We start from the raw sequence: 72,089 nt of genomic DNA on the forward strand, positions 1-72,089 counted from the left end.
GAAACTATATCACATTTTTGGACTTGATTTAATTAAATTATATCGTTATTTGATTCAATTTATTTTATATTATTCGATATTACTCGGTATTTTCTTTTTATTTATTTCAGGTATCATTATTTAAAACACGTGCGAAAAAGAAAGAAGAGGGGTGCAAAAAGAGGATTTTCTAGGAAAAGCATCTCACCAAAGCCCAGCCCACGCTTGGAACAAGGAAAATGGCTGTGACGACCGTCACAAGTACGTGCCGAGCGTCATGCCCCTAAACCTAGTGTTACGACCGTAACACATAGTGTGACGGACGTCACACATCCCACTCCTATTTTTTGGCCTTTATGTGCGTAACGGAAGGAACGTTTTCCCTAAATTTTCTCATGCACGCTTTGAACCAGACGGAATACCAATTCAAGGAAACGGTTATTTGGAGGGGTGAGTATAAATAGACCAAAAGAAAGCCAATTGAAGTCTCTCTTCTCCGTGCAATATTTTTCCTGCTTTCTAATTTTCCAGCATTCTAATTTCCAAGCATTTTATTTTCTTTTCTTTTCTAGTTGAATTTCCGAAGCATTCAATTTATTTTCTCACGATAGTTTCTACACCGGAAACTATTGTGTAATTTTTACTGGATCTAACCTTACGTTAGATCATAGTATTTTATTTCTTTGTTTTTACTTGCCTATCTGATCACGAATTATGAAGAACAAATCCAACCGACTTGTGGTGGAGTGTTCGAGCATCGAAGTTAGGAGTTGAAATCCAGAATTCTAGTATTTTTACAGGTTCATTAATTAATTGATTTATAGTTTTAATTTACATATGCTTTGTTCCGCTGTTTATATATATCGTTTGTTTGATATGACCGTATTTATGCATGATTATTGTTTATGCGTGTTTAGCATGTCCGACTAAGTAATTTAGATATCAGTATGTAAAGTAAGCGGAATAAAGGAATCAAAACTGAGTTGGTTTAAATTTATTTCAAAATATAGTCACTCTTTTTCTGGTCTCAATTTACAAAGGTAATACCAAGGTTTTTGTACGAGAGTAAAAGACATAAAGAAGTTAAAATCAATAGAACGACAGTTTGAGCTTTTAACTGGACAGTGTAAATTGAACATTAACTTTAAATCAGGGCGAAAGCAATTTTTAAGGTTAATTGAATTCTAATCATTTTCAAAAATTATTTTTAAAAGTTAAATGTGAGGACGAGAGTTAAGCATTTAAGTTTAATTATATAGTCTAAGTCAACAGAGCGAGAGTTTGAGACGAGGGCGTTTAAACGGTTAGTATTTTCTCAAAAAGAGCTTCTATAGATTCTAATATTTTCAAAAAGTGATTTTAGATTTGACGAAATAGTGAGAGCGTACGTTAAAATATAAAGTCATAGTCTAATTCAACAGAGCGAGAGTTTGAGGAAAAGACTTTTAATTAATAGTGTCTACTGAAAAGACTTATTTTAAAACTAAGAAAAAGACCAACGAAGATTTGATTCCCTAATTACGACGAACTACATACCGATATCCGTGTTATTTGATATTTAATCTAGATCCAAATTTAGTTTTACTTTTCCCCCTAATCATCAAAGTATCATCCGCCTTAGCTTTACGCAGTAACCCTAGAAAAACGGTAGATCGATTCATTAAGTCCCTGTGGGATCGATATCTTTTAAAACTACGCGATTAGACTGTGCACTTGCAGTTAGTACCCCGATAGACTCTTTTCGAAGCGATCAAGTTTTTGGTGCCGTTGCCGGGGACTTCTATTTAGTCGATATCGTAACTCTTCTGTTACGCTGTAGAGACTAAGGCAATTTTTATTTTTCCCTTCTTTTTCATTGATTTGTATGCCACACACTCGCTCACAAGGCAAACCGTACTACTTACGAATCAACGACGTTGAACGATATCTCCGATTATTACGACGAATTCGGGAGTATCGTGCTAGAAACAATCTTCCTCCAATCGAAATTCCTGATCTCAAAAATCTTCTTCCTTCGACGATACCAACGATGGCCGAACCAGCTCGTGCTCTTCGAGATTACGCTGCTCCATCGCAAGATGAGCCGCATTCGAGTATTGCTCCACCCGCAATCGAAGCGAACAACTTCGAACTTAAACCTTCGCTGTTGCATGCAATGCAACAGAATCAATTTTCTGGAAATCCTACCGAGGATCCAAACCTTCATTTATCCGTATTTTTCCAATACGCTGACACTGTTAAAGCTAATGGTGTCACTTCAGAGGCAATTCGACTTCGTCTCTTTCCTTTCTCGTTAAGAGATAAAGCTAGAAGATGGCTTCATTCTCTTCCTTCCAACTCAGTCACCACATGGAATGAGTTGAAGAAAGTCTTTCTTGCCCGATATTTCCCCCCAAGCAAAACAGCTATGTTGAGAGCCCAGATAAATGGATTTAAGCAAAAAGAGAACGAGTCTCTTTTCGAAGCATGGGAAAGATACAAGGACATGATGAGACTTTGCCCACACCATGGTTTAGAGGACTGGTTAGTAATTCACACCTTCTACAATGGTCTCTTGTACAACACAAGGTTAACAATAGACGCCGCCGCCGGTGGTGCGCTTATGGATAAACCTTACACCAACGCTTATCAACTTATCGAGAGCATGGCCCAAAATCATTATCAGTGGGGAAGCGATCGAACAATGGTAGAAAAACCTCAAACAAAAGGGGGCATGTACGAGATAAGTAGCCTTGGTCATGTTAATGCAAAAGTGGATGCTCTTGCCCAGAAAATTGAAAGTTTAAATGTATCACCTCCAGCCACCGTGGTTGCCATAACTCAAAATTGCGAAGTCTGTGGAATTCAAGGTCACACTCCTACAGATTGTCAACTCCTAACAGGAATTCAAACAGAGCAGGTGAACTATGCTCAAGGAAATCCTTACTCGCATACCTATAACTCAAACTGGAAGAACCATCCTAATTTCTCATATAAAAGTAACAACGCTTTATACGCGCCAGGTCAAGCTCCCAGTCAAGCTCCAGCTATACCTCCTGGATATCAAAAGCCGACCCCATCTACACCTAACAATAACGTTCCTAGGAAATCCAATTTGGAAATCATGATGGAGAACTTCATAGCTTCTCAACAGCAAACCAATAAAGAGTTCTTAAACCAGAATGTACACACTAGCGAACAGATTAAACAACTAGCAAGTAAAGTGGATGCCCTGACTACCCATAACAAAATGCTGGAAACACAAATCTCGCAAGTAGCTCAACAACAAGCGCCTACTGCTGCCCCAACTGGTACATTTCCTGGACAGCCCCAACCTAATCCAAAAGGCCACGCTCATGCAATTATATTACGAAGTGGTACAGAGGTAGAAAGACCATCTGACCCAAGGATTGAGAACCAAAACTCTAAAAAGTCAACTGAGGAAAAAAGTAAACCTAAGGAAAAGGAAGAGTGTAATAAGGAAACCGTAGAAAAAAAAGAACCTTATGTACCTCCACCGCCTTACAAACCACCTATCCTTTATCCTCAAAGGCTAATTAAAACCAAAAATGCGGGCCAATTTAAAAAATTTGTCGACCTACTGAAATAATTAAACGTCACAATTCCTTTTACAGAAGCTATTACACAAATGCCTTCATATGCTAAATTCTTAAAAGAAATTTTATCTAATAAAAGGAAACTTGAAGATAGCAAAACCGTTACACTCACTGCTGAGTGTAGCGCAATAATCTAGAATATGCCTCCTAAACTTAAAGATCCTGGTAGTTTCTCTATACCCTGTCATATAGGAAAATTTGTCATAGATAAAGCTTTATGCGATTTAGGAGCCGGTATCAGTGTTATGCCCTTGTCCATATGCAAGAAACTTGAAATGGGAGAATTAAGACCAACTAAAATGTATGTGCAATTAGCAGATCATTCCGTTAGATATCCCGTAGGAATTCTTGAAAACGTTCCCGTGCGTATAGGTCAATTCTACATCCCCACCGATTTTATAATTATGGACATAAGAGAAGATGAAGTTACCCCCATTATATTGGGAAGACCCTTCTTAGCAACCGCCGGTGCTATCATAGACGTAAAACGAGGACGACTCACTTTCGAAGTAGGAGAAGAGAAAATTGAGTTCATTCTTTCCAAAATTTTGAAAGCACCTGCAATAGAAGACACATGTTACTTCATGGATATCATCGATGAATGCATAAAAGAAACAGAATTAGAAAATGACGATTTGTCCGACTATCGTGTAGAAGACAGACTGAACCAATGTTTAGTAATAACATCGGATCCTACGCAATGCCTTAAGAAACCAACCCTCGACCTGAAGACACTTCCCGAAAATCTGAGATATGAATTCCTAGACTTAGACCTTGAACGACCAGTGATAGTCAATGCAGACCTAGGAAAACTTGAAACCGAAAAAACTCCTACATATCTTAAGAAAATATCCAACCGCACTAGGATACAACATCACCGATCTTAAAGGGATAAGTCCTTCTATTTGTATGCACCGCATCATGCTAGAAGAAGATTGTAAAACTTCTAGGGAACATCAGAGGAGACTAAACCCGATCATGAGTGAGGTAGTGAGGAAGGAAGTAACGAAGTTATTAGAGGCGGGTATCATATATCCTATATCCGATAGCAAATGGGTTAGTCCTGTACACGTAGTACCGAAGAAAGGAGGTATAACAGTGATCGAAAATGAAAAAGGAGAAACTATAACCAAACGAATTGAATCGGGATGGAGAATGTGCATTGACTACAGAAAGTTAAACAAAGCAACCCGAAAAGATCATTTTCCTTTACCATTCATAGACCAGATGTTAGAACGACTAGCCAAGCATTCTCATTTCTGCTATCTAGACGGTTACTCAGGTTTCTTCCAAATACCAATTCATCCTGATGACCAAGAAAAGACAACGTTCACATGTCCTTTTGGTACCTTCGCTTATCGACGAATGCCGTTTGGCTTGTGCAATGCTCCTGCAACCTTCCAAAGGTGCATGATGGCAATATTCGCCGATTTTCTCGAAAACATCATGGAAGTCTTTATGGATGACTTTTCCGTATGCAGGAAAAGTTTCGAAGAATATCTTGAAAACCTAGAAAGAGTTCTAGAACGATGTGTAAAAGTAAACCTAGTACTTAATTGGGAAAAATGTCACTTTATGGTACAAGAAGGAATTGTTTTAGGACACATCATATCAAATAGAGGAATTGAAGTAGACAAAGCCAAAATAGAAGTAATCGAAAACCTTCAACCTCCGCAAACTGTGAGAGAAATACGAAGCTTCTTAGGACATGCCGGTTTTTACCGACGATTCATTAAAGATTTCTCTAAAATAACTAAACCTTTAACCGGATTATTAATGAAAGATGCCGACTTCATCTTCGACAATAAATGTTTAGAAGCATTTCAAACACTTAAACAAGCATTGATCTCCGCGCCCATAATGCAGACCCCGGATTGGAATGAACCCTTCGAAATAATGTGTGACGCAAGTGACTACGCCGTAGGCGCTGTTTTAGGACAACGAAAGGATAAAAAACTTCACGTCATATATTATGCGAGTAGAACTCTAGATGAAGCGCAAATGAATTACGCCATGACCGAGAAAGAACTTTTAGCAGTAGTATTTGCACTAGATAAATTTCGTTCCTACTTGGTCGGAGCTAAAATAATCATTTACACTGATCACGCTGCCATTAAGTACCTCTTAACAAAAAAGGACGCTAAACCTAGACTCCTAAGGTGGATCTTGTTGCTACAAGAATTTGATTTGGAAATCAAAGATAAAAAAGGAACCGAAAACGTAGTAGCAGATCACCTCTCTAGACTTGAAAACCTGGAACCGGAAAGAACATCGATCAACAATGATTTCTCGTACGATAAACTTATAGCTAATTTGGAAGAAAATAGAGCTGATGAACAGGTAGAGACCACCTTGGTTGTATGCGTTACACCATGGTACGCTGATTTTGTCAATTATTTAGCCGCCGGAGTGGTTCCACTTGATTTATCCTACCAACAAAAGAAACGATTCTTCCATGACATAAAACATTATTACTGGGACGACACTTTACTTTTCAAAAGAGGCCCCGATGGTATTTTCCGTCGCTGTATACCTGAACAAGAGGTAGAAAGTATAATCCAACATTTTCATTCCGCTCCTTATGGTGGACATGCAAGTACATCCAAAACCTGCTCTAAAATCCTACAAGCCGGTCTTTATTGGCCAAACATATGGAAGGATGTGCATGCCACTGTCAAGAAATGCGATAGGTGTCAACGCACAGGAAACATATCTAGATGTGACGAAATGCCACAAAAAGGCATTTTTGAAGTAGAAATTTTCGATGTGTGGGGAATAGATTTCATGGGACCTTTTCCACCTTCTTTTGGTAACAAGTACATACTCGTAGCGGTTGACTACGTATCAAAATGGATTGAGGCTATAGCTTCTCCAACAAACGACACACGAGTAGTAATTAAACTCTTTAAGAATATAATCTTTTAGAGATTTGGTGTCCCAAGAATAGTCGTCAGTGACGGTGGATCTCATTTCATATCTAAGATACTCGAAAAATTATTGTTTAAGTATGGTGTAAAACATCGAGTAGCAACACCTTACCATCCTCAAACTAGTGGAAAAGTGGAAGTGTCTAATAGAGAAGTTAAACAGATATTGATAAAAACTGTCGCTACATCGAGGAAAGACTGGTCATCAAAATTACCCGAAGCTTTATGGGCATATCTAACCGCTTACAAAACTCCCATAGGAACAACCCCATTTAAGCTTATTTATGGTAAATCGTGTCACCTCCCAGTGGAGTTAGAACATAAGACCTATTGGGCTATTAAAAATTTAAATTTAAACTATAAGGCCGCCGGTGAAAAGCGAATTCTAGATATAAACGAATTAGAGGAACTTAGACAAGATGCATACAAAAATGCCAGAATCTACAAGGAAAGAACGAAAAAATGGCATGATAAACGTATATCAAGAAAAACTTTCAAACAAGGCGATGTAGTCCTATTGTTTAACTCTAGACTTAAGTTATTCCCAGGAAAACTACGCTCTAGGTGGTCAGGCCCTTTCCAAGTCACTAATGTCTTTCCTAGTGGAGCTTTAGAAATTAAAGGAAAATCTATTGAACCATTTATCGTAAACAGGCAGCGTCTAAAACATTATCATTATGCTGAAAACAATGAAGACTCGCAAGTCCTGCACTTAGACGTACTGTCTCCAAAATTAATAGATTAACATCTAATAGTTTTATGTCGAGCTTGCGACATTAAACAAAGCGCTTCGTGGGAGACAACCCACAAATTTTTATTTTTTCTTCTTTGATTATTCTTTTTGATTTTATTCAGTTTTCATTCTTCATATTCTTTATTTTATTAAATTTTTCTCTTTTCTTCTTTCGGCATCTGGCAAAATCCTGATTAAAATCTTGTTTTTCTTTTCTTTAGTTAACACTAATCTGATGGGACATATTGATCGCATGGGTATCAAATTCCGAGGAAGAGCTCAGAGACAAAAATTTGAAGAACTTGAGAGAGAGATGCACCCAAATTTTTATGCTGATGATTGTGCAATGACCGTTCTTGGGCTAAGAGATAGTGTCCTATATCTGCTGAGTCAAATAGGGTGGGAAACCACTCCTATTCGGAGACAATTTGTTACTTACCGGAGGCTAACTCTGGAATTCCTTAGCTCCCTGATTTATTTACCGAACCATGGAAAAGGAATAAACCGAGGTTTCATTCAATTCAGGATGTTCAATATGGAGTATCAGTATAACATTCAAGAATTTACTAACCTCTTAGGGTTCCCTACTTCTTTTGACACATTCACCATGAGCCAAGAAGACCTCTTTGAATATCGAGAGCTTGAGCATTTTTGGGGAAGTTTGACGGGAAATGACGACCCTGAGGAACATGAGTTTCTTTCTGGAAACATACATAACCCAGCATTCCGTTATTTCCACAAGATCCTAGCACACACTCTTTTTGGGAAAAGATCAAACATCACCACAGTATCACGTGATGAACTTTTCATAATATTTTGTGCTTCCCAGAACCGTCCAGTGAATGGTGCCACTTATATGTTGGCGAGTTTTGACCTCCTTATTCAAGATGACCGTGTACCGATTCAAATAGGAGGATTGATAACTATGATTGCTAATGCCATTGGATTGCGCCAACCCATGCTTGATTTGGACCCTTTTTGTGGTATTCATCCTATGAATATACTTTTCCTTTTCAACACTATGTTTATAGGAAACCTTGGACCTGAAGAGTTTGAACTATTAATTAACAACCAAGCTTTTTACCTATTCACCATGCCTAACCCGATGACTAGTGTCCATAACCGAAATAATTGGCTTTACAACCTGGATGGAATACCTTCTCCTGTTAGATCTGTTGAAACCATCCAAGATTATGAGATTCTTGACAGCCAGATTCCTTATGCTGAGTCTGATCCGCAGACACCAACTGGTTACCATGATGCTGCCTCTCCACCTCATCCTGTCCCGTCCGCAGAATCGGCAATACCTGATCTTAGACATCATATGCCCGGTACTGATTATAATACCGCTATTCAAACCTTGATGTCAAAACAAGATGCCATTAGAGAAGAGTTAACTAAGATAGGACATGAATTTATGGAATACATGAGTAGAATGACAAATCAATTCCACGAGTTGCTACACCGTGTCAATTCCTTTGCCCCTCCGACGAGAGATTCTACAAGTGGCTAGAAGAATTGGAGTTAGTTAGTTTTAGTCTTAGGAAATTTATAGTTTCGTTTGACATTATTTTTATCTTAGTATTTACTTTTCGCATGTTTTATTTTATCTTCAAATATTACATTATGTTTATTTTTATGAAGTTACTGGCATTATTGGTTAAATTAAATTTTATTTTGATTTATGCACTATCTAAAATTAGCAATAATGATATTTACTGTATGCTACTACTTACATGGCTTATTAGAGAAATATATATATATATATATATATATATATATATATATATATATATATATATATATATATATATATATATATATATATATATATATATATATATATATCTATGGTGTAGTAAAGTAGCAACTCAAAATGAAATAACAAAATGAAATAATAAAATGAAATAATAACAAAACAAAACTTGTCACATATTTTAGCCAATGCATACTGCCTCCATGCTGTCACGACCGTTGCAAAACTCAGAAGTGTGACGATCGTCACACATGCTGTCACGGTCGCCACGCAGCCCATGACGCCCGTAACACATTATGTGACGAGCGTGACAACGTGTTTCCTCGTAAATGTTGTTGACCGTTATGGTCATGACCATTACTCCCTTCATCTCCCCATTCAACTCACCTCTTTACTCCATTCCACTCACATTCATCCCCATTAATTTTCTTCTCAACCACTCCTCTTCCCAATTTCAAAACTCTTCCTATAAATACCTACAATACATTTCTTCCTACACCACATCATTCCAACAAACCATTCTATACAAATATATTTCATCCTCTTTTCCTTCTTTCTACCTACCAATCAATATGGCGGAGAACCAACATCAAGAAGTGCAATTCGGAAATATTATTTTCCGATCTGAAGATAGTAACTATCAACGGGAGCAGTTTGTTCGGTTCCAGCAACGCGGTGTCATATCTACCAGGTACCCATATTTCAATTGCTTACAAGAATTAGGATTACTTCAAGGTGTGCACTGGCTGCTTAGGCTATCCGATTTAACTTTTCTTTGCACGCAAAATCACCCAACATACCCATCACTCACCTTGGAGTTTTTAAGCTCTTATTCATACTCCACTCCAACCGGTGAGGACGAGTACTTAACCGGTACCTCAAAATTCCGTATGTTCAACACTGAGTACTCACTATCTCAGGACCAGTTGAGTGCCATGCTACATTTTCCTGTAGGAGACCACGTCCACCCAGGAATCCCTCCAAACTCAGAGTGGAACACGAACGCATTCGACCTTTTTGGAAAAATATCCGGTGTGGAAACCACCAATTGGGATGCCTTACTTGCTTCACACATACACAACCCCACTATCCGGTATTTTATCCGTATTTTGCAAAATACCATCTTTGGAAGAGCCAACAACAGCAAAGTCAACGCGAAAGAATTATTCTTCCTACACTGCATCTTTTCAACCGATACAAAGGTAAACGCCGCCTCTTTCTTACTTCACCATATCCGTACCCTTTGTGCTCGAGGCACTCAACCTTTTGTGATTGGAGGATTAATAACCACCATCGCACTCGGTTTAAATCTAGGGGACCGACTTCAGAATTTGCAATCTTTGACACCCCTGTTTATGGATATCAGCTATTGTCGCTCCAGCCGCTTAATCAAAAATAGGGTAGGAGGGAAGTATTATCTTATGGTGAATAACCACGAAGTCCCAAGCGTCGTTTTGCCCAACATTGCACTCACCGATGTTACTAACCCCAACAGATTCATCTACGATCTGAATGCTCCCAAACCTACCTTGCCTACACAAGCAAACCTGCCCCCAGACGAGTTTGACGAAATGGAGCAAGGTGATCAAGGTCCTGAACAACATTCGGTCCCATATAATCCTTCCGATAATGTGCCTGGTCCATCCTCCCGACGTCGTAGAAGAAGAAGGCCCGCAACAAATGATGACATCATGGATGCTATTGAACATCAAGCCCAACGGCTTGATGCCATGCATGCGCAGAATAACGAAGTAATGCAACTGATGCGCCAGATGCAACAACAACAAGAAGAGAGGAATGCAATAATCGACCAGAGGTTCACTGACTTGCTTAACATGTTTGATGACTTGGAAGTACGTCAACGATCACCGGGTCCGAGAACAAGAAGACGCAGGCAGAATTGAGTTTGGGTTCCTTTTTTTTCCCTTTCTTTCGTTTTCTTAAACATTGGGGACAATGTTTCATTTAAGTGTAGGGGGGAGGGGGAAACTCCCTTTCAGTTATGTTTATTTCCCTTTCAATATTTCCCTTTCAAGTATGTTATTTCCCTTTCATTTACAAAAAAAAAAAATATTTTAAGTCAAGTTCCTAGTGTGAAAATTTTCCCCCCTCAATTTTCTTGAGCCATAACAAAATTTAACACACTCAATAAGTATAAAGGTTGCCTATTTTATAAAACTTGAGTGAAATTAAGACAAAATTATTACCGCCCCAACGCTCTAAAAACCTCAACATGTTAGATCAGGCTAAGTACCTATTATACCAATCCCTTGAACTTTTAGTTCTATAGTAACCCCGAGTAGTTTATACGAGAAGTCGGCACCATCTTAATAGCAAATTACGTGGAGAACCGATGAACACAAGTGAATGATTCTCAAAACAACATATTAAAAATCAGGAAATGCACTAATTAAGTTAGGTGATCCTTACCCGATCATTTAATCTAAAGGTTGCAGAGCCTACAAAAACATGGTATGAATGATCCATTGTGAGTTGGTTCAGCGGTTTCTGGTGCTGAAATCGGTAGGGCGGACTACGGTCCGATCCCCCGCAATTTGCAATAGACTAAATAAAGAAGTTATCCAACTTATGTACCAGAACTTCTAACTAAAAGGGGATCAGAATCGCTAACCGGTTACTCCACTATGTGCGCGAAAAGATAAAGGGCTTAATGTGATTTCGCTAGAATGAAAACGGGTGAAATAAGAGTAAAAGAACTAGGCTGAGCTATAATAGCATGACTCGAACTAGTTTGCATAAGGTGAGGTTATCTAGTGTTGTTACGGTAGTTTTTGATGTTAAGATTAAACTCAGGTTATTTCTAAACGAGATTTACTTGCAACCTATTGCGAATTGATGTGTGTTTGGAAATTTCATCTGGCTAATATTTTAAATCGATTTCTACATTGTATCTTGCTTGAGGACAAGCAAAAGTCTAAGTGTGGGGGAGTTTGATAACATGAAACTATATCACATTTTTGGACTTGATTTAATTAAATTATATCGTTATTTGATTCAATTTATTTTATATTATTCGATATTACTCGGTATTTTCTTTTTATTTATTTCAGGTATCATTATTTAAAGCACGTGCGAAAAAGAAAGAAGAGGGGTGCAAAAAGAGGATTTTCTAGGAAAAGCATCTCACCAAAGCCCAACCCACGCTTGGAACAAGGAAAATGGCTGTGACGACCGTCACAAGTACGTGCCGAGCGTCATGCCCCTAAACCTAGTGTTACGACCGTAACACATAGTGTGACGGACGTCACACATCCCACTCCTATTTTTTGGCCTTTATGTGCGTAACGGAAGGAACGTTTTCCCTAAATTTTCTCATGCACGCTTTGAACCAGACGGAATACCAATTCAAGGAAACGGTTATTTGGAGGGGTGAATATAAATAGACCAAAAGAAAGCCAATTGAAGTCTCTCTTCTCCGTGCAATATTTTTCCTGCTTTCTAATTTTCCAGCATTCTAATTTCCAAGCATTTTATTTTCTTTTCTTTTCTAGTTGAATTTCCGAAGCATTCAATTTATTTTCTCACGATAGTTTCTACACCGGAAACTATTGTGTAATTTTTACTGGATCTAACCTTACGTTAGATCATAGTATTTAATTTCTTTGTTTTTACTTGCCTATCTGATCGCGAATTGTGAAGAACAAATCCAACCGACTTGTGGTGGAGTGTTCGAGCATCGAAGTTAGGAGTTGAAATCCAGAATTCTAGTATTTTTACAAGTTCATTAATTAATTGATTTATAGTTTTAATTTACATATGCTTTGTTCCACTGTTTATATATATATTGTTTGTTTTATATGGCCGTATTTATGCATGATTATTGTTTATGCGTGTTTAGCATGTCCGGCTAAGTAATTTAGATATCGGTATGTAAAGTAAGCGGAATAAAGGAATCAAAACTGAGTTGGTTTAAATTTATTTCAAAATATAGTCACTCTTTTTCTGGTCTCAATTTACAAAGTTAATACCAAGGTTTTTGTACGAGAGTAAAAGACATAAAGAAGTTAAAATCAATAGAACGACGGTTTGAGCTTTTAACTGGACAGTATAAATTGAACATTAACTTTAAATCAGGGCGAAAGCAATTTTTAAGGTTAATTGAATTCTAATCATTTTCAAAAATTATTTTAAAAGTTAAATGTGAGGACGAGAGTTAAGCATTTAAGTTTAATTATATAGTCTAAGTCAACAGAGCGAGAGTTTGAGACGAGGGCATTTAAACGGTTAGTATTTTCTCAAAAAGAGCTTCTATAGATTCTAATATTTTCAAAAAGTGATTTTAGATTTGACGAAATAGTGAGAGCGTATGTTAAAATATAAAGTCATAGTCTAATTCAACAGAGCGAGAGTTTGAGGAAAAGACTTTTAATTAATAGTGTCTACTGAAAAGACTTATTTTAAAACTAAGAAAAAGACCAACGAAGATTTGATTCCCTAATTACGACGAACTACATACCGATATCCGTGTTATTTGATATTTAATTTAGATCCAAATTTAGTTTTACTTTTCCCCCTAATCATCAAAGTATCATCCGCCTTAGCTTTACGCAGTAACCCTAGAAAAATGGTAGATCAATTCATTAAGTCCCTGTGGGATCGCTATCTTTTAAAACTACGCGATTAGACTGTGCACTTGCAGTTAGTACCCCGATAGACTCTTTTCGAAGCGATCACAGGCACCCTTAAGGAGTCATTGACACCGAACTAGTACTAGGTACTAAGTTTATAGAAAAATCCATTTCGCGCTCTGGAGGTAAATCACTAATGTCTTCAGGAAATACTTCGGGAAATTCACACACTCCAAGAAGATCCCTAACTACTCCCTTTCCTCTAGCTTCCAATGAAGCTAACATCATAAACACTTGTGCCATATCCTTCACGGACTACTCACTTGCTTAGTTGATAGAAACGTCAACACTTCACCTCCATCAAATTCAAATTCACGCTCTGGAGGCAAGTCGCAAATATCTTCAGTAAAACATCAAGAATCACACACCACTAGCATAACATTATTCGTCACATCGCTTTCTACTCTCTGAGAAACAATATTAACAATACCAGATCATTTTCCCTAAAGACTTCCCAACTTAATCGACAAACAAGAATCTTGAATCTAAAATATCTTTAATGTTAGGAACAACACAATTTTACCATCGCCTGAGCTCTTGCAATCAGCGACACACTGTACTAACTTATCAAAACAATTGGTAAAAACTTGGTTTAATTCCAACGAATTCATTCCAAGAATAACGTCAACTTATTCTAACAAAATATAAATCGTACACACCCTCAGGGAACACATCACGATACTCAACACACCACTAACTCATCTCTGGCCAAAACACTGCCTTCCCCCCCCACAAGGAAGCAATCAATGAGAACACCTGACCGTATTCCCTCAAGGATCACACCATTTTCCTAACCGACACCATCCTCGAATCCGACCTCTCTTTGGGTTTAGGAAAAGCATAACATTCTCAAAACAAGTTAACTAGCCAACACCGCACTCTTGTATGCAACAACATGACGTCCAAGCTCTATACAGTTGGAACATTCAAGAGAAGTAGACGCTTCTCACCCACTTGTTTCATTCCCAACCTGCAAATTGAAAACAAAACAAGCATCGACAGTGTTCTCACACACATATCGCATACTATGGAACAAATATAATTAAACAACCTGGTCGGATGGACCGACCTGCTCTGATACCACTAATGTAACACCCTAAACCCCATACATAATTTATCGTGTAAATTAAATATAAAATAAAACCACGTAGGGTGTCATACATTCATAACACATATGACCTGCTCCATAACACGGGTTTCAACAGTAAATTTCAATAAAAACATTTGTAATAAGGATGTTTACATGACATCCAACTTATCTGAATCATACCTGGAATGTTTACACGACATCCATCTCATCTGATCAGTATTATATATTCATATAATAAGACATTCATAACTTTTCATTGCATGCTCACTTCCATTTTAAAGTATCATTGCAACGGAATTATCATCACATTTTTGGAATATAAAGCAAGTAATAATATCTAGTCTCAACTTCAATTGTAATAACAAAATAAGAGAGTTGTAATAAATCAACTCAATATCTTAAGAGTTCTCAACAACAAAATTAGTCTTATGACTTCAACATAATCAGACCTAAGGAATAAAATAAGCGTTTAACCCAACCCGATGTTACATGATCAGAGCAAGGTACCACTAGCAAAAGCGATAAAATAAAGAAGTAATCCAAGAGCTACCTTTCACTTACTTCAGCAATACTACTCTTGAGTATCTGCACGATGGCCATGTAAAGGCAACATTCAAACATAAGGGGTGAGAATTCATTTCAATAATAACGATATAGAATGAAGAATAAAGCACAACATCTACACAATCATACACAATAATATATCACATTCTTACATCCAAATCATAATCAACATCATACATGACAACATCTCAAATATCATTAACATCATACAAAACCACATCTCAATTATCATTAACATCATATGCAATAACATCTCATCCAACAACACATCAACAACAACCAATACAAGTATAACAGTTATGCAATATACTCAACACCGACTCGACATGCATGTAGTACCAAATATGAACACTCGGGTTCATCTCACTCCATGATCCCCACCATAGGATCGATTCCCTCTTGGAACCTGAGCACACCAAAGTCTCTACCATCACCATAGGTAACGCTTCACGAATCCCCCATTATAGGAATTAGCTACTCGCACCCGATCCATCACAATGGGATCGAGGCTCACCAAAACTCGTTACCATCAACATAGGTAACACTTCACTAATCCCCCATAATAAGAATTAACTACTCGCACCCGATCCATCATCATAGAATCGAGGCTCACCAAATTAGACCGAAACCCGTACACCAAGAGACATGACTCTCAAATAACATGCATTAACATAACAAAGTTCACCTAAAGGATCCTCACACACATCTCATCATTTATGCATCACATCATTTATCATGCAATAACCAATTCATGTTGCCACATGAATAATATCAACAAACAACATCAACTCGTCAACATCTTAACATTATCGACATAACAACATAATCATCACACCATGATATTACAACAATGCAAAGATTCATCAACCAAACATATAAACCAATATATTTATTAACATACTAGGCATGTGAATAGTATTAAAAAATATCAACAATCACCACCATGTCATAGGTCTGAGCATTAGCTTTCTAACGCTTCAAACGACATCAAAATCAGACTTTCAGAATAAAAAACCCTTACATTTAACCCGGGGCAGGGTAGTATTGAGTTAATCTGACTCCATATTTGAATTGCAAGGGAATACGTCCCATCTAGAGATCAACCGCATGTTATTCTTCGCAATCATCTTGAAGTGGTGAAAGAACCAAGCAAAACTCACAATTGATGTCAGTTGTTCTTCAATGACCAATGACTTGGCAGTCACAGTCTCTAAAAAAATCATCAAAGAAAAAGCCCGCTAAGTCGATACCCCAAAAGGCGACTTAGGAAAAAATTAGGGCAATCCCGGCGGACTAAAAACTTCAAAAAACGGTCTAGGAAAAAGTTAGGGATCAAAACAAAAATCAAAAGAGGCCATGAGAATCCTTAACAAAAGCAAAAACAAGATCCAGTGACCACCATATCAAAATCAAAGGGGCACCGACATCCAAAAAAAAGGTGACCGCCATTTCAAGTGAATATTAAATCCTCATCTTTACACCGTCGAACTCTCTTGGAAGACGAATATGTGCGTTGGATTAATTGAATATAGGATTGGGGAATCATTACGAAGAAGGGGTGGGGTTAAAACAAAATTTGAGCCTTATATCCTTCGTTTCAAATAAACCGTGAACCAGACCATGTTACAATCCTTAAAAGACCTAATTGAAGCATGGTTTATTCTGAAACCATACTACGTCAAGGTTGCGTAAACTGACTCCTAGATATTTGCTAATCACCTGTATTGGTATCATATTCTCGCTGTATCTTTCACACACTAGCTAAATCAGCAATGTGTTTGAACCATTGGTTCATTTGTCACACACTATCGCATCCCCTTAATAAATGATTTTTCAAACCTGCATGAATATCGCATTAAAATTACCATTGATTAAATAAACAATTTTAACAGCAAGTAAGTACTTGACATCAAGGAGCTTCAAAGAAGCAATCATAAAGGAACTTGATCATTCGTCAGCACTGACCCGAAGCAAGAACACCTCTTAACCCTATGGTTCAGGGGCATTGCATCCATTGACTATGTTAACCAAAGAACTAGTTATACTAAAATACAAATCTCCAAGCATCAATTGATCAAGGAGGCAAATCATTTGAAAGTATCTAGTCCATCTGAGGCAAGCCTTTCAAAAGCTCAATCAGGGGCAAACTGCTGAAAGATTCATACACTGGAGAAAATTTGGTTCAGGCCATGGTATATTCATTCCCAGGGTTTCCTTTCAAAAGTGAATTCCTTCAAAGACCTTGCAGGCTAGGGAAAACAAGTTGCAAAGAAATCTCAGAGCCTTAGGGAAGAGCAAGAGCATAATCATCATACATTGATTACGTCGTGATCGCTGTATTCACAAGTGCACGAATCGCATCAGAGTAATATAAAAGAATATCGATCCCACAGAGACCAAATCGTCAATCTATCGATTACTATTGTTACGATGTTTATCTAAGGCGGTACAAATGAGATATTGATGTCGCAAAATAACAGTAAGTAAAGAAAATGATAAATACATTGCATATAAAGATAGGCTTGAATGTATTTCACGTCAGTTAAAGGATGCTTCGATTGTCTAAATAGAACTACTTATGGGGCAATATTTTCTACTCTTGAAAAGAATCCATTTAACAGGAACTGTCGCTTTCGCGTATTCAGAACCGAGTTTACCCTTAAATTAAGGCCTTTTATTGTCACTTATAAAAGGTGCGCAGAATGCTAAAGTAGTAAACCTATTTTTAAGAAATAAGACTCGTAAGCTTAGTTGAAAAGTGATTTTGATTCGGAAAGTTTACCCAAGGAGTTTCCTGATTTTAAATCTATCAACACGTCCGAAAACAGTTTCAAAAATCATTTTTCCTTAAAGTGATAAAAATTCCTAGTTAACTAAGCCAGGGTGATTTCGCACTCCTTGAGTAGTTAAAATTAACCAAGTTTGTTTTGGAAAACTCGAATTAAGAATCAAAACAGCCCCTAAAGCATTTCTACAGATGCAATATGTGAAACATCTCTTTAACCGTGATCCTTACATTCTAACCTTTGAAAGATTTAGCCAGACATGGTAATACAAACAAACACAACGATATTGATCATGATGAAAAGTTGTTTAGAATGTAAGGCGTAAAGAACAAGTAAAGCGTGTAAAACAATTAAAACGAGCAATAAAGATAATGGTGAGAAAATTAAATAAAGTAAAGACAATGGCAGGAAATTAAATAAAGTAAAGCATGGCAAGTAATTAAATAGGGTAACGCATGACAAGGAATTAAACAAAAAAAAAGCATGGAAAGTAAAATAAAAAGGCGATTAAATTAGAACCTGCTCCAAACGGAGGCTTTAAATCTGGTACAAGAAAGTAAATAAACCTTTGACTTTGAAAATAAAGACGACAACAAAGTCAATGTGCTCTAACTCAATCTCACTAAGGTGCGATAACCCCTTGATGTGACGGATTACCGCTTTTACAGATGATAATACAGTCTTAGTGTTGTAAACTAAGTTGGATGATTTGGAAATAAACTAGAACGACCTATTTATAGAGGAACTCAACAGCATGCAAAGACCAGGATGCCCTTCAACTTCTCTTTAATGGGAACGTGAAATGCAAAGGTGGCGCCCGCCACCCCTCCATGGCGCCCTCCATGTGAGTAAATGGGGAAGTTCATGGGGTCGTGGCAGTTTCCTCCTGGTTGAGGGCTGATGTGTCATGGCTTCTCCTATAGCGACGCCATGCAGATTGCCATGAGTACAATTTTTACCGAAAACCCTAATTTTATGGTCTTTTTGCTTCGTTTATTCTAAAAATGTCTTGAAAGAGCTAAATACCTGAAAACAACACAAAAGAAAGCATAACGCAAGTAAAATCACTACGCCAAAAACTGGAATAGACAGCGCACCTTAGAGGGCGCTTTATTACAAAAGCGCACTCTAAAGTGAAGAGAAAAAAATAAGGAGCGAACAACTGGAATAGACAACGCACTTTAGAGGGCGCTTTTGTAACAAAGCGCCCTCTAAAGTGAAGCGAAAAAATAATGAGGAAATGGAGGGACACTAATAGAGGGCGCGTTTATGAAAGCGCCCTCTAAGGGTACCCTTAGAGGGCGCTTTTAAAAAAGCGCTCTCTAAGTCCATGTACATTTCCAGTTTATAAGGCGCTTTTGGAAAGCCTTAGAGAGCGCTTTTAGAAGCGCCCTCTTAGGCCCCCTTTAGAGGGCGCTTTTTTTACACAAGCTCCCTCTAAGGTCCCCTTTAGTAAACATTAAAATTATAACATATACTGCATGTCTCTTTATTTTCCCTCGCTATATGCTATTTCGTTTACGTAACTGGGTTTTCTCTCTACTGCGATTACTCTCTACTGCGATTACTCTCGTCCTCCATTCGTTCTCCCTCCCTCACCGTCGTCGTCGCCGTCGCCTTTTCCTGCTGCTGCGTTCACGTTCACTGAGTTATCTGCGTCCACCGTCGCTGTTCACTTTCTTCTCCATCGTTACCGTCACCTTGAAGGTATTTCTCTCAATAGTTTGTATTTTCAGGTGTTTGATTAGGGCATTTTCTAAACTGAGTTTTACATTTTGTGCATTATGTTGATTAATGTTGTTTAGGGCAAACGAGCACTATATGGTATTCATGAGCACCTTGTTGAAAATCATTTTTTGTTATTTTTGTGTGTATGGTTTTGATCACTGAATGTTGTATGTTGTATGGTTATGTAAGGTTTTTTATTTCTGATTGAAAACTGATGTCATTTGGAGTGTGTTTGAGCTTGTGCTTGGAAGTTTGATGATTATGGATGCAAGTTTGTTCATGTTCCAAACACCATAAGTTTGCATTGGACTTTTGTATGCAGTAGGTGTGTGTGAGTTTGTATTCAATAATGATGAAAAAAAGAGAGAGTTTAGATTGTTGTAACATGAGAGAAATGGAAGGTATATGAATGTGTTTTTTGTGTAGCTTCACGAATATGGTTATTGTCTTACTTGGGTCTTATTGAATCATTTCTATATTACAGATAAAATGGCTAGTAACCAAGACGATACCCATGACGCGAGTGGATCACGTAACAATGTTGAAAATGAAATCAAACGAGGATTGATTGTTATGAAGTCAATCATTCGTGCAAGAGACAAGGGTGAAAAATTCGAAGTACATTGGAGTGCTGAAGACCAACTAATTGAGCCTAACGGTTCAATGTTGGCAAGTTACATTGGTTTCCTTGTTCGACAACATATTCCGATTACATGTGACAATTGGAGAAGTCCGGAATTGAAGGTTGGCAAAGAAAAAATATGGTCCGAGATACAGGTACTTACCATATATTGTTATATGTTTTTTTTGTTGACTATTTGTTGACCATATATTGTTATAATATTACTTATAATAACACACTCCATGTGTATGTTTTTTAGAGATCCTTTCACATCAATGAAAGCCGGCAAAAATATTGTATTCAATTGGCCGGAAAAAGACTCCGAGGATTTCGATCCTTTTTGTCCAACAAATTTCTCAAGGATGAGGAAGGAAAATTTGTTGAAGCAGAACGGCCAATGAAGTATGCGGAGATTATTTCAGCCGAAGAATGGGATAACTTTGTCGCCAAACGAAGAAACGAAAAATTCCATGTAATGTCTATTAATTATGGTATTATACAATTGTTAAGTTACTTGGTTCTGATATGCCTTAAACTTTTTTATCCAGGAAGTAAGCGACAAAAATCGGAAAAGGGCATCAAAACTCGCGTATCCGTACAAAAAAGGGCGTACGGGATATGCACGGTTACAACAAAGAATTGTGAGTATATTCAAATGCTATGAGCTTATAGATTGTCACAATATGTTATAATTGATGATCTTATAATCTGATTCAATGTGTAGCTAGCCGAGGAGAAAAGTGACGCAACATCTCTTCTGGAGCACGTATTATGGAAGGCTGCTCGAGTTAGGAAAGATGGGGTTGTCGTTGAAGTGGTTCAAAATGTTTATGACGAATGTGTAAGTATATATAACATTATTTCTTTAATTATATCGAAAATTTTGTTAGACATATAATTCATTTTTAATCTCCTCTAATAATATTTCAGGAGACTTTATCCCAAACCTTACCTTCAACCGAGGTCCAGGATTGCAGGAGCCTACATAGTCGAGTACTAAATGTTCCTGAGTATTCCGTCGTGTGAGGTGTAAGGGTTTTGGTGTGACTCCGTCGTCATTTTATAAAAAACCAAAAACAAAAAATCCTACCAACAAAGAGGTGATGGAGACCTTGGCGGAGTTAAGGGCACAAGTACTCGAACTGCAAAAGGAGAATCCAAGGTATAGAGAGGAAAGGCACGGTTCCGAGGAAAAAGATACTAGTGACCGAGCTAGTATCAATTGTCAACCGAAATTTCCCGAGGTAATTATATATGTTATTATGAAATTAAAATAACACTTTTTTACTTGACACATATACACGTTAACAATAACATATTTATTATTGGTTTAGGGCATTATACCTTGTCAGCTGTATCTATCGTCACCAACTTATCGCATAGTTGGCAAGGGAAAAGTGCACAACACTTCGGGTGAATTACTTCACCATAATCCCCTCCCGGTGGGATATATGAAAGTTTCGGTTGACCTTGTATTAGATACGGACGCGCTTCTACCATTACCTGACGTTGTTTCAGAGACAACGTTGATGCGAGATGCAGTCGAATCCTTTGTTGCATGGCCGTCAGATCTAATTTTCCCAGATGCCGAGGTATATATGTTCTAAATGATTATGAATATTTAGTATTCACATTTCAATTCAGCTACAATTATGATATTTAATCAATCCTTATTACATGGTAATGTTAGACTCCTACAAGACCCACACATAAAGCTGGTAAAGGGATTTCAAGACGCATCGAGTCGGTTGCATCTCAAAAAGAGGTACAAATATATATACCCATTGAATTATATACGCAACGATTCTGTTGCATCACAAAAAGTCATGATTTAATTTATATGAATTTTTAGGTTCCCGGTCGAATGTTGAAAAAAGCTGGTAAGAATATTCCAACGAAGTCCGGGACAAAAACAATTCCTAAATCTCAAAAAGAGGTACAAATATATATACCCATTGAATTATATACACAACGATTCTGTTGCATCACAAAAAGTCATGATTTAATTTATATGAATTTTTAGGTTCCCGTCGAATGTTGAAAAAAGCTGGTAAGCATATTCCAACGAAGTCCGGAACAAAAACAAATCCTAAATCTCAAAAAGAGGTACAAATATATATACCCATTGAATTATATACACAACGATTCTGTTGCATCACAAAAAGTCATGATTTAATTTATATTTTTAGGTTCCCGGTCAAATGTTGGACAAAGCTAGTAAGGAAATTCCAACGACGTCCGGGACAAAATCTCAAATTGTGATGCGTCTTGAGAAAATGGTGGAAGAGTCAGATATTATGCACGGCGCCATCCGTAGTGTAGATATGGATGAAGGTGTTTTCGGAATTGCTCATTCCGAATTAATTGCAAAGGAGGACATGCTACAACTTTTTGAACACGAAGAATTGGGCATCGCTGTCATTCATACATACATATGGTACTCCGATCAATCTATTATTTACTTAGTTGAAAAATTTATTTACACATTTCAATGAGTAGTCTAATGTTTATTATGTTTCTATTTAAGGTATATGTATGACACATTGATGCGGGGAACTGAATTGTGTAACCGATTCAATTTTATTGCTGCTTCCCGTATCAACACAACGTTTATAACGAAAAATCCAATATCCGTAATGAATGAACTAGTCGATAGATTCATGGTGGCCGGCGATAATACTACACCCAATTTGTATTTTTTACCGTTTAATTCTGGCAACGGGTTAGATTTTCTTTCTAATAATTTCATTCTAATCTATGTATATCTTTTACGTAGAAAATTTTCATGCATCTAAATTTTTGTTTTATTTTACAGTGGTCACTGGGTGTTGGTTGCTATGGATCTTTCGAGACTAATGGTGTATTATCTCGATTCGTTACCGGGTAATTGGAGTAAATATCCGAGTATGAAGAAGACGGTTGACGCGTAAGTGAAATTCCCCTAAATATTCGTGTGTATTTGTATATTTAATTATGTCTGTCAGATTGATCTCAATATACGTTTTAATTTGTTAGGGCAATACTAAAATTTAGATCGAAAAAGAATTATCGTAATAGGAAGGACATTACCTGGGTCAGAGTTCAGGTATATATTAAGTTTCTTATTTTTGCTTATAATAGTGTTTGTTTTTTGCTTATAATAGTGTTTGTAAGAAATTAACTATATATATATATAAATTGTTTGTTTTTCTGTGTAGTGTCCTCAGCAAAACAATTCGAACGATTGCGGATTTTTTGTATTGAGATTTATGAGAGATATCATTGCGTTGAATCGTATAGACATCCCAAAAATGGTATGGAATAATAACTTAGGGTTTATTTTAATATTATCGGATATTTCATCTAATTTGTTACTAAATCATGAATATGTTTTATTCTCTTAATTGTAGTACTTTGACAAATACAAATCTTACTCAAGAGCTCATTTGGATGAAATGAAGGATGAATTGTGTCAATTCATTATTGATCATAGAATCATATAGGTTGTAGTTGTTGTACATATATGTATGGAATGTTGTTGTACATGCATGAATATCAATATATTAATGTTGTATATATGGAGGATTAATGTTGTATATAAATGGATTCATGTTGTATATATCAATGGATTAATGGTGTATAACATTGGATTAAAGGATGAAATCAATATGAATTTTACACTTTTGCAGCATGCGAACAGGTTCCCAATTAAATACCCACTGTTTTTCAAACAATTTTTTTTAAAATAACTAACACTTTAGAGGGCGCTTTTTGTAGGAAGCACCCTCTAAACACTTTACATTGACAACTTTAGAGGGCGCTTTGTCCAGAAAGCGCCCTCTAAGGTGGCCCTTTATGGACCACTCCAGAGGGTGTAACACCCCGATAATAATAAAATAATTATTTAAATTGAGTTAATAATTTATTTATTAATTTAGTTAAATAATTGGAAATTTTATTATTATTATTTTTGGGTTATTATTATTATTCGGAAAATATATATATGTTGGAAATAAGAGAAAGAATCCCATTTTGGTAAAAAGAAAGTTTCACGTGAAAACAGAGAGACGATCGTGAAAGAGGAAAAGGGCAAAGAGACAGAGCAAGGGCTGAAGGTGAAGAGAGAAAAGCTTGGAGCTCAAAGATTTGCCGGATTAATCAGGTAAAGGGGGTTTATCGTCGATTAATGGGTATTATGGGATAATATGTGATGGGTAGTGATAAGCCGTTAATTTGGCCCTAATTGGGATTGTTGATGCTGAAGAATTATGTTGGAGAAATTGTATTTTAGACTGAAATTGAATCTGTGTTTGGGTTAGTTGTGAAATTCCGAACGTATAGCTTTTTACGGAATCGGAATCGGAGGTCCGGAAGTCCTCCAATGGCGGAAAATGCGGAGAATTCTGCATTCTGCCTTGAGTTAGCGCAGGAACAACTTCTGTCTTGCGTTAACCGGTTAACCCAGGGTGTTAACCGGTTAACACTGTTTTGAATTGTGAAAATGTGCTGTTTTGCTTGCGTTAACCGGTTATCCCAGGGCGTTAACCGGTTAACACTGTTGTGATTGCTGAAATATTGCTGTTTGTGCTGCGTTAACCGGTTAACCCAGGGCGTTAACCGGTTAACACTGTTAAGTTTTGGGACAGGAAGCGTGTTGTGCTGCGTTAACCGGTTAACCCAGGGCGTTAACCGGTTAACACTGTTGCAGAGTGGAAAAATTGGCTTTTTAATGTTGTGTACATAATTGAGAGTTGGCCTATGTTGGCGTATGATGTAATAGGGATTATATCCCGCTGTTTTGAGCAGTATCGGTATTAGTAGAGTGTGCTAATACTGTGTTTAATTGATTTACATGATAATGATGTGTTGATACATGTGTTGATGATGTATGATGATATGCATAATGCTATGAATGTATATATTATGCATGTATTTGTGAATGGACTGTTGTATGGCTTAGAGTGTGAGCATATGTCCATTGTGAATTGTTGTTGATGCTGCATTGCTAGATGATTAGCGTGCATGGCATAGCCTCTGGGGCTGTAGCTAATTCCCATGGTGAGGAATTAGTGAGTGAATCATTGTGGATTTGTTGTTGATGTTGCATACTAGATGATTAGTGTGCATAGTCTAGCCTTCGGGGCTGTAGCTAATTCCCATGGTGAGGAATTAGTGAGTGAGTCATTAGATCTCAATGAGTGGGACTAGTGAGCTTAGTAGCCGTATCTGGAGGGATCGGTGAGCTTGAACTATATGTTCAAGAATAGTCGGTACCGCATGTGTGGAGTCTCATTGCATAATGTATGTATGGCGTATAATATGAATGGATGTATTCCAATATTATACGTGTGTTTGTGTTGTTGTAGAGTATGATTTGAGATTATACTTGTGTGTGATGGAATGTTGAGTATGATGTGAGCTAATGTGCTGTTACTGATTGTATGTTGTGATTAGGGTGATTAATGTGTTAAGTTACTTAACATGACATTATAATCTATAATGCTTATTATATTGATTGAGGAACTCACCCTTACAACTATTTTTCAGGTAACGAGAACTGAGTTGAGTAGGAGCTAATGATTGGAGTCTAGTGTAGTCTCCTTAGTGGGTCGTGCTCTGATAGATGTAACATTGGGATGGGATATTTACCTTGTTGAATAATTTACATTGAATGTTACATGTTTTGATAAATTTGAATTATATCCGCTGCGATTTATGCACATGTTTAATTGATTAAATAAAGAGCATGAGAGTTATTTTGGAACATGGTGTGAATGATTGTGTGACACCCTTAACTGCATAATTACTCTGATATATGTTTATTATTTTAATTAAATATTTGGGGTATTTTAGAAGGGTGTTACATTAGTGGTATCAGAGCATAGTCGGTCGAGTCGAGTCGTAATTATTCTGTTTCCCCTGTACGGTATAGGTGTTGTGTGACCCTATCAGTACTCATTGTTTTAGTTTGTTTGGGTTTTCAGAATAGAGATGGCTGGAAGAGGTAGAGATGATGCTGCGATTGCTGAGGCTCTGGGTATGCTAGCTGGAGTACTTGGAGGAAATCCGAATGTTGTGGGAATGGGAGCTGCTCGTCAACTGAGTGAGTTCCAGAAGAACAATCCTCCAATGTTCAAGGGAGCATACGATCCAGATGGTGCTCAGAAGTGGTTGAAGGAGATAGAGAGAATCTTCCGAGTGACTGAGTGTGCCGATAACCAGAAGGTCAGGTTCGGTACGCATATGCTGTCAGAGGAAGCTGATGATTGGTGGGTTGCTACCCGCACTGAGTTGGAATCTGCTGGGAATGCTGAGATCACTTGGGCTGTGTTCAGAGAGAGATTCCTGAGGAAGTATTTTCCAGAGGATGTCAGAGGAAAGAAAGAGATAGAATTCTTGGAATTGAAGCAGGGCAATCGGTCTATGACTGAATATGCTGCGAAGTTCACAGAGCTGTCTAAGTATTACACTCCCTATAATGAGGCTGCTGGAGAATTTTCGAAATGTGTGAAGTTTGAGAACGGGTTGCGTCCCGAGATCAAGCAGGCTATTGGATATCAGCGGATCAGAGTGTTTTCTGACTTGGTTGACTGTTGCAGGATTTTTGAACAGGATTCCAAGGCCAGAGCAGAGAGCTATCAGCAGAGGGTTGATAGGAAAGGCAAGAATCAGAATGATCGTGGAAAACCGTATGCAGTTGGCAAAGGTTTTCAGAAGCAGGGTGTGATGAAGAGGCCTAGTGGGGGAGACTCCAGTGCTCCTGTTAAGTGTTATAGATGTGGTCGGGCTGGACATCGTGTCCATGAGTGTACCAGTGCTGAGATGAAGTGTTTCAAGTGTGGAAAAGGTGGTCATTTGGCTGCAGAGTGCCGGTTGAAGACTGTAACTTGTTTCAACTGTGGAGAGTTGGGCCATATCAGTCCACAGTGTCCTAAGCCGAAGAAGGAGAGTCAGTCAGGAGGCAAGGTCTTTGCTTTATCGGGTTCTGAGACTTCTGCAGATGATCGTTTGACCCGAGGTACGTGTTATATTAATGGCTTTCCTCTTGTAGCTATTATTGACACCGGTGCTACTCATTCCTTTATATCTTTGGATTGTGCTGTGAAACTTAAGTTAGAGATATCTGAGATGCTTGGAAGTATGGTGATTGATACTCCTGCGAAGGGTTCAGTGACTAATACTTCAGTTTGTTTGAATTGTCCCTTGAGTATTTTTGGTAGAGACTTTGGGATAGACCTTGTGTGTCTTCCACTAGTGCAGATCGATGTTATTCTGGGTATGAACTGGTTGGTGTGTAACCGAGTTTATATCAACTGTTTTGATAAGACTGTGGTATTTCCTGAGATTGAGGAAGGTAAGGATTTGTTTCTATCAGCAAGGCAGGTGAATGAGGAAGTAGCAGGTGGGGCAGAGTTGTTTATGCTGTTAGCGACTTTAGAGGCTAAAGATAAACTGGTGATGGGCGATCTAGCCGTGGTGTGTGATTTTCCTGATGTGTTTCCTGAAGAAGTAAATGAATTGCCGCCAGAGCGTGAAGTTGAGTTCTCGATTGATTTGGTACCTGGTACTAGACCGATATCGATGGCTCCGTATCGTATGTCTGCTGTTGAGTTGGCTGAATTGAAGAGTCAGCTGGAGGATCTGTTGGATAAGAAATTTATTCGTCCGAGTGTGTCACCGTGGGGTGCACCAGTGTTGTTGGTTAAAAAGAAAGAAGGTACTATGAGGTTGTGTGTGGACTACAGGCAATTGAATAAAGTGACGATCAAGAATCGGTACCCTTTGCCGAGGATTGATGATTTGATGGATCAGTTGGTTGGTGCGAGTGTGTTCAGCAAGATAGATTTGAGATCTGGGTATCATCAGATACGTGTGAAAACTGAGGATATTCAGAAGACTGCTTTCAGAACAAGGTATGGACATTATGAGTATTCTGTAATGCCTTTTGGTGTGACTAATGCGCCTGGAGTATTTATGGAGTATATGAATAGGATTTTCCATCCGTACCTAGATCAGTTTGTTGTGGTGTTTATTGATGACATTTTGGTGTATTCGAAATCTGAAGAAGAGCATGCTGAGCATTTGAGAGTGGTTTTAGAAGTCCTACGAGAAAAGAAGTTATTTGCTAAACTCTCTAAATGTGAATTTTGGTTAGAAGAGGTTAGTTTTCTTGGTCATATGATTTCAAGAGGTGGTGTTGCTGTTGATCCTTCTAAGATAGAAGCGGTGTCTAAGTGGGAAGCTCCGAAGTCGGTTGCTGAGATTCGAAGTTTCCTTGGTTTGGCTGGTTATTATAGGAAGTTTATTGAGGGATTTTCTAAGTTGGCGTTACCGTTGACGATGTTGACTAGAAAGGGGCAAGCATTTGTTTGGGACTCAAAATGTGAAGGAGGTTTCCAAGAGTTAAAGAGAAGGTTGACTACTGCTCCTATTCTGATATTACCGAGTTCGTCGGAACCATTTGAGGTTTACTATGATGCTTCATTGTTGGGTTTGGGTGGTGTGTTGATGCAGAATAAGCAGGTTATAGCTTATGCTTCGAGACAACTGAGGGTTCATGAGAGGAACTATCCGACACACGATTTAGAGTTGGCAGCTGTGGTATTCATTCTGAAATTGTGGAGACATTACTTGTACGGGTCGAGATTTGAGGTTTTCAGTGACCATAAAAGTTTAAAGTATTTATTTGATCAGAAAGAGCTGAATATGAGACAGAGGAGATGGTTAGAATTTCTGAAGGATTATGACTTTGGTTTGAATTACCATCCGGGTAAAGCAAATGTAGTGGCTGATGCGTTGAGTCGGAAATCATTACATATGTCCATGTTAATGGTTAGAGAATTGGATTTAATTGAGCAGTTTAGAGACTTGAGTTTGGTGTGTGAGAGTACTCACAATAGTGTTAAATTGGGAATGTTGAAGTTAACCAGTGGTATTCTGGATGAGATCAGAGAGGGTCAGAAATCCGATGTGTTTTTGGTTGATAAGTTGACCTTAGTGAATCAAGGCCAAGGTGGTGAATTCAGAGTTGATGAGAATGGTGTTTTGAAATTTGGTAATCGGGTGTGTATTCCGGATGTTACCGAACTTAAGAAGAGTATTTTGGAGGAAGGACATCGTAGTGGCTTGAGTATTCATCCTGAAGCTACGAAGATGTATCATGGTTTGAAAAAGTTATTTTGGTGGCCGGGGATGAAAAGAGAAATTGCGAGTTTTGTTTATTCCTGTTTGACTTGTCAGAAGTCAAAGATTGAGCATCAGAAGCCGTCTGGGCTAATGCAACCGTTGGCTATTCCAGAGTGGAAGTGGGATAGTATCAGTATGGATTTTGTTTCTGGTTTGCCGAGGACAAATAAGAATTTTGAAGCCATTTGGGTGATTGTTGACAGGTTGACCAAGTCGGCTCATTTCATTCCGATCAGAATGGATTATCCGTTAGAGAGGTTAGCTGAGTTGTATATTGAGAAGGTTGTAAGTTTGCATGGTATTCCGTCGAGTATTGTTTCGGACAGAGATCCTAGATTTACATCGAAGTTCTGGGAAGGTTTGCAGAGGGCTTTGGGAACTAAGCTGAGATTGAGTTCTGCATATCATCCGCAGACTGATGGTCAGACTGAGAGGACGATTCAGTCATTAGAGGATCTTTTGAGAGCTTGTGTTTTGGAAAAAGGAGGTGCTTGGGATTGTTATTTGCCTTTGATTGAGTTTACCTACAACAATAGTTTTCATTCGAGCATTGGTATGGCACCGTTTGAAGCTTTGTATGGTAGGAGATGTCGGACACCTTTATGTTGGTATGAGTCCGGTGAGAGTGCTGTGGTTGGACCGGAGATTGTTCAACAAACTACGGAAAAGATTAAGATGATTCAGGAGAAGATGAGAATTGCTCAGAGTCGTCAGAAGAGTTATCATGATAAGAGGAGGAAGTCACTTGAGTTCCAAGAGGGAGATCATGTGTTTCTTCGTGTTACTCCGATAACTGGTGTTGGTCGAGCTTTGAAGTCGAAGAAGTTGACACCTCGATTTATTGGTCCTTATCAGATTTTGGAGAGGATAGGGGAGGTAGCCTATCGTGTCGCTTTACCGCCGTCGCTTGCGAATTTGCATGAGGTTTTTCATGTGTCTCAGCTGAGGAGGTACATTCATGATCCGTCGCATGTAGTCCAAATAGATGATGTACAGGTGAGAGATAACCTGACTGTTGAAACATCACCTATGAGGATTGAGGATCGAGAGTTGAAGCAGTTGCGGGGTAAAGAGATTGCCTTGGTGAAGGTAGCTTGGGGAGGACCAGCAGGTGGCAATGTGACTTGGGAACTGGAGAGTAAGATGAAGGAGTCTTACCCAGAGTTGTTCGCTTGAGGTATGTTTTCGAGGACGAAAACTCTTTTAGTGGGGGAGAGTTGTAACACCCCGATAATAATAAAATAATTATTTAAATTGAGTTAATAATTTATTTATTAATTTAGTTAAATAATTGGAAATTTTATTATTATTATTTTTGGGTTATTATTATTATTCGGAAAATATATATATGTTGGAAATAAGAGAAAGAATCCCATTTTGGTAAAAAGAAAGTTTCACGTGAAAACAGAGAGACGATCGTGAAAGAGGAAAAGGGCAAAGAGACAGAGCAAGGGCTGAAGGTTGAAGAGAGAAAAGCTTGGAGCTCAAAGATTTGCCGGATTAATCAGGTAAAGGGGGTTTATCGTCGATTAATGGGTATTATGGGATAATATGTGATGGGTAGTGATAAGCCGTTAATTTGACCCTAATTGGGATTGTTGATGCTGAAGAATTATGTTGGAGAAATTGTATTTTAGACTGAAATTGAATCTGTGTTTGGGTTAGTTGTGAAATTCCGAACGTATAGCTTTTTACGGAATCGGAATCGGAGGTCCGGAAGTCCTCCAATGGCGGAAAATGCGGAGAATTCTGCATTCTGCCTTGAGTTAGCGCAGGAACAACTTCTGTCTTGCGTTAACCGGTTAACCCAGGGTGTTAACCGGTTAACACTGTTTTGAATTGTGAAAATGTGCTGTTTTGCTTGCGTTAACCGGTTAACCCAGGGCGTTAACCGGTTAACACTGTTGTGATTGCTGAAATATTGCTGTTTGTGCTGCGTTAACCGGTTAACCCAGGGCGTTAACCGGTTAACACTGTTAAGTTTTGGGACAGGAAGCGTGTTGTGCTGCGTTAACCGGTTAACCCAGGGCGTTAACCGGTTAACACTGTTGCAGAGTGGAAAAATTGGCTTTTTAATGTTGTGTACATAATTGAGAGTTGGCCTATGTTGGCGTATGATGTAATAGGGATTATATCCCGCTGTTTTGAGCAGTATCGGTATTAGTAGAGTGTGCTAATACTGTGTTTAATTGATTTACATGATAATGATGTGTTGATACATGTGTTGATGATGTATGATGATATGCATAATGCTATGAATGTATATATTATGCATGTATTTGTGAATGGACTGTTGTATGGCTTAGAGTGTGAGCATATGTCCATTGTGAATTGTTGTTGATGCTGCATTGCTAGATGATTAGCGTGCATGGCATAGCCTCTGGGGCTGTAGCTAATTCCCATGGTGAGGAATTAGTGAGTGAATCATTGTGGATTTGTTGTTGATGTTGCATACTAGATGATTAGTGTGCATAGTCTAGCCTTCGGGGCTGTAGCTAATTCCCATGGTGAGGAATTAGTGAGTGAGTCATTAGATCTCAATGAGTGGGACTAGTGAGCTTAGTAGCCGTATCTGGAGGGATCGGTGAGCTTGAACTATATGTTCAAGAATAGTCGGTACCGCATGTGTGGAGTCTCATTGCATAATGTATGTATGGCGTATAATATGAATGGATGTATTCCAATATTATACGTGTGTTTGTGTTGTTGTAGAGTATGATTTGAGATTATACTTGTGTGTGATGGAATGTTGAGTATGATGTGAGCTAATGTGCTGTTACTGATTGTATGTTGTGATTAGGGTGATTAATGTGTTAAGTTACTTAACATGACATTATAATCTATAATGCTTATTATATTGATTGAGGAACTCACCCTTACAACTATTTTTCAGGTAACGAGAACTGAGTTGAGTAGGAGCTAATGATTGGAGTCTAGTGTAGTCTCCTTAGTGGGTCGTGCTCTGATAGATGTAACATCGGGATGGGATATTTACCTTGTTGAATAATTTACATTGAATGTTACATGTTTTGATAAATTTGAATTATATCCGCTGCGATTTATGCACATGTTTAATTGATTAAATAAAGAGCATGACAGTTATTTTGGAACATGGTGTGAATGATTGTGTGACACCCTTAACTGCATAATTACTCTGATATATGTTTATTATTTTAATTAAATATTTGGGGTATTTTAGAAGGGTGTTACAGAGGGCGCTTTTTTCTGAAAACGCACTATAATGTGGCCCTTAAAGGGCCACTTTAGAGAGCGCTTTCTCTAGGAAAACAAAGCGCTGTCTTTACCTATGCCAGCGCCATTTTAGAGGGCGCTTAAAAGCGCTGTTATAGGCCAAAATAAACGCCCTCTTTTCCCTTATTTGGCGTAGTGAATGATAATAAAGACCTAAAAAACATGTGAAGTCCGAGTCAAAAACGTGGTGCGATTCAGTGTGATCACGTCGCTACGCTCATCAAATCATTTGCAGTCCATCAGGGCATATCAAGCAAAGAAGTTGAGGTTCTCTCAAGAACAAACACGCAGCTTATCAGCAAGAGATCAAACAAGGGTTGTGCTGTCAAAGAGTTGTGAATTGAGGGCTTGTTGGATCACGTCTGTTGACTGTTTCAAAAGCGCTGATTTTGGCCACGTGACGTTCGTCATGGGCCTGTGACGATCGTAACAAGCTGGACGTGACGGTCGTAACATGCTTTGTGACGGTCGTCACATTCACAGATTCAGAATTCTAGGTGTTTCTATTATTTTGGCCGCGTGAAGTTCGCCATGGGCTTGTGACGGTCGTAACAAGCTGGACGTGACGGTCGTAACATGCTTGTGACGGTCGTCACATTCACAGAGTCATAATTCTCGGGGTTTCTGTTTTGTGACTGCGCAAGAGTTGTGTTGATGCAAAACGACGTCGATTTCAAATGAATTGTTCCCGCTGACCGGGCAGCGGACCCCCGACTAACTCTGCGTAGTGTGATTGGTCGCCGAAATTTAATTTGGTTTTAATTAATTAAAGGAATTAAAATTAATAATAATAATGTGTTTATTATTATTGTCTTGTGGTGATCGGTTATGGCCTTAGTTTTTCTTTATTTTGTTTTGGGATTTTAAAATACGACCTGCGTGTCGTGCCTTTCTTTTAACCTCTTAATGTAACTTCTTTTCTCATCTCACTCCCTCGTATATAAAACGAGTTTCTTTTATGTAATGGAATGTTATGAAGAAAGAGAAGAATTCAATTTCAAAAGAGGACAACCTTGAAGATCTTGCTGGGAGAAGCTTAAATCGTTATTAGGTTAGCTTAGGTTCTCTCATTGGCTTGGGAGAACAATTGCACTAAGGGCCATAACTGTTTCATTATGTATGTTGATGCATATGAATGTATGTTGATGCATGTGAATGTATGTTGATGCATGTGAGAGAAGATTTATATGATAAATAAGCCGGTGAGATCAGAATAATTGCAATTCCCTCAAATTAAGTATTAAGTTTATGCTTTCCAAGTTTTAGCACTCATCAAGACTAGTATCAGATAATGTAGGTTTCGCCTATGCGAGGTGCATGTTCTATATTAGTAAGGTGCGATGGGATAATTGTAATATCCAATTGCTAAAACAATGGGCCAAACTTAACTAAACAAATTATAATATGTGTTTAGAAGCAAGAGTTGGACATGATCCATGTGATGGATTGGAATAAGGAGTTATTCACCCAACTAAAATATTCGAGAGTTGTATTAGATACAATTGGAAGGAGTTCCTACCTAAATAACCTTGTTATGTGTAATCCGCCTACGCGGACTTAGAACAAAGTGAAATATGGATCTCGACCCACTAGAAAATCTTCCAACGGGATTTTTCGAATCAAATGATGAGGGTCATTTGTTTTGAGTAAAATAGTGGGAGCATATTTAATTAAAGGCCTAATTAAATATGTTATTAATACTTATATTTTCATTAATTTCATGTAGATTACCATGACAACAAACACCTCTAACAACATTTTACGACCAATCCTTGACAAGGAAAAATTGTCTAGGACAAATTTTCTGGATTGGCACCGAAACCTGAGGATTGTCCTCAAACATGATAGAAAGCTGTATGTCTTGGAGAAACCTGTTCCTGAAGAGGAACCTCCTAGTTCTGCACCTAAGGCAGAAAGAGATGCTTATAAGAAGCATGTCGATGATGCCAATGAAACTGCTTGTCTCATGCTAGCTACCATGAACTCAGAATTGCAAAAGCAACATGAGAACATGGCAGCGTTCGATATGATCGAACACCTGAAGATGCTCTATCAAGAGCAAGCAAGGCATGAAAGGTTTGAAGTTTCAAAAGCCCTTTTTCAAGGCAAGTTAGCTGAGGGAGCCCCTGTAGGTCCCCATGTGCTCAAGATGATTGGGTATGTGGAAAACCTTGAAAGGTTGGGTTTTCCCCTTGGAAAGGAACTTGCGACTGATTTGATCTTGCAATCGTTGCCAGATAGATTCAGTCAATTTGTCCTAAATTTCAATATGAATGATATGGACAAATCTCTTCCTGAACTTCTAGCCATGTTAAAGACTGCTGAGCAGAACCTGAAGTCAAAAGGGAAGTCTATTCTGATGATCGAAAATGGAAAGAGACAGAACAAAAGACCCACCAAGCAGGGTGATAAAGGGAAAGGCAAGGAAGTTGCCAAACCCATACCCACTGTTGCTGCTTTAAAGCCTAGTGGAGGCATAGCAAAGGCAGGCACTTGCTTCCATTGCGGTAAGACCAGACACTTGAAGAGAAACTGCCCAAAGTACCTGGAAGACACGAAGAATGGAGTAGAGACTTCAACTTAAGGTATTTTTGTTATTGAAATAAATTTATCTACTTCTACATCATGGGCATTAGATACTGGATGCAGTTCTCACATTTGTACAAATGTGCAGGGGCTAAAAAGAAGTAGAGATTTTGCAAAAGGTGAAGTTGACCTAGGAGTTGGCAATGAAGCAAAGGTTGCTGCTTTAGCCGTAGGAACTTATGTATTAACTTTACCTAGTGGTTTAATAATTCAGTTAGAGAACTGTTATTATGTACCTGCAATTAGCAGGAATATTATTTCGATTTCTTGTTTGGACAAGTTTGGTTTTTCATTTATAATAAAGAACAATTGTTGCTCAATTTATTTGAATGATATATTCTATGCTACTGCACAATTGAACAATGGACTATATGTCCTTGATCTCAAAATGCCTATCTATAACATTAATACTAAAAGGATGAAACCTAACGAGTTAAATCCAACTTACCTTTGGCATTGTCGATTAGGCTACATAAATGAGAAACGCATTTCCAAACTCCATAAAGATGGACTCTTGGACTCTTTTGATTATGAATCATATGAGACATGCATATCTTGTTTAATTGGAAAGATGACAAAGTCTCCATTCACAGGAAAAGGTGAAAGAGCGAATGATCTTTTGGGCCTCATTGTTAGTTGTAAATTTACGTGTCGGGTTTTTGTTATCGTATCCACAGGGATTGTAAGATATCACCGCCGTTCGATGGTTGTATTAATCTTAGCTCAATGTAACAATAAGGTTTTGGTTGGTTGTCACGTTATCTTGCATAAAAAGGTAATAAATTGCGGTAAAAGTTTTGGTTTGAATAAATGAGAAATATTGCCAAAGTTAGGGTTCGATGATCACTTTGCATGTATTTGTTCGGTCAACAATCTTATAAACTCCTTTAGATGATAAATCATTTCACAAAGTCCTCCCAATATGTTTCTCTCGAACACACATTGTGAGTTTTCCCATTTTGATCCATTGTTTCTCTCGAACACAATCTATCAAATGACAACTTTTTGGTTCAACCTTATGGTGAACAAAATCATTCATTACTATCTCTAGCTAACAAACAAGATTGGATGAAAACCTAGGTCAAGAGTTGGTAAACATCTCTCGATCATAAACCAACACAAAGAGTTTTAAATAGAAACAAAGTTTTCATCATATATTCACCATTAAAGAGTTTACACATGAAGATCCTTACATTTACACACAAAGCTAGTAATCACCTACATCTAACCTTGACAAATGGAGGACTTAGCTACTTATTTTCATGGTAGCTTGGTCGGCAAGTTTCGGAAGAAGGTTGATCAACATCCAAGTCGGATAATCGATGTTGGATGGGAATCCACCTTCTTTTTGTAGAAGATGGTTACAAGATGAAGAGAAATGAAATCTAGGGCATAAAAGATCCTAAGAACAATGCTGGAAAATATCTCTAAGAAAGTACAAAAGAGGAAAAATGCTGTAAAAACTAGGTATGGCACTCAAAAGTGGCACCTGCTACTTATAGAGTAGTACTGGGTTGTCATGCTCGCTAGGCGAGCAGAAAGGCTCGCCTAGCGAGGGTCTAATTGTGGCACCAAAGGCACCTGCGCCCAGAGAAAATAGACTAACTCAAACTGTCATGTTCGCCTAGCGAACAAACCTTCGCCTAGCGAAGGACACGCTTCAACCTTCGCCCCAGCGAGGTTGAGAGGTTTTGCTACTGGAATGCTCGCTGGGGACTCGCTAGAGCTTCGCCTAGCGAGTGAGTGCTGGCTGCGCTTTTCACCAAAACTGAACGAACTCGCTACCACCTTCGCTATCAGCTCGCCTGGCGAATTTATTGACATTTTACTGGAGCTTTTCGCTGGGCGCTCGCCTAGCGAGCATGCTGATGAATGCTTGTTTTCTTTGGTTCCTTTGCCAACTTTCTTATGTCTTAAATTTCAATTATTTCATGCCTTCTTCCTGCACAATAACACACAAATCAAAGGCACCAAGCTTGTTTATCAATGTAATGTATTTCATCTAAAACAAAGGTGATTTTGACAATTTAGCAAGGAAATAGAGTGAAAGATACCCTTAATTGTTGGCTCAAATAAGCACTTTTGGGTATCTAACACTCATACATATTGATGTATATGGACCATTGAACATACCAGCCATAAGAGGTTTTCAGTACTTCATCACATTCACTGATGATTTCAGTAGATATGGTTATGTGTATTTAATGAAACACAAATCAGAGTCCTTTGAAAAGTTCAAGGAATTCAAGAATGAAGTACAAAACCAACTAGGTAAGAATATTAAAACTCTTCGATCAGATCGAGGTGGTGAGTATTTAAGCCTAGAGTTTGATGACCATCTGAAAGAGTGTGGGATCCTATCCCAACTTACTCCTCCTGGAACACCCCAGTGGAATGGTGTATCTGAGAGAAGAAATCGAACCCTGTTAGGCATGGTCCGATCCATGATGAGTCACGCCGATCTTCCAAACTCCTTTTGGGGATATGCACTATTGACAGCAGCTTACACACTTAACCGTGTTCCATCCAAAAAGGTTGAGAAGACACCATATGAGATATGGAGTGGTAAGAAACCACATATGTCTTACATGAAGATTTGGGGTTGCGAAGTTTATGTGAAACGACAAATTTCAACTAAGCTTGAGCCCAAATCTGACAAATGCTTATTTGTGGGGTATCCTAAAGAAACAAGAGGGTATTACTTCTACAATCCTTCTGAGGGAAAAGTGTTTGTCGCTCGAACTGGAGTTTTCCTAGAAAAGGATTTTATTTCCAAAGGAATCAGTGGGAGGAAATTAGAGCTTGAAGAAATTCAAGAATCACAAAGCATTGATACACCTATGGAGGAATTAGAGCAGGAAACACAAGTAGTTGTTGAAGAGCAACCTGCTCAAGTAGAACAAGACCGACGTAGGTCAAGCAGGATACGTCAACTACCTGAGAGATATGGATATCTCATAACTGATCAAGGTGATGTATTACTCATGGATCAAGATGAGCCTGTGACCTACCAAGAGGCCATAACTGGTCCCGAGTCTGAGAAGTGGCTAGAAGCCATGAAATCTGAAATGGATTCCATGTACACAAACCAGGTTTGGACCTTGGTATAGCCTTCTGTAGGAGTTAACCCTATAGGATGCAAGTGGGTCTTCAAAAAGAAGACTGACATAGATGGTAAGGTACATACCTATAAGGCAAGACTGGTTGCAAAAGGATATAAACAAATTCATGGGGTTGACTATGATGAAACCTTTTCACCAGTTGCAATGCTTAAATTTGTTCGGAGTTTACTTGCTATCGCTGCATATCATGATTATGAAATATGGCAGATGGATGTCAAAACTGCTTTCCTTAATGGGAATCTTCTTGAGGATGTGTACATGACACAACCTGAAGGATTTGACATACCAGAAGATGCCCAAAAGATATGTAAGTTACAAAGATCAATTTATGGATTGAAGCAAGCTTCCAGAAGTTGGAATCTTCATTTTGATAAAACAGTAAAACAATATGGATTCATCAAGAACGAAGATGAGCCTTGTGTCTACAAGAAGGTTAGTGGGAGCATGATCGTTTTCCTGATATTATATGTAGATGACATATTACTCATTGGAAACGATGTCCATACCCTACAACAAGTAAAGTCTTGGTTGGGGAAATGCTTTTCTATGAAGGACCTAGGTGAAGCAGCCTATATATTAGGAATCAGAATCTATAGAGATAGATCATAAAAACTGCTTGGCCTAAGTCAGAGTATATACATAAAAAAAGTGCTGAGACGCTTTAATATGCATGATTCCAAGAAAGGATTCATACCTATGCAACATGGCCTGTGTCTATCAAAAACACAATCCTCTTCAACTAAGGAAGAAAGGGATCACATGAATAAGATTCCATATGCATCTGCAATAGGATCTATCATGTATGCCATGTTATGTACTCGACCAGATGTCTCGTATGCTTTAAGTGCAACGAGTAGGTACCAATCTAACCCTGGTGATGCTCATTGGGTAGCTGTCAAGAATATCCTTAAGTATTTGAGAAGGACTAAGGACTCATTCTTGATATATGGAGGTCAGGAAGAGCTGGCTGTAATTGGATACACCGATGCTAACTTCCAGACAGATAAGGATGAATTTAGATCGCAATCTGGTTATGTGTTTTGCTTAAACGATGGCACTGTGAGCTGGAAAAGTTCAAAGCAAGATACAGTTGCTGATTCTACAACTGAGGCCGAGTATATTGCTTCCTCAAGCGCATCAAAGGAAGTTGTTTGGATCAAAAGTTCATTAGTGAACTTGGCGTGGTTCCTAGCATTGTGGATCCCATTGGTCTCTATTGTGATAACAATGGTGCTATCGCACAAGCTAAGGAGCCTAGACCTCACCAACGATCCAAACACATACTTAGGCGTTATCACCTCATTCGAGAGATAATTGATAGAGGAGATGTGAAAATATGCAGAGTACCTACACTTGACAATATTGCTGACCCACTGACAAAGCCTCTTGCGCAGTAGAAGCATGATGGCCATACTAGATCTATGGGCATTAGGGGTATGCCTGATTGGCGCTAGTGCTAGTGGGAGATTGTTGGTGTAAGCCCTAGAGGCCAATACTTTTGGGACTTTTTCTTTATTATGTTTGTTTAATAAAGTCCCTAGAATAGCTAGTCCGTTTAATGTATCAAGTATGACTTAATCATGAGATCACATTAAACATAAGGACATTATTCTTAAAGTATCCGTAGTCGAGCTTTATTATGAAATGGGATAACATTAAAGCATTAAGACTATTATGTATATAGACTGATGATCACATCTCATGGATCATGGATAAGGAGTTATCAAATCTTAAACATAGGTATGAATATTAAGAGTAATATTTATACTGGATTAACCCGCTATGAGAATACTATATATAATGTTATGCAAAGTGTCATAAGTTATTCTCACGGTGATAATGGTGTATACCACCCTTCGACCTGAAACCACTATGGACCTTAGATGTAGAGTCGAGTGCTTTATTGCTGATCAAACATTGTCTGTAACTGGATGACCATAAAGACAGTTGATGGGTACTCCACGAAGCATGCTAAGGGACATGAGTGACCTAGATGGAATTTGCCCATCTTGCGTAACAGGATAAATGTCTATGGGCCCAATATTGAACTGGACAAGGATGACACGGTCTATGCCTTGTGTTCAATATAGACATAAGGGCAAAAGGGTAATTGTACACATAAGTATTATCACAAAAGGATTTGTCAGATCACATGACATTTTCGTGTCTTGGGTAGCAGTGATGTGTTGCTAGATACCGCTCACTGTTTATTATGTTAAATACGTGATTTAATATAATTGTCAATGCTGCGAAAACCTACAGGGTCACACACAAAGGACGGATTGATGAGAGATAAAGTAACTAAGGAACACCGTATGGTACGGTGCACATAAGTGAATTGTAGGACATCGTAAGGTACGATGTACTTAAGGAGAATACGAAATATGGTAAGGTACCACGTGCTTAAGTGATTTTGGCATATTATAAAATATGGGCCACATAACTTAAGTGGGCTTTTTTGCTTGTAGCCCACATAAGTGGTTCTATAAATAGAACCCTTGTGCAGAAGAATTAAGTGTGGTTGCATTTTCGTTTTCTCTCTCTCTCTCTCTCTCTCTCTCTCTCCCCCTCTCTCACTCAAAGTCTTCATTCGTAGCAGCTAGCACTGAGATTGAAGGAATCCGTTCGTGTGGACTAAGTAGAGGCGTTGTCATCGTTCAACGTTCGTGATCGCTCCGTAGATCTGCATCAAAGGTTTCAATCGTCACAAGAGGTAACAATTCTATCACTGATCATGCCCATTCGTAAGGATCACTAAAGGAGAAAATTTTAATTTCCGTTGCGTTTTGGATCGCTATTCTCCTTCACCATCTGCCCCTCATCTTCGAACCACTATAAAAAAATATTATAACAAAATAATTAAAAATTAAAAATATTAAAAATTAAAAAAAAAACACCGGAACACTTCAAAGAAGAGTTCCGATGTGGAGAAAAATAAGGTTGACTACCGGAACACTTTTTAAAAGAGTTCCGGTTTAGTTCATCCAAACCGGAAGTCTTTAAGAAAGAGTTTCGGTACACAGCCAACCAAACCGGAAGACTTCCTAAAAGACTTCCGGTTCAATGCCCCAAAAATGCAGCGAACCGGAAGACTTTGGATAAGTGTTCCGGTATACAATTTGTGAATCGGAAGACTTACTCTTAGTGTTCCGGTTTACAATGCCAAAAAATGCAAAAATTTCTCTTCCGGAAGTCTTCAAGCGCAAATGGAAAAAACTTTCATTTCTGAAAAATATGCCCTTTTTATATGAGGGTATTTTGGTCAAAATAATTATTTGTAGGGATATGGGTACAATTGTAGGGGTGCGAGGTAAAGTTTTCTGAAGGAGGATGCATTTGTGGTCATTCAAAAGCAGTTAGGCCTTGAGGGGTTTAGGCCCAGGTTCGGTCCAAGCAGATCCCACACTTCCTGTGTGGATTGAACCTCCAGCCCCAGTGTGTTGGTTTCTCCTTGGTGAGCCTGCGCCCTCTGTTTTGGCCCATTTGCGTGGCCATTTTTTTGTTGTTTTTTGATTTTCTTGTTTTTTTAATCTTTTGTTAGTTGATTAGGAGCTTTAGAATTGATTAGAGAATTTAGAAGTGTATTAGATTTAGGTGCTAGAATTAATTAGACTTTAGATTTAGTTAGGAATTATAAATATCAGGGTTTTAGATTTAATTAGTTTCTTGAATTTTTATTAGGGTATTAAAATTTGAGATTTATAATTTATCACATTTGATTAATTGGATTTAATTAGATTAATTGGAAAGATTAGAGTTTAATTAGAATACTTAGGATTTTAGGTTAATTAGGTTTCTAATTAGTTTCATTAGAAGATGATTAGAACATTAGATTTTAATTGATTAGTGATAAGGATAACTAGGTTTTAATGGACTAAACTCTAGACATATTGAACATAATTAACCATTAATTCAATCTCGTTGATTTAAGTTTATCAAAAGAATTTTTGATTAGATAAATCCTTTGATCGTGTATAATCCCACAGTCTATTCAAGTGATCAAAAGTCCATTGATCACTTGATAAGACTAAGTAGACCTTCATCAATAGCAACAAAACAATATAGAAAAGCAGTAGAAGAACATGTGAGTTAGAGGTACAAACCATGGCACATAGAGATGCAATACTTAGGGAAAAGCCCCACAAGAAAACATGCAAAATTAAACATAAAAACAAACAACTCAGATGTCAGCATAAGCATCTAATTCATTCCTTGCTGGCTCAATGTTTGACTCAATGTTTTCCATATTTTCTGAAGCATCAGTCTGCTGAGATGATGTTCCAATATCTTCATCGACATCAGTCCCTTTTACAATAATTGAATAATCAACCACAACATTAATGGATTCCATCACGCCCTTGGTTCTGAAGTTAAATACTCTGTAAGCTCCATTGTTTGTAGAGTAACCAATAGATATCCCTTTAAGATTCAGATGTCCAAGCTTCTGGTGCCACAACTTGACTTCATCTTCCTTGGACATTAGGCATTTGGAAGAACAAGTAGTTTCATGTGGAATAACCTTAGGTTTCCACTCCATTCTAGTTTTAATCATTACATGATTAGCCCTATGATGTGTTGGATGTTTTGGATAACCATGCAATCTGTAAAAGAAAGGCTTTATATGTCCATATTTACCATAATAATGACATTTCCAAGGCAAAACCTTGACTTTAGTTTGAGTTTCCTGATGTCCGGAAGGATGTTGTAACATTTGGTCGGACATCATGGGCTTATACTTCCTTTCTGGAGGAATAAATTTTGTCACAAGGGCTTTTCCTTGTTTATTTTGATATTGGTAATTAAAAAATATACCTTTTAAGTTTCCAGTCTATTTTCTAACTTAGATACGTGGGACATTCTGATCTAATGTGACCAACACCCTTACATTCATGACACTTAATACCTTTTCCTTTATTAGGCTTTTCTTTTGTTCTTGCTTTTCTTTGGGAATCACTATTCTTACTGATGTCAGATGAGATGTTCTTGACATTTGGTCTCGACTTCCTGTCCATTCCCTTCAACACCTTATTGAATTGTATCTTAAGCAGTACAATAGCATTATACATTCCCTCATCAGTATCCAAGTCATATTGGTCCCCTTCATCTTCAGTGTTAGATACAAATGTTATGCTCTTTTTCTTCTTTTCAAATCTGCCACTAATACCCAATTCAAAAGTTTGGAGTGACCCAACAAGTTCATCTACTCTCATGTTGCTGATGTCTTGGGCTTCTTCAATGGTTGTGACCTTCATGTAAAATTTCTTACGTAGAAACCTGATGAATGCTTGTTTTCTTTGGTTCCTTTGCCAACTTTCTTGTGTCTTAAATTTCAATTCTTTCATGCCTTCTTCCTGCACAATAACACACAAATCAAAGGCACCAAGCTTGTTTATCAATGTAATGCATTTCATCTAAAACAAAGGTGATTTTGACAATTTAGCAAGGAAATAGAGTGAAAGATACCCTTAATTGATGGCTCAAATAAGCACTTTTGGGTATCTAACAACTCTCCCCAACTAGATTCTTGCTTGTCCTCAAGCAAAGTATTCCTCTTGAAGGACAAGAGGATTTGCTTTAAGAAAATGGTTTCTCCGAAGTTGGATAAACGGCTCAAACACAAGCGAAATCAGCATATACAAGTTTCCAACGGTTCGAATAAAATAATACACAAGAACTAAAACTTAAATAGCAATGCAAAATATTTATCTATCTACAACAATACTATTCTGAATGAATCATCCTATCTCTCCTCTTCGAATAAGGAATGAAGATTTTACGCGTTTGCAACCGCGGGAATAATCTCACTCTCTAACAAACAATGAAGAAATCAAATAGATTCATACAATGTCTAACAATTATAAATGGTACTATGGAAGCATAAAGATCACTAAGGGCTTTTCGGTTGAAGCTTGGTTAGGTTAACAAACAAGGGTCATTTCTAAGGCCATTGAAACGAAAGTGCCGATGCAAAAGAGACATTCACAGTATTATTCACACATCTCGACTTTGTTTCATTTGTTTCTTATTTGAAACCTTCACAACACATATTCCACAACTCAATTTTTATTTTTCACTATTTTTCTTCCAAGCAAGCATTCATTTTCATTCTTTCTATTTTTGTTCTTTTCTTTCACATCAAATATACAAAACAAATGTTTCTTTTCTATATTTTCTATACATATATTTTTTTATGCTTGCTCGGTTTTTCTTTTCTTTTTCAAGAGTTGTGGTACTTACCGATTCTTTTTCGTTCTCCCCAACTTATTTCTTCCTCACCCTAAGTGAATGCTCTTAACTTTTTACGGCAAAAGAACAATAATCAAGATTTTCCGGGTTGTAAAAAAAAGATTTTTGAGATCTCGCTTTATTTCAAGCCGAGATTCAACTGTTTAAGCTCAAAGGGGTTAACAAATACTCTCTCTGCTCACAGGTAAGTTATTTTTGGATGTAGTTGTGCTCAAAAGAAAACAAGTGCCTTGATCATTTCTAATTGCTTCCACAATTTCACAATAATAAAAGACAAAGCATGAATCACATGAATCAACAAAACTTATTAGAATCCAGCATTTAAGTGTACAATGGAGGTTTCCTCACAATTTATGGTTTTAAGTTCTAGATGAAACATTCATTCAATTATGTTGCAAAAAGACAATATTCAATTTACCAAAAAGAGTAAAGTTCCTAATGCATTCTAAAATTCTAGCCGGAGGTAACCATGTACCTTAGCTTCATTCACTTGTTTATTCTTATCATTGCCATCCAAGCTCGGATGCACCTTCATTGGGTACTTCTTGAGGAGCAACCAATCTAGAAGGTTTGCCACTTAATCACCCAAAAATTTATTAAACAAACAAAATTAAAAACATAAATAAATAACATTAACTGAAAATATAAATTTGTTCATGGGGGACAAAACACCCCAATAGTACAACACCAAAGTCAAGATACAAAATCCGAAAATACAAATAGAAATAAACATAAAAACTGAAAAGTACAAAAACTTAACCCTCTAAGGGCTCAGGACTCCTCCTCGCTACCGGCATCAGAACCGGTAGCCTCATCATCAACATCATCATCATCATCATCATCAGCTGCACCAGCGTCCACCCCTTCACTATACACTGGCGTGTCCACAGGCCAGTTGGCGTTAAGCAGAAACTGCTCACGCGTCATCAAAGCATGAGCACCACTTCCTTGCAGCTGCAACCGCTGCATAGAGTCGTGCATATCTAACATGGCTCTCTGGGATGCCACCATCCATTCCAAACTGTAATTGCACACAGCTTGGACGTATGGATCTAGTCTAGGAGTAGAAGTACCAGGACCATCAGAAGCCCGGGTACTTTCTGCAGCTGCACTGCCACTGGTAGTCTTTGCTCTACAATATTTGGCCACATACCGGTCATCGATAGGTGACGGGATCCTTACCTGACCCCGAGACGGAAGTCTCACCCTTGCCTGAATGCACAAACTCATGATCAAACACGGGAAAGCTAGGGGACAATTAACACGAGCCCCCGACTTTAGCCCGCTCTCGATCACGGACTTCAGCTCATTTGCGATGATCCTCGCGACATCGATCTCGACGTTGGTGAGGATAGAATGGACCAAATGTGCCACTGGGATCGGCACTGTAGAGGTGTGGGACTTTGGCTGGATGTTGGTCAAAACCAAGAGCAGTATCAATTGAGCCATGGGAGTCATGTCCTCCCGGTGATACCTCATTGGAACCCCAGATGGGTTCAGCTCAACAGATTTCCCGCTTAATAGCAGGGCGGCAGTAATGGCTGGAACATCACGGTGAAGCCGTAAATCAGTGTGGTATGCGTCCCTCTCTTCAGCTCCCAGCTGGAGCGGTTCCCCAAGGACTCGGTTGATGGCATCCCGATCAAATGGAACAGGACGCCCGGCCACTTTAGATACCCAAGTAAAGGGCTCGTCGTCATCGGGCAGTGCGTTAGCATAAAATTCCCGCACTGTTGCTATGTCATAATGTTCCAAAGGATTAATCAACCGATCCCATTTCTTCGCGTCAATCAACCCGGCAAAATTTCTGTTCGTGCCCTGTGGGTTGATTAGGAATCGCTTCTCTGGAAGAATTTTCCGCTTCTCCAGAGCGATGTACCTTGCAGCCTGTTTTGGACCGACAAACTTGTCGGTATCGAATTGGATAGGCACAGTCCGGGAAGTAGCCGCTCCCTTTCTTTTCTTAGACGCTCCAGACCTTGATTCCATCTGCAAAAATATGAGAGGAAACAACACACACCAAACAAACAGATTAGACATCAAAGCAATATTCAAAAGACTGACATGCTCGCTGCTGCTTCGCCTAGCGAAGTGGCAGCGAACGCTCGCCCCAGGTTCGCCTAGCGAGTGCTAGCGAACCTTACGGGTTTTGGGGTTTTTCAGCATGTTCAGAGATTCTCCCCCAAAACCCATACTCAAATGGTTCCAACATCAGAACCTAATGATTTATCAAGTAAATAACCGTTCTATGTTATTGGGGATTACATATTTGCATTCAAAACCTAAAATCCCCAATTCTAAAACCTAAAATCCCAATTTGCAAAACCTAAATTACCACATGTACACCTAATGTTTCCCATACTCTACTCATCCTAATTGCAATTCAAATTGGAAATTTAGAGTTCAAACAAAAAGAAAAATGTAGTAGGGCAAACCTTAGTTACACGGATTTGGAAATGTGAAGTGAGTAGAGTTTGCAATCGACCGAAAAGAGAGAGTGTTGGTGAGAGAGATGCAAATGAGAGAGTGTGAAGAGCTTTGCAAAAATTCCTCAGCAGAGTCGCACTTCAGAAAATTTTTGTGTTTGGGGCAAAATGGTTGCCCTGCTGAGATTTAAATAAAAACTATCATGCAGCGCTCGCTGCTGCCTCGCCTAGCGAGCAGCCAGCGAGTGTGCTCGCTACTGCCTCGCTTAGCGAGCATATAGCGAGCATGACAGCAAGTGCTTTTATTTATTTATTTTAAAAATGCAGCAATTTCATGTTCATTCAGCATGGTTAGCATTAGGAAACCCCACACAACACAACACAAAAAAAACAGTAAATACTTACAATGTTGGGGTGCCTCCCAACTAGCGCTTGTTTAACGTCGGCTAAGCTCGACGGTGTGATGCTCACTGAGGAGCATCAAGCGGTAGAGCACAGCTCTCGCGATCCACGTGACCGCCGAGATAAACTTTCAACCGTTGGCCGTTCACGGTCCAACTATCTTTCTTGTCTATGTCTTCAATGACAATAGCCCCGTACTCCTTCACCTCTTTCACCCGAAATGGCCCTGACCATTTTGATTTCAACTTCCCGGGAAACAATTTCAACCGGGAGTTGAACAATAGGACCAATTGTCCGGGCACAAATTCTTTGTTACGGAGCTTGTTGTCGTGATACTTTTTTGCCTTTTCCTTGTACAACCAACTTGAGTGGTATGCGGCATTGCGCATCTCCTCCAACTCAAGTAGTTGCACTTTCCTTTTGTCACCGGCCAACTCATTTTCAAAATTTAAAAACTTTAGGGCCCACAAGGCCTTGTGCTCCAATTCAACCGGCAAATGGCAAGTTTTACCAAATACCAATTGAAAGGGAGTTAGGCCAATTGGAGCTTTAAAGGCCGTACGGTAGGCCCATAATGCTTCGTCCAATTTTTGGGACCACTCCTTTTTTGAATTAGACACGGTTTTTTCGAGGATTCTCTTAATCTCACGATTAGAGACCTCAACTTGCCCATTAGCTTGTGGGTGATACGGAGTCGTCACCCTATGTGATACACCGTAATGTTTTAAAATAGTTTCCAAAGGTGCATTACAAAAGTGTGACCCTCCGTCACTTATCGACACTCGGGGGGTTCCGAAACGGGAAAATATGTTTTTCTTCAAAAATTTTATCACCGTTTTCGCATCCGCCCGAGGTGAGGCAATCGCCTCAACCCACTTAGAGACATAATCGACAGCAACAAGCATGTACTCGTTCCCATAAGAGGGTGGGAAAGGTCCTACGAAATCTATGCCCCAACAATCAAATACTTCCACTTCTTGGATATTTTGGAGAGGCATTTCATCTCTCTTACCTATCCCACCGCTTCTTTGGCAACTGTCACAACTTTACGCATGGGTATGTGCGTCTTTGAAAATAGTGGGCCAATAAAATCCCGATTGAAGAATTTTAGTGGCCGTTCTAACCCCATTATAATGTCCGCCGTAAGGCGAGTTGTGACAATGCCAAAGGATGCTCTGGGCTTCATCTCCAGTTACGCATCTCCTTAATAGGTTATCACTACCCAACTTAAACAAGTATGGGTCATCCCAAACATAATACTTCGCATCCGAAAGGAACTTCCTTTTTTGGTTCGAAGTTAGGTCGGAAGGCACAAAACCACTAGCCTTGTGGTTTGCAAAGTCTGCAAACCACGACCTAACTTGAACCTTAAACAGTTTTTCATCAGGAAATTCTTCCCGGATTTCTTTTTCAGACGCGGTAACCTCCACATTCACTAAGCGGGATAAATGATCCGCTACCAAGTTTTCCGACCCTTTCTTGTCTTTTATTTCCACATCAAATTCTTGTAACAAGAGGATCCAACGGATGAGCCTTTGCTTCGAATCCGGTTTGGTTAGCAGATATTTAATCGCCGCGTGGTCGGTATACACAACGACTTTAGACCCTATAAGATAAGACCTAAACTTTTCTAGCGCATACACTATTACAAGTAGTTCTTTTTCCGTTGTGGCATAATTTATTTGAGCCTCGTTAAGAACCTTACTCGCATAATGTATCGCATGAAAAGTTTTGTCTTTTCTTTGGCCAAGTACCGCTCCAACAGCATAGTCACTCGCATCACACATTAGTTCAAAATTTTCATTCCAATCGGGAGCGACTATTATTGGAGCGGTAACCAATTTTTCTTTTAAAGTTTCGAAAGCTTGCAAAAAATCATCGGTCAAGAGAAATACCTGGTCCTTAGCGAGCAAATTGCTCAAAGGCTTAGCCACCTTTGAGAAGTCCTTGATAAAGCGCCGATAGAACCCGGCGTGCCCCAAAAAGCTACGGATGCCCTTCACATTCACCGGAGGAGGTAATTTTTCTATCACTTCAACCTTAGCTCTATCCACTTCAAGCCCCCTTCTAGAGACTTTGTGGCCTAGCACGATCCCCTCGGTCACCATGAAGTGACACTTCTCCCAATTAAGCACCAAATTGGTCTTCACACATCTCTCCAACACCGTCTTCAAGTTCGCCAAGCATTGACTAAAAGACCCACCAAATACCGAGAAGTCATCCATGAAGACTTCCATTATTTTCTCTATCAGATCGGCAAAAATGGCTTGCACACATCGTTGGAAATTCGCCGGTGCATTGCACAGCCCAAAGGGCATTTTTCGGTATGCGAACACTCCAAACGGACACGTGAAGGCCGTCTTCTCATGATCGGCCGGGTCAACCGCAATTTGATTGTACCCGGAGTAGCCGTCCAAAAAACAATAGTATTGTTGGCCCGATAGTCTTTCGAGCATTTGATCCATAAATGGGAGTGGAAAATCGTCCTTTCGAGTCGCGGTATTCAACCGCCTATAATTAATACACATTCTCCACCCTGTTGCAACTTTAGTGGGGATCAATTCATCCTTGTCATTCCGGATCACGGTAATCCCCCCCTTCTTCGGAACAACGTGCACGGGACTAACCCATGGACTATCCGAGATCGGGTAAATCATTCCCGCATCCAATAGCTTCACAACTTCCTTTCGAACAACCTCCTTCATCGTAGGATTTAAGCGGCGTTGTGGTTGAGCCACCGACTTAAAATCCTCCTCCATCAAAATCTTGTGCATACAATAGGATAGACTAATTCCTTTTAGATCGGAAAGAGTCCAACCCATGGCTTCTTGATTTGTTTTTAGCACAATGATTAGACGGGCTTCTTCTTCATTTGTCAAAAGGTTGCTTATGATGACCGGCTTTGCCTCTGTCTCATCTAGGAATACATATTTCAAAGTAGAGGGTAGCACTTTCAATTCAATTGGCGCTTTTTCGTCAATAACCTCCTTCTTCAAGTTTTCCTCCTCTCCTTCCCATGGTTGTAGGTCGTCTAAACTATCAAGTTCCTTTAAGCATTCCTCAAGAGCTAGCTCTTCTTCAATAGTGAAAACCTCCAATGAGTCGTCAAGAGCTAACTCCATAGGAGATATCTCATGAATATGCTTTGAAACCTCCATAATAGCGTCTTCGATCACATCGATGCGGAAGCTATCATTTCTATCTTTTGAATGCTTCATTGCCTCGAATAGATTGAATGTAACTTCCTCATTTTGAACTCTCACCTTCATTAAACCGTCATCAACATCTATCATCATTCGCGCGGTCTTCATGAATGGTCGGCCCAAGATGAGCGGAGCATCATCATCTTCCTCCATATCAATAACAATAAAATCGACCGGGAAAAAGAATTTGTCGACTTTAACCAAAACATCTTGGGCTACGCCATGAGGATGGGTTGTCGATTTATCCGCCAATTGCAACGTCATTCGGATGGATTTAATCTCAATGTTGCCAAGCCTCTTGATAATTGACAAAGGTATAAGATTAATGCTTGACCCCAAGTCAATAAGTCCTTTCCCGACATAGATGTCACCAATTTTAACAGGCAATGTAACTCTTCCCAGATCAACCTCTTTTTTAGGAAGTGTCCTTTGAATAATGGCACTACAACTCGCATCAAGGACGATGGTCTCCGGTTTCGTATACCTCCGCTTTTTGTTAGGATGTCCTTCATGAATTTGGCATACTTGAGCATTTTCTCCAAGGCTTCGGCAAACGGAATGTTGATTTGCAATTGTTTAAAAATATCCATGAACCGGGCGTAATGCCGTTCATTCTCCCTTTTGGACGGAGCATGAGGATAAGGAAGGTTTTGGATAGGGGTAGCGCTCACTACCTCCTTTCCCTTTGCAACTCTAGCACTCTTCCATCTAGGCTTTTTCACTACCTCCCTTATTACCTCATCACTTGTATTTTTCCCCATCTCCACACCTTTTTCTTTTTCAACTTCACCATTATTTTATTCTTTTCAACTTCTTCACCCTCACTCCACTCTCCTACTTCACCATCAACATTTTCCTCCAATATTTCCTCCTCAATTTCTTTCTCTTTCTCTCTTTGTTCACTCTCAACTCCTTTTTTATTCTCAACACCCAACTCCCTCCCACTTCTCGTCATGATCGCCTTACAATGCTCCTTAGGATTTGTTTGCGTGTTTGCCGAAAAGGAAGGACCGGTTTGTTGTTCCGCGAGTTGCTTGGCAAGTTGCCCAACTTGAGTCTCGAGATTTTTTATGGCCGCGTCATTGCTCTTTTGATTGGCCATTGACATTTGCATGAATTGCGTCAATGTCTCTTCCAATTTAGAATTGACGACCGGCGGTTGTTGAGATTGATACGGATTTTGGGGAGGGTTTTGACGGCTAGAAGAACCACCTCCATAACCTTGGTTATGATAATAGTTGCTTCTAGGTTGGAACCCTTGGTTCCCTTGGAATTGTTGTTGGTTTTGAGGGTGCGGTTGATAAGGTTGTTGTTGTTGTTGTTGTTGTTGTTGTTGTCTCGGTTGATAGTCCCGTTGATTGGCCATGTAGTTTACTTCGTCAAAACTGGGAGGTGGACAAAATCCGGTGTCATGTTCACCTTTACAAAGTTCACAACAAGCTATTTGTTTAGCTTTTGACGGTTCTCTTAACTCTTTGATTTGTTGCGTTAAGAGTTCCACTTGTTGTGAGATGAGCTTGTTTTGGGCAAGGATGGCATCGTTCGTCCCTAGCTCAAGCACTCCCGACTTCTTCAAAGAGTTTCCTCGACTTTGACTCTGAAGATCATTTAAAGCCATTCGATTTATGATGTTTGTGGCTTCTTCGGCACTTTTTGACAATAAAGACCCACCCGAGGTCGCATCCAACAACGTCTTGCAGTTTGGTTGAAGTCCATTTTTGAAGATATGGATTTGAGTCAATTCATCAAATCCATTCCCTTTACATTTCCGAAGCATGGACTTGAATCTTTCCCACGCTTCATTTAATGATTCACTGGTTCCTTGTGAAAATACCGAGATGGCCGTCTTGGATTCCATGAATCGGTTATGGGAGAAAAATCCTTCGATGAATTTCTCTTCTAACACGTTCCAGTCTGTCATTACGGCTGGTGTTTGATCTAGGTACCAATCCTTTGCTTTACCGAGCAAAGCGTGGGGAAATAATCGTCTGAACAACGGAAGCTCCTGAGCCTGATCCACTCCGGCAGCCAATGTTATCTCATAAAATTTTGTGAGAAAAGCAAATGGGTCTTCATGGTCCATTCCGGTGAATGGACTTCCATATAATAGATTTAGAGTTCCCGTTTTCATCTCAGCTTGCCTTCCGGTGTGGTTGGCAAACTGAGTGGTGTTCCTTGGACTATTGATGCATGGAGTAGAAATAGGTGGTGGTGGTTGTGGCTCCATGTTTGGTATGAATGGTGGTGGATTTGTGGTTGAAGAACTTTCTCCTTGCTCTTGGCGTTGTCTAGCCTGTTGCCTCCTACGTCTAGTTTTGCTATTGAGCCTCCTTGCGGTTCTCTCGATCTCAGGATCAAAAAGAAGTTCGTCCACAGGGATTTGCCCTCGCATAAAACGTAAGTTGCACACTAAACCAAACAAATTACAAGCACAAGTCAAAAATTAACAAGCTAAAACTTAAACAACCATTGCGATGCTCGCAATATCAATTTACAATCCCCGGCAACGGCGCCATTTTGTTAGTTGTAAATTTACGTGTCGGGTTTTTGTTATCGTATCCACAGGGATTGTAAGATATCACCGCCGTTCGATGGTTGTATTAATCTTAGCTCAATGTAACAATAAGGTTTTGGTTGGTTGTCACGTTATCTTGCATAAAAAGGTAATAAATTGCGGTAAAAGTTTTGGTTTGAATAAATGAGAAATATTGCCAAAGTTAGGGTTCGATGATCACTTTGCATGTATTTGTTCGGTCAACAATCTTATAAACTCCTTTAGATGATAAATCATTTCACAAAGTCCTCCCAATATGTTTCTCTCGAACACACATTGTGAGTTTTCCCATTTTGATCCATTGTTTCTCTCGAACACAATCTATCAAAATGACAACTTTTTGGTTCAACCTTATGGTGAACAAAATCATTCATTACTATCTCTAGCTAACAAACAAGATTGGATGAAAACCTAGGTCAAGAGTTGGTAAACATCTCTCGATCATAAACCAACACAAAGAGTTTTAAATAAAAACAAAGTTTTCATCATATATTCACCATTAAAGAGTTTACACATGAAGATCCTTACATTTACACATAAAGCTAGTAATCACCTACATCTAACCTTGACAAATGGAGGACTTAGCTACTCATTTTCATGGTAGCTTGGTCGGCAAGTTTCGGAAGAAGGTTGATCAACATCCAAGTCGGATAATCGATGTTGGATGGGAATCCACCTTCTTTTTGTAGAAGATGGTTACAAGATGAAGAGAAATGAAATCTAGGGCATAAAAGATCCTAAGAACAATGCTGGAAAAAATCTCTAAGAAAGTACAAAAGTGGAAAAATGTTGTAAAAACTAGGTATGGCACTCAAAAGTGGCACCTGCTACTTATAGAGTGGTACTGGGCTGTCATGCTCGCTAGGCGAGCAGAAAGGCTCGCCTAGCGAGGGTCTAATTGTGGCACCAAAGGCACCTGCGCCCAGAGAAAACAGACTAACTCAAACTGTCATGTTCGCCTAGCGAACAAACCTTCGCCTAGCGAAGGACACGCTTCAACCTTCGCCCCAGCGAGGTTGAGAGGTTTTGCTACTGGAATGCTCGCTGGGGACTCGCTAGAGCTTCGCCTAGCGAGTGAGTGCTGGCTGCGCTTTTCACCAAAACTGAACGAACTCGCTACCACCTTCGCTATCAGCTCGCCTGGCGAATTTATTGACATTTTACTGGAGCTTTTCTCTGGGCGCTCGCCTAGCGAGCAGGCTTCGCCATAGCCTTCGCCTAGCGAGCACGCTAATGAATGCTTGTTTTCTTTGGTTCCTTTGCCAACTTTCTTGTGTCTTAAATTTCAATTATTTCATGCCTTCTTCCTGCACAATAACACACAAATCAAAGGCACCAAGCTTGTTTATCAATGTAATGCATTTCATCTAAAACAAAGGTGATTTTGACAATTTAGCAAGGAAATAGAGTGAAAGATACCCTTAATTGTTGGCTCAAATAAGCACTTTTGGGTATCTAACACTCATACATATTGATGTAAGTGGACCATTGAACATACCAGCCATAAGAGGTTTTCAGTACTTCATCACATTCACTGATGATTTCAGTAGATATGGTTATGTGTATTTAATGAAACACAAATCAGAGTCCTTTGAAAAGTTCAAGGAATTCAAGAATGAAGTACAAAACCAACTAGGTAAGAATATTAAAACTCTTCGATCAGATCGAGGTGGTGAGTATTTAAGCCTAGAGTTTGATGACCATCTGAAAGAGTGTGGGATCCTATCCCAACTTACTCCTCCTGGAACACCCCAGTGGAATGGTGTATCTGAGAGAAGAAATCGAACCCTGTTAGGCATGGTCCGATCCATGATGAGTCACGCCGATCTTCCAAACTCCTTTTGGGGATATGCACTATTGACAGCAACTTACACATTTAACCGTGTTCCATCCAAAAAGGTTGAGAAGACACCATATGAGATATGGAGTGGTAAGAAACCACATATGTCTTACATGAAGATTTGGGGTTGCGAAGTTTATGTGAAACGACAAATTTCAACTAAGCTTGAGCCCAAATCTGACAAATGCTTATTTGTGGGGTATCCTAAAGAAACAAGAGGGTATTACTTCTACAATCCTTCTGAGGGAAAAGTGTTTGTCGCTCGAACTGGAGTTTTCCTAGAAAAGGATTTTATTTCCAAAGGAATCAGTGGGAGGAAATTAGAGCTTGAAGAAATTCAAGAATTACAAAGCATTGATACACCTATGGAGGAATTAGAGAAGGAAACACAAGTAGTTGTTGAAGAGCAATCTGCTCAAGTAGAACAAGACCGACGTAGGTCAAGCAGGATACGTCAACTACCTGAGAGATATGGATATCTCATAACTGATCAAGGTGATGTATTACTCATGGATCAAGATGAGCCTGTGACCTACCAAGAGGCCATAACTGGTCCCGAGTCTGAGAAGTGGCTAGAAGCCATGAAATCTGAAATGGATTCCATGTACACAAACCAGGTTTGGACCTTGGTATAGCCTTCTGTAGGAGTTAACCCTATAGGATGCAAGTGGGTCTTCAAAAAGAAGACTGACATAGATGGTAAGGTACATACCTATAAGGCAAGACTGGTTGCAAAAGGATATAAACAAATTCATGGGGTTGACTATGATGAAACCTTTTCACCAGTTGCAATGCTTAAATTTGTTCGGAGTTTACTTGTTATCGCTGCATATCATGATTATGAAATATGGCAGATGGATGTCAAAACTGCTTTCCTTAATGGGAATCTTCTTGAGGATGTGTACATGACACAACCTGAAGGATTTGACATACCAGAAGATGCCCAAAAGATATGTAAGTTACAAAGATCAATTTATGGATTGAAGCAAGCTTCCAGAAGTTGGAATCTTCATTTTGATGAAACAGTAAAACAATATGGATTCATCAAGAACGAAGATGAGCCTTGTGTCTACAAGAAGGTTAATGGGAGCATGACCGTTTTCCTGATATTATATGTAGATGACATATTACTCATTGGAAACGATGTCCATACCCTACAACAAGTAAAGTCTTGGTTGGGGAAATGCTTTTCTATGAAGGACCTAGGTGAAGCAGCCTATATATTAGGAATCAGAATCTATAGAGATAGATCATAAAAACTGCTTGGCCTAAGTCAGAGTATATACATAGACAAAGTGCTGAGACGCTTTAATATGCATGATTCCAAGAAAGGATTCATACCTATGCAACATGGCCTGTGTCTATCAAAAACACAATCCTCTTCAACTAAGGAAGAAAGGGATCACATGAATAAGATTCCATATGCATCTGCAATAGGATCTATCATGTATGCCATGTTATGTACTCGACCAGATGTCTCGTATGCTTTAAGTGCAACGAGTAGGTACCAATCTAACCCTGGTGATGCTCATTGGGTAGCTGTCAAGAATATCCTTAAGTATTTGAGAAGGACTAAGGACTCATTCTTGATATATGGAGGTAAGGAAGAGCTGGCTGTAATTGGATATACCGATGCTAACTTCCAGACAGATAAGGATGACTTTAGATTGCAATCTGGTTATGTGTTTTGCTTAAACGATGGCACTGTGAGCTGGAAAAGTTCAAAGCAAGATACAGTTGCTGATTCTACAACTAAGGCCGAGTATATTGCTTCCTCAAGCGCATCAAAGGAAGTTGTTTGGATCAAAAGTTCATTAGTGAACTTGGCGTGGTTCCTAGCATTGTGGATCCCATTGGTCTCTATTGTGATAACAATGGTGCTATCGCACAAGCTAAGGAGCCTAGATCTCACCAACGATCCAAACACATACTTAGGCGTTATCACCTCATTCGAGAGATAATTGATAGAGGAGATGTGAAAATATGCAGAGAACCTACACTTGACAATATTGCTGACCCACTGACAAAGCCTCTTGCACAGTAGAAGCATGATGGCCATACTAGATCTATGGGCATTAGGGGTATGCCTGATTGGCTCTAGTGCTAGTGGGAGATTGTTGGTGTAAGCCCTAGAGGCAAATACTTTTGGGACTTGTATCGAATTATTTATCAATTATAAAAGGCTTTTTCTTTATTATGTTTGTTTAATAAAGTCCCTAGAATAGCTAGTCCGTTTAATGTATCAAGTATGACTTAATCATGAGATCACATTAAACATAAGGACACTATTCTTAAAGTATCCGTAGTCGAGCTTTATTATGAAATGGGATAACATTAAAGTATTAAGACTATTATGTATATAGACTGATGATCACATCTCATGGATCATGGATAAGGAGTTATCAAATCTTAAACATAGGTATGAATATTAAGAGTAATATTTATACTGGATTAACCCGCTATGAGAATACTATATATAATGTTATGCAAAGTGTCATAAGTTATTCTCACGGTGATAATGGTGTATACCACCCTTCGACCTGAAACCACTATGGACCTTAGATGTAGAGTCGAGTGCTTTATTGCTGATCAAACATTGTCTGTAACTGGATGACCATAAAGACAGTTGATGGGTACTCCACGAAGCATGCTAAGGGACATGAGTGACCTAGATGGAATTTGCCCATCTTGCGTAACAGGATAAATGTCTATGGGCCCAATATTGAACTGGACAAGGATGACACGGTCTATGCCTTGTGTTCAATATAGACATAAGGGCAAAAGGGTAATTGTACACATAAGTATTATCACAAAAGGATTTGTCAGATCACATGACATTTTCGTGTCTTGGGTAGCAGTGATGTGTTGCTAGATACCGCTCACTGTTTATTATGTTAAATACGTGATTTAATATAATTGTCAATGCTGCGAAAACCTACAGGGTCACACACAAAGGACAGATTGATGAGAGATAGAGTAACTAAGGAACACCGTATGGTACGGTGCACTTAAGTGAATTGTAGGACATCGTAAGGTACGATGTACTTAAGGAGAATACGAAATATGGTAAGGTACCACGTGCTTAAGTGATTTTGGCATATTATAAAATATGGGCCACATAACTTAAGTGGGCTTTTTTGCTTGTAGCCCACATAAGTGGTTCTATAAATAGAACCCTTGTGCAGAAGAATTAAGTGTGGTTGCATTTTCGTTTTCTCTCTCTCTCTCTCTCTCTCTCTCTCTCTCTCTCTCTCTCTCTCTCCCCCTCTCTCACTCAAAGTCTTCATTCGTAGCAGCTAGCACTGAGATTGAAGGAATCCGTTCGTGTGGACTAAGTAGAGGCGTTGTCATCGTTCAACGTTCGTGATCGCTCCGTAGATCTGCATCAAAGGTTTCAATCGTCCTAAGAGGTAACAGTTCTATCACTGATCATGCCCATTCGTAAGGATCACTAAAGGAGAAAATTTTAATTTCCGTTGCGTTTTGGATCGCTATTCTCCTTCACCATCTGCCCCTCATCTTCGAACCACTATAAAAAAATATTATAACAAAATAATTAAAAATTAAAAATATTAAAAATTAAAAAAAACACCGGAACACTTCAAAGAAGAGTTCCGATGTGGAGAAAAATAAGGTTGACTACCGGAAAACTTCTTAAAAGAGTTCCGGTTTAGTTCATCCAAACCGGAAGTCTTTAAGAAAGAGTTTCGGTACACAACCAACCAAACCGGAAGACTTCCTAAAAGACTTCCGGTTCAATGCCCCAAAAATGCAGCGAACCGGAAGACTTTGGATAAGTGTTCCGGTATACAATTTGTGAATCGGAAGACTTACTCTTAGTGTTCCGGTTTACAATGCCAAAAAATGCAAAATTTCTCTTCCGGAAGTCTTCAAGCGCAAATGGAAAAAACTTTCATTTCTGAAAAATATGCCCTTTTTATATGAGGGTATTTTGGTCAAAATAATTATTTGTAGGGATATGGGTACAATTGTAGGGGTGCGAGGTAAAGTTTTCTGAAGGAGGATGCATTTGTGGTCATTCAAAAGCAGTTAGGCCTTGAGGGGTTTAGGCCCAGGTTCGGTCCAAGCAGATCCCACACTTCCTGTGTGGATTGAACCTCCGGCCCCAGTGTGTTGGTTTCTCCTTGGTGAGCCTGCGCCCTCTGTTTTGGCCCATTTGCGTGGCCATTTTTTTGTTGTTTTTTGATTTTCTTGTTTTTTTAATCTTTTGTTAGTTGATTAGGAGCTTTAGAATTGATTAGAGAATTTAGAAGTGTATTAGATTTAGGTGCTAGAATTAATTAGACTTTAGATTTAGTTAGGAATTATAAATATCAGGGTTTTAGATTTAATTAGTTTCTTGAATTTTTATTAGGGTATTAAAATTTGAGATTTATAATTTATCACATTTGATTAATTGGATTTAATTAGATTAATTGGAAAGATTAGAGTTTAATTAGAATACTTAGGATTTTAGGTTAATTAGGTTTCTAATTAGTTTCATTAGAAGATGATTAGAACATTAGATTTTAATTGATTAGTGATAAGGATAACTAGGTTTTAATGGACTAAACTCTAGACATATTGAACATAATTAACCATTAATTCAATCTCGTTGATTTAAGTTTATCAAAAGAATTTTTGATTAGATAAATCCTTTGATCGTGTATAATCCCACAGTCTATTCAAGTGATCAAAAGTCCATTGATCACTTGATAAGACTAAGTAGACCTTCATCAATAGCAACAAAACAATATAGAAAAGCAGTAGAAGAACATGTGAGTTAGAGGTACAAACCATGGCACATAGAGATGCAATACTTAGGGAAAAGCCCCACAAGAAAACATGCAAAATTAAACATAAAAACAAACAACTCAGATGTCAGCATAAGCATCTAATTCATTCCTTGCTGGCTCAATGTTTGACTCAATGTTTTCCATATTTTCTGAAGCATCAGTCTGCTGAGATGATGTTCCAATATCTTCATCGACATCAGTCCCTTTTACAATAATTGAATAATCAACCACAACATTAATGGATTCCATCACGCCCTTGGTTCTGAAGTTAAATACTCTGTAAGCTCCATTGTTTGTAGAGTAACCAATAGATATCCCTTTAAGATTCAGATGTCCAAGCTTCTGGTGCCACAACTTGACTTCATCTTCCTTGGACATTAGGCATTTGGAAGAACAAGTAGTTTCATGTGGAATAACCTTAGGTTTCCACTCCATTCTAGTTTTAATCATTACATGATTAGCCCTATGATGTGTTGGATGTTTTGGATAACCATGCAATCTGTAAAAGAAAGGCTTTATATGTCCATATTTACCATAATAATGACATTTCCAAGGCAAAACCTTGACTTTAGTTTGAGTTTCCTGATGTCCGGAAGGATGTTGTAACATTTGGTCGGACATCATGGGCTTATACTTCCTTTCTGGAGGAATAAATTTTGTCACAAGGGCTTTTCCTTGTTTATTTTGATATTGGTAATTAAAAAATATACCTTTTAAGTTTCCAGTCTATTTTCTAACTTAGATACGTGGGACATTCTGATCTAATGTGACCAACACCCTTACATTCATGACACTTAATACCTTTTCCTTTATTAGGCTTTTCTTTTGTTCTTGCTTTTCTTTGGGAATCACTATTCTTACTGATGTCAGATGAGATGTTCTTGACATTTGGTCTCGACTTCCTGTCCATTCCCTTCAACACCTTATTGAATTGTATCTTAAGCAGTACAATAGCATTATACATTCCCTCATCAGTATCCAAGTCATATTGGTCCCCTTCATCTTCAGTGTTAGATACAAATGTTATGCTCTTTTTCTTCTTTTCAAATCTGCCACTAATACCCAATTCAAAAGTTTGGAGTGACCCAACAAGTTCATCTACTCTCATGTTGCTGATGTCTTGGGCTTCTTCAATGGTTGTGACCTTCATGTAAAATTTCTTACGTAGAAACCTGATGAATGCTTGTTTTCTTTGGTTCCTTTGCCAACTTTCTTGTGTCTTAAATTTCAATTCTTTCATGCCTTCTTCCTGCACAATAACACACAAATCAAAGGCACCAAGCTTGTTTATCAATGTAATGCATTTCATCTAAAACAAAGGTGATTTTGACAATTTAGCAAGGAAATAGAGTGAAAGATACCCTTAATTGATGGCTCAAATAAGCACTTTTGGGTATCTAACAACTCTCCCCAACTAGATTCTTGCTTGTCCTCAAGCAAAGTATTCCTCTTGAAGGACAAGAGGATTTGCTTTAAGAAAATGGTTTCTCCGAAGTTGGATAAACGGCTCAAACACAAGCGAAATCAGCATATACAAGTTTCCAACGGTTCGAATAAAATAATACACAAGAACTAAAACTTAAATAGCAATGCAAAATATTTATCTATCTACAACAATACTATTCTGAATGAATCATCCTATCTCTCCTCTTCGAATAAGGAATGAAGATTTTACGCGTTTGCAACCGCGGGAATAATCTCACTCTCTAACAAACAATGAAGAAATCAAATAGATTCATACAATGTCTAACAATTATAAATGGTACTATGGAAGCATAAAGATCACTAAGGGCTTTTCGGTTGAAGCTTGGTTAGGTTAACAAACAAGGGTCATTTCTAAGGCCATTGAAACGAAAGTGCCGATGCAAAAGAGACATTCACAGTATTATTCACACATCTCGACTTTGTTTCATTTGTTTCTTATTTGAAACCTTCACAACACATATTCCACAACTCAATTTTTATTTTTCACTATTTTTCTTCCAAGCAAGCATTCATTTTCATTCTTTCTATTTTTGTTCTTTTCTTTCACATCAAATATACAAAACAAATGTTTCTTTTCTATATTTTCTATACATATATTTTTTTATGCTTGCTCGGTTTTTCTTTTCTTTTTCAAGAGTTGTGGTACTTACCGATTCTTTTTCGTTCTCCCCAACTTATTTCTTCCTCACCCTAAGTGAATGCTCTTAACTTTTTACGGCAAAAGAACAATAATCAAGGGTTGTAAAAAAAAGATTTTTGAGATCTCGCTTTATTTCAAGCCGAGATTCAACTGTTTAAGCTCAAAGGGGTTAACAAATACTCTCTCTGCTCACAGGTAAGTTGTTTTTGGATGTAGTTGTGCTCAAAAGAAAACAAGTGCCTTGATCATTTCTAATTGCTTCCACAATTTCACAATAATAAAAGACAAAGCATGAATCACATGAATCAACAAAACTTATTAGAATCCAGCATTTAAGTGTACAATGGAGGTTTCCTCACAATTTGTGGTTTTAAGTTCTAGATGAAACATTCATTCAATTATGTTGCAAAAAGACAATATTCAATTTACCAAAAAGAGTAAAGTTCCTAATGCATTCTAAAATTCTAGCCGGAGGTAACCATGTACCTTAGCTTCATTCACTTGTTTATTCTTATCATTGCCATCCAAGCTCGGATGCACCTTCATTGGGTACTTCTTGAGGAGCAACCAATCTAGAAGGTTTGCCACTTAATCACCCAAAAATTTATTAAACAAACAAAATTAAAAACATAAATAAATAACATTAACTGAAAATATAAATTTGTTCATGGGGGACAAAACACCCCAATAGTACAACACCAAAGTCAAGATACAAAATCCGAAAATACAAATAGAAATAAACATAAAAACTGAAAAGTACAAAAACTTAACCCTCTAAGGGCTCAGGACTCCTCCTCGCTACCGGCATCAGAACCGGTAGCCTCATCATCAACATCATCATCATCATCATCATCAGCTGCACCAACGCCCACCCCTTCACTATACACTGGCGTGTCCACAGGCCAGTTGGCGTTAAGCAGAAACTGCTCACGCGTCATCAAAGCATGAGCACCACTTCCTTGCAGCTGCAACCGCTGCATAGAGTCGTGCATATCTAACATGGCTCTCTGGGATGCCACCATCCATTCCAAACTGTAATTGCACACAGCTTGGACGTATGGATCTAGTCTAGGAGTAGAAGTACCAGGACCATCAGAAGCCCGGGTACTTTCTGCAGCTGCACTGCCACTGGTAGTCTTTGCTCTACAATATTTGGCCACATACCGGTCATCGATAGGTGACGGGATCCTTACCTGACCCCGAGACGGAAGTCTCACCCTTGCCTGAATGCACAAACTCATGATCAAACACGGGAAAGCTAGGGGACAATTAACACGAGCCCCCGACTTTAGCCCGCTCTCGATCACGGACTTCAGCTCATTTGCGATGATCCTCGCGACATCGATCTCGACGTTGGTGAGGATAGAATGGACCAAATGTGCCACTGGGATCGGCACTGTAGAGGTGTGGGACTTTGGCTGGATGTTGGTCAAAACCAAGAGCAGTATCAATTGAGCCATGGGAGTCATGTCCTCCCGGTGATACCTCATTGGAACCCCAGATGGGTTCAGCTCAACAGATTTCCCGCTTAATAGCAGGGCGGCAGTAATGGCTGGAACATCACGGTGAAGCCGTAAATCAGTGTGGTATGCGTCCCTCTCTTCAGCTCCCAGCTGGAGCGGTTCCCCAAGGACTCGGTTGATGGCATCCCGATCAAATGGAACAGGACGCCCGGCCACTTTAGATACCCAAGTAAAGGGCTCGTCGTCATCGGGCAGTGCGTTAGCATAAAATTCCCGCACTGTTGCTATGTCATAATGTTCCAAAGGATTAATCAACCGATCCCATTTCTTCGCGTCAATCAACCCGGCAAAATTTCTGTTCGTGCCCTGTGGGTTGATTAGGAATCGCTTCTCTGGAAGAATTTTCCGCTTCTCCAGAGCGATGTACCTTGCAGCCTGTTTTGGACCGACAAACTTGTCGGTATCGAATTGGATAGGCACAGTCCGGGAAGTAGCCGCTCCCTTTCTTTTCTTAGACGCTCCAGACCTTGATTCCATCTGCAAAAAATATGAGAGGAAACAACACACACCAAACAAACAGATTAGACATCAAAGCAATATTCAAAAGACTGACATGCTCGCTGCTGCTTCGCCTAGCGAAGTGGCAGCGAACGCTCGCCCCAGGTTCGCCTAGCGAGTGCTAGCGAACCTTACGGGTTTTGGGGTTTTTCAGCATGTTCAGAGATTCTCCCCCAAAACCCATACTCAAATGGTTCCAACATCAGAACCTAATGATTTATCAAGTAAATAACCGTTCTATCCTATTGGGGATTACATATTTGCATTCAAAACCTAAAATCCCCAATTCTAAAACCTAAAATCCCAATTTGCAAAACCTAAATTACCACATGCACACCTAATGTTTCCCATACTCTACTCATCCTAATTGCAATTCAAATTGGAAATTTAGAGTTCAAACAAAAAGAAATATGTAGTAGGGCAAACCTTAGTTACACGGATTTGGAAATGTGAAGTGAGTAGAGTTTGCAATCGACCGAAAAGAGAGAGTGTTGGTGAGAGAGATGCAAATGAGAGAGTGTGAAGAGCTTTGCAAAAATTCCTCAGCAGAGTTGCACTTCAGAAAATTTTTGTGTTTGGGGCAAAATGGTTGCCCTGCTGAGATTTAAATAAAAACTATCATGCAGCGCTCGCTGCTGCCTCGCCTAGCGAGCAGCCAGCGAGTGTGCTCGCTACTGCTGTAGCACCTCAAATTTGCACCTATCATTGTACATACATTCTCATATTAGGTCATAGCATATCATGGTCCACTGCATAGCATTGCATTGTTCCATTTGCCTCAAGTGCAAGCTAATCAAGAAATTAGGTCAAACTGGTCAAGAGATCAGTCAGTCAAGCAAGCAAGTGCATTTCTCAAGGAGCCAAGGCCTCAGGGTTGGTCCAACATGTTCACATGACTTGGGGATCCATTTGAAGTGTTTAGGTCAAGGATTGGATGTTCAGAAGTCATCAGTCAATGCACAATCAGTCAGAAACCCTAAAAGTCAACTGTTGGTCAACTGTCCATTTAATCAGTGATTTGATGATGGGATTTGGTTTGAGAGAGCTTATTCATGTCCCAATAGGCCTCATATATCATGTCAAACACCATCATGGAAGAATTTGAAGCCAGATCAGAAATTTCCAAAAATGGAAACTGGACCTGTAACTGAAACTTACCAAAAATGGAAAGTCTTGATCCTCAAACTTACATCATGATACAAGCTTCAAATGAATTTTTTCCCAACATGAAAGTTGAAGATCTTGTTCTCCCATTTCCAAAAAGTCCAAGAACACTCAATTCCCATGTATGGTTGGCAATCAAACATGTTCTACCAATCAAACATGTTCTGAAATGTTAATTAAAACTTGTTGGAGTCCCATTCTTGTGCAGTACACATAGCCATCACCTAGTTGCTTGAAAATTGGAAAGAAAGTACAACTTTCAACCACTACATCCCACATTTTCATGGACTGAGATTTGTACCACAACATAGCAGATTTTAACATCATTTTTCTGTCAATTGAAACCCCTAACTAGCAGCCATAACACAACAGAAAAACTCTCTCTCAAAAAATCTCATTTTCTTCATTTTTGAAAATCTGCCAAAACTTTCAAAAGGCCACGACCATACCATTGTTGTTGCATCATCCAAGCATCATTTCAGGCTCATTACAACCATCTTTCTCCATCTGTAAGCAGCCTTGGTCCAACTGGTTTTTCAAAGCCACTTTCATGACAGAATTCGGGTATCTCCATGCCAAGCTTCAGTGAGCCAAATCATCTTCACGAATCATCATTTGGAGGACCTTAGACCATCTGTTTTACCAGCAAGCATCAAAATAACAACTGTTTTACAACTTTCTTCAAAAACAAGTAAGAAATCAATCTCTCTATTTCTCAAATCCATGTCATGCTTTGTGTAGAACTCTTGCTCCTGAGTGTTTTGAACTTTGAATCGCATGAAATGGTGGATTATTGCTCGAGTTATGTTGTTTTCAAGATTGATGATGTTTTTGATTCTTGCTCGATTCATGAGTTTTATTATGCTTTAATGAAAATCAATGCTGGATTCTTGTTATTGGTTGCTTGATGAGTCGTTTAGTGTATTCAATCGAGTTTTCTGGAAAAATTGTTGAAACACGATTTGAAGATGATGAACATGCTTATTCTGCCCAGAAAACCCTAACTCCATGAAGCCATGCCCAGATTTTGTGTTTTTGAACGTATGGCATGGCCCTGTTTAGCATGAACCAATGAAATCATTTCGTTCCATGCTCCAAAACGGCGTCGTTCCGTTTAATGAATTTCATATTTACAGCTTTGCCATTCTCGTTTCAATTATCCAATTAATTCATTTTTATTTCTCATTTTTATTTCACTTGGCATGGCTTACTTACAAAAATCATAACTCATTCAATTTTAATCCAAATCTCATGGGATTTTTTGCATCATCTTCATCATGATCTCTAGTTTTTTATCATTATTTTTCCAGATTTTTTGGTTGAGTAATTTTTAAATGGCCTTAGGGTTTGTGACATGTGCTCATATTTTGTACACTTTGCCAAAACCTTTGTGAAATGGTGATACTTTATCCAATGGCTCCCAAATGTTTTGTGCTTAAACTAGACACACTCATGGTAATTTTGGTGTAGAGTTTGTGAATTTATCATTGCTGGTTTGTGAGTTATGATTTTTTGAATTAGGGTGTGACAATTTGTGTCACACCATTGATGTCCAACTTGATGATTTTTGATACCATGCTTCTTGACCTCCAATTGATCTGATTTTTTGCATGAACCTACTATTGTATGTCTAGTTTACATGTGAATTTTCTTGGAATTATTTGTGGCATTTCCTAATTGTTTGAGATTTTCTCCCCTGCTTGGTCAAATGTTGACCTCATGTGACACTTGTTCCCATTTCATTTGTGAAATTCTCATACTTTATTAGATGGACATGAAATTTTACATGAGATAACTAGACATCCTCATCTTTGCCATGGTTTTAGTCCCATTCATTTATCATGCACCATTTCTGATCTATGATTTTTCTAAGTTGATGCATGTTTGGTTGACTTCTTTGAGCATGTTCAAAATTGCTTTGCCTTTCTGATTTTCATTGACTGCCTTCCCCTTGTCCAAATGAGATGAAATTTGACATGCTTACCATGCTGTGGGTTTTGATTGGTCATGATTTATTTGGTGATTTTTGGAAATGTTTAAGATTGCTTTTGAGTTAAGTCTTGCTGTTGACTTCTTTGAGCTTCCATATGCCACACTTTGACCTAAATTGTTCATGAAATAATGATGATGATTGATATGAATGTGAACCCAATTGGTTGTGTTTCTTGATTGTTTGAACATGATTTTGGATGCTTACCACTTGCTGTTTTGACTTTCTCATTCATTTTTGACCCTAGGCTTGTCCTAGTGGTCCTGCTACTCACCCTTGAGCTCATGTTTTCAGGTTGACCAATAAATGATCAATGAGACCAATTCTTTTTGATTGAGCTTGCTTGGATATCATTGATTAACTTGTTTGTTTTGTAGGTGGCTTGGCTCCCATGCCTTGAACCTTGTGCATTGCACATCTATCTGCTTGCGCTGACTGTTAACCTTTGTTTCCTTCTGATTTAACTTTAACTTGTATACTAACTGTGCTTGACTGATTTCAGGTACTTTAGTTGCTTTTAGTTCCTTGTGAACTTTGCTTTGCTTTGCTTGATAAGCAATTTGCATTGAGGTATACCTTTCTATCTTCATGTAGTCTGGAAGACCTGGCCTGTTACTCGGCCAGGCAACTGTCTGAAGCCCTCCTTAAGAGGCAATGTTTGTGGATGTTTAATTTTGTCCTTGCATAGAGTCAAAGACCTCCTAAGTGAAGAGGCAATTGGCAGAACCAAGGGATAAGCAACCTATTCCCTGCTATTCTGTGTGTCTTCTGCTTTGCTCACACCACTGTGTTGATGCATTGCAGATACAAACCCAAGATCTTGTACGATTGTACAGTTGAGTCAGTTCTAAATGTGTAGAAGGGTTCCCACTTTCTGAACCCACACATTCTTGTCTTAAGCTCTCCCAGGCCAGGGATAAGAGCTGTGAAGTCTTATCTTCACTCACCTTTCATCTGCTTCACCTTAGCCCCTCAATGGCAAGGTTAAGAGCACCATTCACCCCATTCCAGAGGTTTGTCTGTTGAGGTTGATATGACCCCTCGACTAAAACCTAGCCTTGATGTTTGAGCCCCCCTTGTTGGTGTGTTTATTTTATGCTGTGTGTGCTACCTGTGCTTGTATGTTTGTTTGACTTGCTTCCTGTGCAAGTTAGGTTTAGTTTAGACTTGCTTCCTGTGCAAGTTAGGTTTTGTTTGGCTTGCTCCTTGTGCAAGTTAAATGTGTGCGTGGCTTGCTTCCTGTGCAAGTCATGATTAGGATAGGCTGGCTCCCTGTGCCAGTTAGCTAGAAACCTTAACTTAGGGTTGATTTTGCATGACAACATCTAGGCTCGAGTCGTAGTCTCCCTAGTGTTGTGTCTCCTTCTGTTATCTAGTTAGGCTAATCCTTTATCCCTCTGTAGGGGAACTACGTCGCCCTGATCCTCATACCAGATGAGGTACGTAGGCAGGAGATGAGTTGATCTCTCCGGGTGCCTGTGTCTTTGTTTTGTCTTGTTGTGTGCTTGGAAGCTGATGTAAGTCCATCGAGTGGCATTTGGGTTCCAGTGTGGGTTTGTTGGTTCGGATGCTGATGTAAGTCCAGTGATTGGCGTTCAGGCTCCACGTTTGCCTCTTTGTGTGCGTTTGTTGGTTCGGATGCTGATGTAAGTCCAGTGATTGGCATTCAGGCTCCACGTTTGCCTTTGCCAGTGTTTGCTTGTGTGCGTGTCAGCCGAGCTACGAATGCTCTGATTCTCCTTCGTCCAAGGAGATACGTATGCATAGGATGCGATATCCTAGCGAGCATGTGTCGTTTCCCCAGTCCGAACTACTTCGACTCTGATGTCTATGCCTGATAGACTAAGTAGGCCCAGGATGCGATATCCTGCCGAGTCAGTTTCAGTCAGTTTCTCGTGTCTCTTTCAGCCAGTGTGTGTGTGTTTGAGTAGTGATTTAGCAACCATTTTCCTTCCTATTGTGCGTGGATCCCGTCGAGTACGACGGATGCGTAGGGGTGCTAATACCTTCCCTTCGCATAACCGACTCCCGAACCCATTCTCTTTGGTCGCGAGACCATGTTCTTTCCAGGTTTACTTCGAGCGTTTCCTTTCCCTCTTTTGGGATAAATAACGCACGGTGGCGGCTCTGTTGTTCTTGTTTTCCCGCCGGTTTTTCGCGTGATGCGACAGCTGGCGACTCTGCTGGGGACATAGAGAAGTTGACCTATGCTGGTCCATCTTCCCTAAGCGAGTCTCTCCTAGCGCTCTCTAGGATAGGGTTTGGTTGCTGTTTGCTGTTGTATTTATTGCATTCATTTGTATATATTTGCATTTACTGTTTGCATTTATTGTTTGCATTAATGTTTGCATTCATATTCATCTGTTCACCTGGCTAGTTGTCTGTTTCTCTCTGATGGGGTGGGAGTTACATGAGGTAAAAGGCCCAATACCCAGGCCATGAGTGAGATCTAGGATACTTAGGAATAGAGTGATTCATGGGAAGCGGGTGGTATTGCGCCACTTAGCGGAACATTGATATCACGAGCAGTCCAGACCCTGGTGGGACATTATCGTTACATACTTCGGGTGTGTATATGATGATGTTCTGCGAAAGGTTATTTATGTTGCGTTTCTCTCGACCTTACCCTGGCCTAGGTGACACCCGTGAGTGGGGAGGGAATGATCATTATTACAGGTACAGTTGGTGACTTGTTGGTGACTTGTTGGTGACTTGTGATCCTGTTGGTGACTATTGGTTCAGAAGTTTGGGGTCTCAGATGACTTTGGGTTTCAGATGAATTTGTGGTTCCGAGTTCAAGCCGAAGCTTTGATCCTGTGTTCTGAGAGACACAGCCAACCAGTCTTGTCTGCATCATTTGCATCATAACATGTTTATTTTCAAAAAAATACGCAATAAAAAAAAAAGAGAAAAAAAAGAAAAGAAAAAAAAAAAAAACTAATCCCTGCATGCATATCATTTCTCAGGTACATTCCAGAGCTTGTTCACTGATAGAGATGGCAACAGTCCCAGAGTTGAAGCGGAAGACTTGTTCCTACAGCTTTCACCGTGAACCTTTGACGTCTCTGATTGAGTTGAGCAACCTTATGACCAGTGGTAACCAGAAGGGGTTTGTTGACCAGTATGGAGATATTCTGACGCTGTTGAAGATGGTAGTCGATCCGGTACCGTTGCAGACTCTTCTACAGTTCTACGACCCCGAGCTTCATTGTTTCACCTTTCAAGATTATCAGTTGGCGCCTACTCTTGAGGAGTACTCCATTCTGCTGAGTGTCCCGGTCCGGTATCAGGTTCCTTTCTTGGATGTGCCCAAGGAGGTTGATTTCAGAGTTGTTGCCAGAGCTCTCCATTTGGGTATCAAGGAAGTCAGCGATAGTTGGAAGTCCAGTGGGGATGTTGTAGGATTGCCTTTGAAGTTTCTGTTGAGGGTAGCTAGAGAAGAAGCAAGAAAGGGAAGTTGGGAAGCCTTTCATGCTCAGTTGGCCGTCATGATCTATGGGATCGTCCTGTTTCCGAGTATGCCCAATTTTGTTGACTATGCTGCAGTCAGTATTTTCATTGGAGGAAATCCAGTTCCTACTCTGTTGGCTGACACTTACTATGCTATTCACAGTAGGCATGGTAAGGGTGGGGCTATCAGGTGTTGTCTCCCGCTTTTGCTCAGATGGTTCTTGTCTCTCCTGCCAGTCAGTGGACCTTTTGTGGATGCTCAGAGCATGCATAAGTGGACTCAGAGGGTTATGTCTCTTACCTCCTATGATATCAGATGGCAATCTTACCGGATGGATGTGCGTAACGTCATTATGAGCTGTGGAGGATTCCGTAATGTGCCACTCATAGGGACTAGGGGTTGCATCAATTACAACCCGGTTCTTTCTCTTCGCCAGTTGGGGTTTGTGATGAAGGGAAGACCACTTGAGGCTGAGGTAGCTGAAAGTGTGTATTTTGAGAAGCAGAATGACCCGGCCAGATTGGAGCAGATAGGGAGAGCTTGGAAGTCTATTGGTGTGAAGGATGGATCTGTCTTAGGGAAGAAGTTTGCCGTTGCTATGCCCGATTACACTGATTGGGTCAAGGAGAGAGTAGAAACTTTGTTGTTACCCTACGACAGGATGGAGCCGTTGCAGGAGCAACCACTTTTGATCCTTGCTGAGAGTGTGCCTGCGGAGCACTACAAGCAAGCCCTGATGGAGAATCGCCGTTTGAGAGAGAAGGAGCAAGATACCCAGATGGAGCTGTACAAAGCCAAAGCTGATAGTTTGAACTTGGTTCATCAACTCAGAGGAGTGCGAGAAGAAGATGCTAGCAGACTGAGAAGCAAGAAGAGATCCTACGAGGAGATGGAGAGCATGTTAGATGCAGAACACCGGGAGTGCTTGAGGCTGCAGAGGGTTGAGGCCAGCTATCAGAAGAAGATCAGAGACTTGGAGAAGCAACTCAGAGATAAAGACATCCAGTTGAAGAAGGAAGTAGACTTGAGACAGGCATCAGAGAACCACCTTGGAGGAGAAGTGGTAGAGCTTAGACGACAACTGAAGGAGAAGATCACTCTTTTGCCAGAATGTTCAGAATGTGACCTGTTGATAGACCAGTGTCAGTACTTGAAGACTCTCATTCCGGGAGGCCGTTTGTCTTAGCTTGTATCTTTGATATGTATGTTGAGAATCACCTCCAGGATTGTTGGATGGGATTCATTGTTGTTCTCCGATTGTTTGGATTTTCTTTGTCGACTTTGTTGTATGATCCTGTTACTCGTATAGATGAGGT

The 72,089-nt window shown here is 39.2% G+C and overlaps 1 long non-coding RNA gene and 1 other non-coding gene across 2 annotated transcripts; one reads left to right on the forward strand and one right to left on the reverse strand.

The window, feature by feature from the left end:
* Nucleotides 1-2,386: 2,386 nt before the first annotated feature.
* Nucleotides 2,387-2,493, reverse strand: LOC127089021 (small nucleolar RNA R71). Its single transcript, XR_007790802.1, has one exon. It is a non-coding gene; the product is annotated as a small nucleolar RNA R71 (small nucleolar RNA).
* Nucleotides 2,494-23,115: 20,622 nt separating this feature from the next.
* On the forward strand, nucleotides 23,116-23,515 carry LOC127079356 (uncharacterized). Its single transcript, XR_007787921.1, has 3 exons — nucleotides 23,116-23,152; nucleotides 23,246-23,356; nucleotides 23,446-23,515. It is a non-coding gene; the product is annotated as an uncharacterized LOC127079356 (long non-coding RNA).
* Nucleotides 23,516-72,089: the final 48,574 nt, after the last annotated feature.

Source organism: Lathyrus oleraceus, chromosome 5 (genome assembly GCF_024323335.1).
Source record: "Lathyrus oleraceus cultivar Zhongwan6 chromosome 5, CAAS_Psat_ZW6_1.0, whole genome shotgun sequence".
Taxonomy (NCBI): domain Eukaryota; kingdom Viridiplantae; phylum Streptophyta; class Magnoliopsida; order Fabales; family Fabaceae; genus Lathyrus; species Lathyrus oleraceus.